The sequence below is a fragment of the Phyllobates terribilis genome, unplaced genomic scaffold, assembly GCF_046119375.1.
Source record: "Phyllobates terribilis strain yellow unplaced genomic scaffold, ASM4611937v1 Scaffold_3__8_contigs__length_932513732, whole genome shotgun sequence".
In the NCBI taxonomy this organism is placed as follows: Eukaryota; Metazoa; Chordata; class Amphibia; order Anura; family Dendrobatidae; genus Phyllobates; species Phyllobates terribilis.
Genome location: NW_027362763.1, coordinates 764910774 through 764982862, shown reverse-complemented (window position 1 = coordinate 764982862; position 72089 = coordinate 764910774).

The following is a 72089-nucleotide window of genomic DNA, read 5'->3' as shown; positions in this document are numbered from 1 at the left end:
AGATGCAGATAAAAATTATTTTTAATTTGCAACCTGATGGAGGTCAGCATAGATGGACTAATAGAGAAAGTCCCACACACTACTAGAAGGCCAAATATTTTTTCAGAGCTAGATGCAGAAAAAAATTATATTCAGTTTGCAACCTGATGGAGGTCAGTATAGATGGACTAATAGAGCAAGTCCCACACACAGCTAGAAGGCCAAATATTTTTTCAGAGGTAGATGCAGATAAAAATTATTTTTAATTTGCAGCCTGATGGAGGTCAGTATAGATGGACTAATAGAGAAAGTCCCACACACTGCTAGAAGGCCAAATATTTTTTCAGAGCTAGATGCAGACAAAAAATTATTTTGAATTTGCAACCTGATGGAGGTCAGTATAGATGGACTAATAGAGAAAGTCCCACACACTGCTAGAAGGTCAAATATTTTTTCAGAGCTAGATGCAGACAAAAAAATATTTTTAATTTGCAACCTGATGGAGGTCAGTATAGATGGACTAATAGAGAAAGTCCCACACACTGCTAGAAGGCCAAATATTTTTTCAGAGCTAGATGCAGATAAAAATTATTTTTAATTTGCAACCTGATGGAGGTCAGTATAGATGGACTAATAGAGCAAGTCCCACACACAGCTAGAAGGCCAAATATATTTTCAGAGCTAGATGCAGAAAAAAATTATATTCAGTTTGCAACCTGATGGAGGTCAGTATAGATGGACTAATAGAACAAGTCCCACACACAGCTAGAAGCCCAAATATTTTTTCAGAGGTAGATGCAGATAAAAATTATTTTTAATTTGCAACCTGATGGAGGTCAGTATAGATGGACTAATAGAGAAAGTCCCACACACTGCTAGAAGGCCAAATATTTTTTCAGAGCTAGATGCAGACAAAAAATTATTTTGAATTTGCAGCGTGATGGAGGTCAGTATAGATGGACTAATAGAACAAGTCCCACACACTGCTAGAAGGCCAAATATTTTTTCAGAGCTAGATGCAGAAAAAAATTATATTCAGTTTGCAACCTAATGGAGGTCAGTATAGATGGACTGATAGAACAAGTCCCACACACTGCTAGAAGCCCAAATATTTTTTCAGAGCTAGATGCAGAAAAAAATTATATTCAATTTGCAACCTGATGGAGGTCAGTATAGATGGACTAATAGAATGATGCTATGCCCAAAAGATTTTACTTCACTAGGTGCAGTAAAAAAATTGGTATTCTATACACAGGTGGTATATCTTGCCACACAGATAGGCTACTCCACTGACTAACACACTCTGCAAAAGGCCAAAAAGGATTAGCTTTGCTAGATTCAGCCAAATGCTGTGAAAAAAACTTGCACAGCACTGGCACAGACCTGCCTGGCAAAAACTGATAGGAACTGATGTAACCTAGTCCTGAAAAGGACTGCAATTACAATTAGTCTTTACTCCCACAATCTATCTATTTAAGAGCACAGACCTGCCTGATAAAAGTCGTAGGAAATGCTGTAACCTAGTCCTTAAAAGGACTGCAATCACAACTATTCCCTACTCCCAAGCTATCTGTAGATTTGTGCGAAAATTGGCTTGAAATTAACAAGGTATAGCGCACACAGCAACAGCGGTGCCGTCTAACACGCAGCTGCAGCAGTGAGAAAATGGTGGCGACGGGGAAAATGGCTTGGTCTTATAGGGCAAGGACATGTGACATACACTGCCAATGACACATGCCCTTGCTTGTGTGAAAAAAAGCACTTCGCTCCGTGTGTGCACTGCTGATAGGCTGACAGATTGCACCTCCCCACTGTAAATGCGGGAAAGTGAAAAAAAAATGGAGATCTTCATTATTCCTGCAGAGATCCATCCCCTGCCCCTCCCCCCACCCCGCTGTACACTCAAACTGCGTATTAACATTAATTTTCATCATTACTGAGAAAAAATCCAGTTATGATTTTGGTGCACGAACAGTTATCGAACATAACCTCGAACAGCCGAATTTTTCTCAAATCGTTCGTGTTCGCCGAACGGCTCGAACACCGCCCAAAACAGCTCGAATTTGAGATTGGCGAACAGTTCGAGTCGAACAACGCTCATCTCTAATCAGGACCTCCTCATGTCCAAGATTAAAATCTGGGGAGGGGAGGGAAGGGTTGGATAAACTTGCCTTGCCCTAGGTGCTGGTAAAACACACTTTGCCGCTATGTATTAATGAGGGGCAAAACCCCCCAAAACACTGCTGTCTACAAATAGCTCATTGGTTTGGCTGGTATGAACTACTTTGTATATTTTTCCCATGGAGCATTGCCTTGTAGCTATTAGTAGCCTATGCAATAAATGGGTTTTCCTAATTTGGGGACAATTATTTGTTTTAAAAGAGTATGTTTAGGCTTAAAATAATTTTTGGAATTGGGTTTCGTCTATAATATAATCAGGGATATATCCGTCTGTCCGAAGCCTCTATAGACTGTGCAAGCGCCATGTGCCTGCACAGTCTGGCTTCACACAGAAGAACGCATCCAGCCATTACAGGTGACAGGAGTGTGGCGCTGGAGATCGCGGTATGCGTAGGCACTGAACGCATACCACGATCTCCGGCATCATAAGTACATATCTGCTTGGGAGGAGTGTTGCTGGGGCTCCTCTGTTTGGGCCTGAGGCCGGGGGAGTAGTGCGGCGTCGGAATAGGCACATGCGCATAGTGCGCTATCCGGCGACATTTTAGTGAAAACACATTTGCAATGTGTATTCAACAAAATTGTGCCTGACAACACGTTATGCACACGCGCGTACTCCGGCAATATTTTGTTGAATGCACTCTGCAAATGTGTCTTCACTAAAATGGTGCCGGATATCGCGTTATGCAGGCACTGATTTCGGAACCATTTTGGTAAAATAACAAAGGCGACGTGCTGCAGGGGAGCGATGGAAAGGTGAGTAGGAGAGTTTTTTTTATTTAACTGATGGAGGATTGGGGCAGCACAAAAGAGAATGGGGGCAGCACAAAAGAGGATGGGGGAGCAGGATGGGGGCACACGAAACAGGATGGTGGCACACATAACAGGATAGGGGTGCACATAGGATGGGGGTGCAGATAACAGGATGGGGACGCACATAACAGGATAGGGGAGCAGGATGGGGAGCACAAAACAGGATGGGGGAGCACAAAATAGGATGGGGAAGCATATATAGCAGGATGGAGGAGCACATAACAGGATGGGGGTGCACATAACAGGATGGGGACGCACATAACAGAATGGGGACGCACATACCAGGATAGGGTAAGTCTTAATTAAATGAATCCCATTCCCCAGCAAAGACACTTCCTCTGCAAAGCCTGAATATTTCTCCCGAATTTAGTAGAGGCGTGACATTGTACAGTGTTTTTCCTTTCCATCTGAAGGAATGCATTCACCCATCCCTATTTCAGACTGTTTTAAACATGTTTTCTGTGTGTATTGTGACATGATGAGGGAGCACATAATAGGATAGGGGAGCAGGATGGGGAGCACAAAACATGATGAAGGAGCGCAAAACAGGATGGGGGAGCACAAAACAGGATGTGGGAGCACAAAGAAGGATGGGAGCGCACAAAACAGGATGGAGAGCAGTATGGGGGAGCATATACCAGGATGGGGGCACACATAACAGGATGGGGGTGCACATAACAGGATGGGGACGCACATAACAGGGTGGGGACGCACATACCAGGATAGGGGAGCAGGATGGGGAGCACAAAACATGATGAGGGAGCACATAATACGATAGGGGAGCAGGATGGGGAGCACAAAACATGATGAAGGAGCACAAAACAGGATGGGGAGCACAAAGCAGGATGAGGGAGCAGAAAGCAGGATGGGAGCGCACTAAACAGGATGGAGAGCAGTATGGGGGAGCATATACCAGGATGGGGACGCACATAACAGGATGGGGGAGCAGGATGGGGGAGCATATAACAGGATGGGGGAGCATATACTAGGATGGGGGCGCACATAACAGGATGGGGGAACACGTACCAGGATGGGGGAGCAACATGGGGGCACACAAATCAGGATGGGGGAGTTCATACCAGGATGGGGGTGTGCATAACAGGATGGGGGCACGCATAACAGGATGGGGGAGCAGGATGGGATGCACATAACAGGATGGGGGAGAAGGATGGGGGGCACATAACAAGATGGGGGAGCACATACCAGGATGGGGGAGCACGGACCAGGATGGGGGAGCACGGACCAGGATGGTGGAGCACATAACAGGATGGGGGAGCACATAACAGTCAGGTGACGTGTACTGCGGATCATCGGATGTTTCTCTGATGATGCTCTGTTCAAGCCACCTGAAATCTGCAGCCAATCACAGATTGCATTGGCTTTGTAACAGATGAATAGTGATGGTATCACTACTGATGCCAACATAGACCACAGAGCAGCCAGCACTGGATACAGATAGTATAGCAGATGAGTATGGAAGCATTTTTTATTTTAAGGAGATCCAAGCCCATGAGAAGTATTGTCTTAGCCTGGACAACTAATGATCAATGATGTCGATGAAGATGGGTGGGATGGATTATGGGCGTAGGTAGGGGTGCATATTTAATTTGGATTTGCAAAAACTTGACTAGCCGACGCGCGACTGTGAATTGTCCGGAGTTTACAGCAAGAAAATAAGACAAGGTACAGCAATAAATGTTACATGAAAATAACACCTGACAGATACCCTTTAACTTATATGTGGGCCTTAATTAAATGAATCCCTTTCCCCAGCCAAGATACTTTCTCTGCAAAGCCTGAATATTTCTCCCGAATTTAGTAGAGACGTGACATTGTACAGTGTTTTTCCTTTCCATCTGAAGGAATGCATTCACCCATCCCTATTTCAGACTGTTTTAAACATGTTTTCTGTGTGTATTGTGACCTATATTTTATTTAATGACTGAATTAAAAGAGTCTTACACTGAACATGATTTTGGACAACTATTTTGGCAGTCCTGCCTGGGTGTGTCGCATCAGGGTGAGGCAGATATTCAGTCCAAAAAATAAAAATGCAGATGAAACAAGCAACTTTCGCATCGACAACATGTACAATATTTTTTGTATTTTCAAATCTGTACAATAATATATAGGTACAGTGTAACTCAATCATTGCAAAAAAAAATATTTCTGTAAGTGAACCACTTATAGTACATATAAGAATTCTTGTCCTGCTACTACAGATACTTGGGCAGTCATATCTGTGGAGAACAGGCGGTGGTCCAAGGTCTCATCAGAGGAACGCATGGAATTAATCCTTTCAGTGTCAGATATGGCTAATGACATTATTCATTTTGGAAGCCTCAACATTTTTCTGAAAATACTGGTTGACCTTTGCTGAAATTGCTCTAATATTTTAGGGAACAGCATATTAACTCCTAAATATAGTTTTATTATTGTATTGGAATTGTTCCCTTGACAAGCAAGTAATACCAGAGATATAGAGATTTATGGAACTCAAATACCTACATGATGACCTGTGTGTCCATCAGGAGATCAGGAAACAGACTATCACAAAATAGCCTGTAGTCTGCTGACAGTGAGGCTGAGGGAGAACAGATCTCCAACTTTGTTGCTCCATTAGAATTCATTGTGATTTCTATTAGACTACATTAGGAAATTAAAACCAAAGAAATGGTCCGGTATACCTCTCGGTATAAGTGCAATGCGTAGGTAGGTGCACATTCACACTGTGGCCATTAACAGGCAAAGCCTAGGATAAAAACAATGAGCAAATACCCTGAAGTAAGTAAATAACACAGGGTACTTTTTACTCAATAAAGCATAAAAGCCATCCCACCATGACAAGGTGTACCCAATCTGGATAGTCCCTAACTCTTGTAATTCACCTTACTATGTGCCAGCAAGCTTCAAAATAGACAGAGGCAGAGCAGGACCCAAACCTGACTGTTTTGCACCTGCTATATACCGGCTGCATCTGGAAAGCTATATACACAAGATGCAAGGCAAAAAAGGGGGAGCCATGCCACTGTATATAGGGCCACACCCATGCATACAGTAAAAATCACGGTTTTCTTTGAAGTCTAGCCACACGCAGGTTTTCAAAGGTGCTCTGTAATGAAAGCTACAGAGGCCTTCAACAGGCTGTCTTAGCAACCCATCAATCACATAAGTGCAGATTGGCACATAGAATGATGCGCCCTTGTAGGAATGTGGACAAGAGAAAAGAAAACAGTTGAAGTTGATGTATAGCTGAGTAATTGCAAGCAAACACCGCCATTTGCTAGTCAAAGGCGAAAGTGAAGTAAAGAAAGAATTACAGTAGTAGGAACTTAATAGTGGGAACTCATGTTCCTACAGGAAGAGTTTAAAATATGACACAACAGGTCAGGTTACACCTGTGTCACAGTTACTAATTATAAAAGGCCTGGCTTGGCCAAGAATAGGCAGTTGGCGCCAGAAGCTGGACCAGGACAGGTTGTGTGGCTGCAAGGTGGGCTGACAGCCACCATTGAGACAGAGGGAGCCGGGAGTGACCAGTGCAAGTAGAAGTCCATGACCAGATTTGAACCAGGCTGATACGATCCAGCTGTAGCAGACGAGCGTTCCTGTGGGCCGTTACTTCCAACATAGATGTACAGTACAGGGAGTGGGCTAGGGCCATGCTTCAGAGAACGGAGACGGCCAGTGCGACAAGCACACTGTATTCCCAGTGACTCACATATCTAGGACTTGCGGCCTAGTGGGAAATACCGATGACCCCCACTAGGGCCAGTGTATTGAAAAGATGTCTTTATAGAGACTACGACGGGACGGGCCCAGTGCTGAGAGTGACACCCGTGAAGTTGAGACATAAAGGCATTAACAGTCATTTAACTGCTAGATATTGTATTCAATTGTATTGCTGTGTCATAATGTACTGTATTGACCCTGTTACTGTAGCCCACCATATATTGCTTACTTGCATATATACAGTATATACTTATAAATATATACTAAAAAATATTTTTACATACTTATAAATAGATTTTCTTTCTGTTAGTGAAATAAATAGTGTTGGTTAAAGGGAACCTGTCACGTCCTATCTACGCTCTACACTGCCCCCATTGCATTGTTAGTGAGGCAATGTGCCTCACTAACAAGCATTTTTCATTAAAATTGGTGCAAATATAATGATTCTATAACATTTTATTACTTACATCCTACCTGCTCATTTTCAGTCATAGGGGTGTAATCCTCATATTCAGTTAGGGGTGGGCTTCGCATTCAGTCAATATTGGCACCGCGCACGTATTTGAAATTTGCTCCCAGGGAGTGCTGATATTTATGGGGCGCAAGCACAGTTTTACATGTCCGGCTTTGGATCCCTCCGTGTGCGCAGTGAAGCTATGTACTTTGCAGCTTCACTGCGCATGTGCTATGACCTGCGGCTCCCTGCATGGGTGAACAAAACAGTCTCACTGCGCACACGCGGGGAGCATCGGGTCATAGCGCATGCGCAGTGAAGCTGCGAAGTGCACAGCCTCACTGCGCATGCATGGCTATGCCACTCCATGACCTTAATGTGCTTCTTTTTGAACCACTCCTTTGTTGTCTTGGCTGTATGTTTTGGGTAATTGTCTTGCTGGAAGACCCAGCCACAACCCGTTTTTAATGTCCTGGCGGAGGGAGGGTGGTTGTCACTCTGGATTTTACGGTACATGGCTCCATCCATTCTCCCATTGATTGCGGTGACGTAGTCCTGTGCCCTTAACAGAGAAACACCCCCAAAACATAATGTTTCCACCTCCATGCTTGACAGTGGGGATGGTGTTCTTTGGGTCATAGGCAGCATTTCTCTTCCTCCAAACACACTGAGTTGAGTTAATGCCAAAGAGCTCAATTTCTGTCTCATCTGACCACAGCACCTTCTCCCAATAACTCACAGAATCATCCAGGTGTTCATTGGAAAACTTCAGAGGGGCCTGAACATGTGCCTCCTTGAGCAGGGGGACCTTGTGGGCACTGCAGGATTTTAAACCTTTAAGGCGTAATGTGTTACCAAGGCTTTTTTTGGTGATTGTGGTCCCAGCTGCCTTGAGATCATTAACAAGCCCCCCCGTGTAGTTTTAGGTTGATCTCTCACCTTCCTCATGATCAAGGATACCCCACAATGTGAGATTTTGCATGGCGCCCCAGATCGATGTCGATTGACAGTCATTTTGTATTTCTTCCATTTTCTTACTATTGCACCAACAGTTGTCTCCTTCTCACCCAGCGTCTTACTTATGGTTTTGTAGCTCATTCCAGCTTTATGCGGGTCTACGATCTTGTCCCTGACATCCTTAGAAAGCTCTTTGGTCTTGCCCATGTTGTAAGGGTAGAGGCTGATTGATTAATTGAGTCTGTGGACAGGAGTCTTTTATACAGGTGACTATGCAAGACAGCTGTCTTTAATGCAGGTACCGAGTTGATTAGGAGCATATAACTGGTCTGTAGAAGCCAGAACTCATAATGGTTTGTAGGGGATCAAGTACTTAGTTCTCACTGCAAAATGCAAATAAATGTATCTAATTTATGCTATGTGATTTTCTTAAATTTTTTTGGGATATTCTATCTCTCAATGTTAAAATTAACCTACCTTTAAAATTATAGACTGTTCATGTCTTTGTCAGTGGGCAAACTTACAAAAACAGCAAGGGATCAAATAATTATTTCCTTCACTGTATTCTAATCTTCATCAGAATGCTGAAGCCCTCACGGAAAGCAGTGGATGCTAAGTTATAGAGTATCAGAGTCAGGACAGTTCATGGATATACTAGACTTATGTAATTATGTATTTACACCAAAAACAGTTTTACCTTATTGTGAAAGATGAGGGCCACAAGGCTATACTTTCTTACAAGTTTTGAATAAAAGTAAGAAATATCATACTTTGTTAAACTACATGTGTGAGCCAGACGAGTAGTTCCATGACAACACACCCGCAATAAAACCTGAATGACAGATACATTGGTGTCTATGTACAATTTTCAATCTTAAATGGTGTAAATAAAAGGTTTTGTCAATTACAGTAACTGTTAATCATAATTGGAGATCTGAAATAAACTGTACATACATGCAATGGGAAAAATAAGTATTTGATACACTGCCAATTTTGCAAGTTTTCCCACCTACAAAGAATGGAGAGGTTCTGTAATTTTTATTATAGGTACACTTCACATGTGAGAGACAGAATCTAAAAATAAAAAAACTGAAAATCAGATTGATTTTTAAATAATTAAATTGCATTTTATTGCATGAAATAAGTATTTGATCACCTACCAACCAGCAAGAATTCTGGCTCTCACAGACTTGTTAGTTTTTCTTTAAGACGCCCTCCTACTCTGCACTCATTACCTGTATTAATTGCACCTTCTTGACCTCGTTACTTGCATAAAAGACACCTGTCCACACACTCAGTCAATCACACTGCAACCTCTTCACCATGGCCAAGACCGAACAGCTGTCTAAGGACACCAAGGACAAAATTGCAGACCTGCACAAGGCTGAGATAGGCTACAGGACAATAGACAAGCAGCTTGGTGAGAAGGCAACAACTGTTGGCACAATTATTAGAAAATGGAAGATGCACAAGATTAATGTCAACCTTCTTTGGTCTGGGGCTCCATGCAAGGTCTCACCTCGTGGGGTAAGCATGATTCTGAGAAAGGTCAGGAATCAGCCCAGAACTACACAGGAGGACCGGGTCAATGACCTGAAGAGAACTGGGACCACAGTCTCAAACATTACAGCTAGTAACACATTACACTGTCATGGATTAAAATGCTGCAGGGCGCGCAAGGTCCCCCTGCTCACACCAGCACATGTCCAGGCCCATTTGAATTTTGCCAATGACCATCTGAATGATCCAGTGGAGACATGGGAGAAGGTCATGTGGTCAGATGAGACCAAAATAAAACTTTTTGGTACCAACTCCATTCGCCGTGTTTGGAGGAAGAAGAAGAATGAGTACAACCCGAAGAACACCGTCCCAACCGTGAACCATGGTGGGAGAAACATCATACTTTGGGGGTGCTTTTCTACAAAGTGGACAGGACGACTGCATTATATTGAAGGCAGGATAGATGGGGTCATGTATGACGAGATTTTGGTCAACAACCTCCTTCCCTAAGTAAGAGCATTGAACTTGGGTCGTGGCTGTATTTTCCAGCTGATAATGACCCAAAACACACAGCCAGGGTAACTAAGGAGTGGCTCCATAAGAAGCATTTCTAGGTCATTGAGTGTCCTAGCCAGTCTCCAGACCTGAACCCAATAGAAAATCTTTGGTGGGAGCTGAAACTCAATGTTGCCTAGCGACAGCCCTGAAACCTGAAAGATCTGGAGAAGATCTGTATGGAGGAGTGGGCCAAAATCCCTGCTTCAATGTATGCAAACTTGGTCAAGAACTACAGGAAACATCTGATCTCTGCTATTGCAAACAAAGGTTTCTGTACCAAGTATTAAGCTCTGTTTTTCTATTGTATCAAATATATGTATATTTCATGAAATAAAATGCAAATTAATTATGTTAATTATTAATTATGTTAAAATCATGCAATGTGATTTTCTGGATTTTTTTAAGATTCTGTCTCTCACAGTTGAAGTGTCCCTAAGATAAAAATTACAGACCTCTCCATTCTTTGTAGGTGGGAAAACGTGCAAAATCGATAGTGTATCAAATACTTATTTTCCCCACTGTTTAAATTGGATTTTATTTTTTGCATCATCTGTTTGATATTTACAACCCTATTCAGATTTAGAGAACAGTCACAGAAATGTTTTAAACATTCTGTATCTGATGTGTAAACATACAGTATCCTATTCCTGTTCTTGAAAATTCCCTCAAAAAGTGAGACCACCCTTCTTTTTATTACCAGATATCAAATAAATGTAAAGGTACTTAAAGATACTTAAAGGTCATCAGGTTTTTGATACATCATCTGAGAGCAGCATAATGAAGGAAATCAGACCCTAATTCCAGCAATGTATTACTTATTTTACTGTGTGCACCAGTTGGGACACAGAGTTTTTAGATGTATCATGTATCAGAGCTCAGAAATCTGCCCCCACCCACACACAGCTTTCTATGTACATTGTCTATTGACAGTAAGCTGCTTATCAGAGGAGAGGCTGTGGTCAGACCAGGGCTCATGTGAGCTGTATTCCAGGCAGTCATAATCTCTTGGTGAAAAACATTCATTATATTGAAACAACAGCACAAAGCCTAATAAGCAACACATCCCTGAAATCAGTGTGTCAGCCCCTACCTCAAACTGTCCTCAGATTACATAGCAAAAACTTGCTGACCGATTCCCGTTAAATAGTCTTCAATGAGCCATCCAGTCATACTTTTAAGAGATAATAATCATGGGTTACACAGTACCGAAATGAACCAACAGGGACTAATAATAGCAAGTATAATGATAACAATGATAATAAGAATTATAATACGCAGCGATATTGATACAAACGTCAGTCAGCATTTCTTTTATGCATAGTTTTTGATACTATAAATAAGTAAAAAAAGTCTATGAAATTTTAATGATTTATTCCAATCCTAGTACTATACCACAAGAGCTAAAAATGAATTGACTCCACACAGTACATTTGTTTAGTATTTTTCTTGATGTACTGTGAAAATCGCAAACCTTGAATTGATATTTTTCCCATGAAATATGCTGCCTAATGAGTCTCCCAGAAGCATCTTATGTGATTCCTGTGCTTAGTCAGTGCAAAGCATTTTTAAAATCAGGTTATGTGATCTTGATGTGTGGGCTCTAAAGTAAAAGTTCACATCTGTTGTGAGGTCTCATAAATTGTTTTGGCAAAAGCAGTAGATACGGCTTAAAAAATCTGAGAACGGCAAGAAAATGAATATCGAAGTAATCAGTCTACGATCCATCAAAATCAAAAGGTTTATGTAAAATAAATCAACGGCTAAACAAATATTGCAAAATAATGAGACTTTTGAGGTATTGTGCTTTGAAACGCCTGTGGATTTTCATGTAAATTAGCACTGTATGTCCAGCATTCACCATTCACAGAGAACACCATTGAGCAGGCACAAAAATAATATACCTGTTTTTTTATTTAAAAAATAGACATAAGGTAAAAGAGGGGCACAGGAAAGGTCATTTATCCCAAAAGAGAATTACTGTATTTTTTGAACTATACAACGCACTTTTTCTCGCCAAAATTTGGCAGGAATATATCTGTTATAATGCTGACTGTGGTGTGGCGTGAGGCGGCGGCGATGGAGCGGGGTCGCACAGCAGGGAGTGGGGTCGCGCGTCAGGGAGCGAGGTCGCGTGGCAGGGATCAGTGGCTCCGCCATGAATTCACTATGGCCGCTCTAGAAAGGACGAAGTGGGTGGTCTCCTGTCCAGATCACGTATTGCTGTGACGTTACAAGGAGGCATGGCCAGAGGGGACTGTGCGTTGTGCTCTTCTGTGTTGCTCCAGCCCTGTGTCGCCTCTTTGTAACGTCACTGCAGCATGTGATTGGGACGCGAGACCCTCCACTTCCTCCTGTCCAGCGCTGCCGTAATGAATTCATGGCGGCGCATGCGACCCCATTCCCTGCCGTGCGACCCCACTCCCGGCCGTGCGACCCCACTCCCTGCCGCGTAGCGCCGCTTTCTGCCTAGAAAGGAGATGCAAGCATACAGTAGTTTAAGTGAAACAAAGCACATACGGTGAAACACTGTACAACCGAGGTGAACTATAGCTCGCAGCATGCCATAGGAGCTGCAGGACATGCTAGGAGTTATAGTTCTCTTCAGGGCAACCACATGACATAAATGTGGTGAACTGTAACTCCCAGCATGCCATAGGAGCTGCAGGACATGATTGGAGTTATAGTTCTTCTCAGAGCAACCACATGAAATGCATACCAGGATGGGGGACCATGTATACCAGGATGGGGATGGGGACCACGTATAACAGGAAGGTGGGGCCATATATACCAGGATGGGGGCATATATATACCAGGATGGGGGATATTACCCCTATAACAGTGTCAGCAGCAGACCCCCTGTCCCCATAACAGTGCATCATGACCACATTTTTTGCTTCAATTTTTTTTTATATTTTCCTCCTCCAAAGCCTTGGTGCGTCTTATGGTCCAGTGCATCTTAAAGTCCGAAACATACAGTATGTACAAGGTAAAGAGAAGAGAGCTCAAATGCAGGCAAATTATTAAATGAGCTGGAGAAGTATATGCCTAAGCTTCCCCTTATGGTGGCTGCAGACAGGAAGTCAGAATGTTATTATTTAAAAAGTAAATGCACCTTTATTTCTTTGCTTTTTTTCATCATAAATCAACAGTACATGTGAACAGTAAAAGTTTTGTAATATACTGTATATATTTAGAAAAAAAAATACCCCTCTCCTGTCTCCTGCACTGAACATTCACTCTCACAAACTGCTCAAATCTGGCAATCAATTTGTCTTCAGTGAAGGATCAAATTACACCTTTTGCCTATAAAAATCTATAGAAAGGAGAGGGGAATGGAGACCAAATCAGAAGGACACAAAGAAAAACATCTGAAACTTCTAGTGCAAGGGGAAAAATGCAGGATACTGTTAAGTCTGTTATAGGCCGCAGGCTCAAAAAGGCTACAGCCTTGGGCACAACACTCCATCTGGCAGATTCCATAGGAACCCTGGTCTTCACCCTTTAACCCCTGTACAAAGATCTGGTCTTATAATAGAGTCCACTGAAATGCCTCTGACGTGCCCCCCTGGGCCGTGGGGTACTCGGTAGCCGGGCTGGTCGATGCTGGGGGGTGTCACGGTGGCAGTGACCCAGTCCGTGACCCAGGGCGGTCAATTAAAGGGGAAAAGTAAAAGGGGAATAAAAGTTTTTATAGATAATGTTCGTGATGCCACCTGTGGTATGCGGCTATATGAAGCCGCCGCTGCGGTGCAGATCCTCTTGAGCTGATGGTGACGCAGCAGAGTTGATTCAGCTCTCCACAGGCAGAGCTAAGCTCCAGGGCAGGATGTAGTGATGCTATGAGGTAGATGTTGTCGGTGCTGTGTAATGCAGGGATGGTGATGGCGCTGTTATGATAGGCTACAAGCACTAAGGAAAGACAGGAGATCTGTCCCTACAATAGAACTAAGCTAGATCCCTACGATGTAACGGGGAACCTGATCCTGCGATCAGACCCGCTAAATTCCTCAGCTAGTCTGAACGAAGACCTATAGATGTGAGGGAGGGATCCCTACAAGAACTAGGGACTGGGAGAAATATGTACCCCTCCTAGCAGAAATTGTAGCAGTAAAAAGACAAACACACAACATAGAACATAAAGGTCAAAAGACCTAGCTAAACTGACTGAGAAAGGTTACAAAGCACCTGGCTCGCTTAAGAGTAGAAATTACAATGAAGTCTAGCATGGCCAGAAGGGCGGAGCAGGATTAAATAGGCAAAAAGGTCATGTGACCAGCAAAATAGAAAACACCTAACTGGAGAGTTCTAACAGTACCCCCTCTTCTATGAGGATCCTCCGGATCCCCTAGGCCCAGGCTTATCAGGAAACCTCTTGTGAAATGCTCTGACAAGTCTGGAAGCAGAAACATCATCCGCCCTCACCCATGAGTTATCCTTGGGACCGAAACCCTTCCAAGCGACGAGATACTGCAAACTCCCCCTATACCGTCTAGAATTAAGGATGCGGGAAATTTCATATTCCCCGTTCTCCACCACCGGAGGAACAGTGGCAGTGGCGTCTCTATCTGATACATCAGCTTTTTTCAATAGAGAAACATGAAACACCGGATTAATCTTCCAGGAGGTAAGAACCTCCAACCTAACAGCAGATTGGTTAACTACCTGAAGCACTTTAAAGGGCCCTACAAACTTGGGACCCAATTTTTTAGAAGGAATCCTCAACCGCAGATTCTTAGAGGACAACCAAACCATGTCACCAACCGTAAACAAAACCTCTTGACGTTTCCTGTCAAAGTACCTCTTAGATTTTTTGTTAGCCTCCTGAAGATTACCACGCACATCCGTCCAAACTCTCTCCAAATCACCGGAAAAACTCTCCTCCTCAGGCACAGCCGATACCAATTTGGAGAATGACCCAAAAGACGGATGTCTCACAGAACAACAAAAAAAAGGCGAACACCCAGCAGAAGAGGATGTATGGTTGTTAAGAGCAAATTCAGCAAGCGGCAGAAACTCTGACCACCCCTCTTGATTGTCTGCCACAAAACAACGCAAGAACTGCTCAACATCCTGATTCTTCCTTTCTGTCTGGCCATTAGAATCAGGATGATATCCAGATGAAAACGACAAATGAACTCCCTACCTGTCACAAAAGGCACGTCAAAAACGAGCCACGAACTGAAGTCCCCTATCAGAAACAATGTCAGTAGGAACACCATGGAGTCTGACAATTTCCTTGACAAAGGCCTTAGCGAGTGTCTTAGCGCAGGGCAGTTTGATGAAGGGAACCAAGTGACACATCTTGCTAAAACTTTCCACGACCACCCAGATGACCGTGAAACCCTCAGAGGAGGGAAGGTCAGTAATAAAGTCCATAGCCAGATGTGTCCAAGGTACACTAGGAACCTCCAGAGGGCAAAGCAACCCCGCAGCAGGAGTATGAGAAGACTTAGATCTAGCACACACAGTACATTGACGCACCCACTTAATGACTTCCTTCTGCCATCCAGGCCACCAAAAACTGCGACCCACAAGTCTCTTGGTCTCAGAAATTCCTGGATGACCTGCCAACCGAGACTCATGGCACTCAACAAACAAATCTCTCCTAAAGGTCCTAGGCACAAACAACCTCCCATGGGGAGTGTTAGATGGGGCATTCTCCTGTGCTTTAAGAATCTCATCATCCAAAACGGAGTCCAATGCAGCAATCACAACACCTTCTTGAAAAATTCTCTCCTCCTCCTCAGCACCGACCATACGAGAAAAGCTGCGAGACAACGCATCAGCTTTAACATTTTTGGTACCCGGGATGTAAGTAACGGAAAAATTAAACCGCGAAAAAAAAAGTGCCCACCTAGCCTGACGGGCATTCAAGCGCTTGGCAGCATCAAGATAGATCAGATTTTTATGATCAGTGAAAACCTGAATGGGAAATTCAGCACCTTCCAAGAGATGACGCCAGTGTTCAAATGCGAGTTTAATAGCCAGCAATTCCCGATTACCAATATCGTAATTAAGTTCAGTCTCAGAAAAATTTTTTGAAAAAAAGGCACAGGGATGTACTCCATCCTTGTTTTCCTGAGACAACATCGCACCGACCCCCACAGAAGAAGCATCAACCTCAACCAAAAACGGTTTAGTCACATCAGGCTGCATAAGGATGGGGGCAGAGCTGAACCTCTCCTTTAGAAACACAAACGCTTCAATGGCCTCAGTAGTCCACTGAACCGTATTAGCACCTTTACTGGTGAGATCGGTCAGTGATTTAACAATAATAGAAATTTTTTAAATGAATTTTCTGTAATAATTGGCGAAACCCAAAAACCTCTGTATCGATTTCAAACCAATAGGCCTAGGCCATTCCTGCACAGCTTGAACTTTCACCGGGTCCATCTCAAAGCCCTCGCTGCAGATAATGTAGCCCAAAAAAATAATTCTCTGTACAGCGAACTCACATTTCTCTAGCTTAGCAAAAAGCGAATTGTCAATTAATAACTGTAATACCTCACGTACGCTCCGCCAATGAGACTCCAGATCAGGCGAATAAATCAAAATGTCATCCAAATACACAACCATATTTTTGCCGATCAAAGGTCTAAGGATCTCATTAATAAGATTCTGAAAAAATGCTGGTGCATTGGTAAGACCAAAAGGCATAACCAGATTCTCAAAATGACCCACAGGAGTGTTAAAAGCAGTCTTCCATTCATCACCCTCCTTCATGCGCAACAAATTGTATGCCCCCCGGAGATCAATTTTAGAGAACCACTTGGCCCCCACTAACTGGTTAAACAAATCAGGAATCAATGGCAGTGGGTAGGGATTACGTACACTAATTTTATTAATCTCGCGAAAGTCCAGACAAGGACGTAAACCGCCGTCCTTTTGTTAGCAAAAAAAAATCCAAAAGCCACAGGTGACTTAGAGGGTCTGATATGACCGGCGGCCAAGCTCGTCTGTATGTATTCCTCCAAAGCCTTTCTCTCAGGAATAGTAAGATTAAATAAACGACTTTTAGGAAGAGTCGCTCCAGGGACAAATTCAATGGTACAATCATAGTCTCTATGGGGAGGCAAAATTTGCGACTCCTCCTCAGAAAAAACTTTCCAAAAATCCTGAATAGGTACAGGTAATTCCCCTTTATCCACAGCAGCAATGCGCCTGTTACAACACTTGTCATAACACTTAGGGCTCCAGGACTTAATTTCATTAGTAGACCAATCCAGTACAGGATTGTGCAATTTTAACCAGGGTAACCCCAATATTACTGGAGAAGGCAAATTATTTAATACCACCAAATCCAAATTTTCTTGGTGAATACCGTTAATAGTGAGGGGAAATTCATAAACCTTGTGAGTAACACATTTCAAGGGAGAGCCATCGACAGAAACCACAGCAATAGGGGATGACAAAGGTTTGGGTTTTAATTTAAGTTTTTCCAAGAATCCCCCATCAATCACATTCAGAGTAGAACCACAATCCACAAATACCCAAAATTCAATTAATTCTTCCTGAGCTGCAGTAGTAGCAGAAAGAAATACCCCCTTAGTATTTAAACAGTCTACACGGGCGTAACTGACCTTTTTTTTTTTTCTTTGTTCATACGAAGCACACAGTTCTTAATTAAATGGTCAGATTTTCCGCAATAAAAGCACAAACCTTCAGAAAACCTGCGGTCTTTTTCCTGAGAGCGGGGTGACATTGCCCCAATCTCCATCGGCTCTCCAATGTCAGTACAGACCCTCTCAAGACTAGGAGCTGACATGGCAAAGGATTTGCTCTCATTAACCCTTGCACGCAGTCTCCTGTCCACCCGTATAGCTAATTGCATTGCCTCCTGCAAGTTTCCAGGTGTAGGGTAAGCAATAAGCAGATCCTTAACCCTTTCACCTAGCCCCGCAAGAAACAAACTTTTCAGAGCTGAATCGTTCCACCCCACCTGAGCAGACCACCGACGGAAGTGAGTACAATAATTTTCCACATTACCTGATCCCTGCCTCAAAAGCCTCAATTCCGTCTCAGCTGATGAGACACGATCAGGATCATCATACAACAACCCCAAAGCAGAAAAAAACTATCCACTGATCTAAAGCACGGATCACTAGGTTGGAGAGAAAAGGCCCATCCCTGAGGTTCTTTGCGCAAAAGTGACATTATGAACCCTATGCGCTGTGATTCATCACCAGAGGATCTGGGTCTCAAACGAAAATACAATAAACAAGCATTTTTAAAGGAAAAAAATTCTTGTTGTTCACCAAAAAATAAATCAGGCAATCGTACCTTTGGCTCCACAAAATGCGCTCCAGAACAGCTACTCACGTGTTGTTGGAGCTCGGCCACCTCCAGAGAGAGTCCCTGCAGGAGTTGAGCCAAATCCTGAACCGACACCATGATGGAAACTGGAGATCTTTCCTTAGAGATATTTTTGGGCTGGACTTACTGTTATGATAGGCTACAAGCACTAAGGAAAGACAGGAGATCTGTCCCTACAATAGAACTAAGCTAGATCCCTACGATGTAACGGGGAACCTGATCCTGCGATCAGACCCGCTAATGTCCTCAGCTAATCTGAACGAAGACCTATAGATGTGAGGGAGGGATCCCTACAAGAACTAGGGACTGGGAGAAAGATGGACACCTCCTAGCAGAAATTGTAGCAGTAAAAAGACAAAACACAACATAGAACATAAAGGTCAAAAGACCTAGCTAAACTGACTGAGAAAGGTTACAAAGCACCTGGCTCGCTTAAGAGTAGAAATTACAATGAAGTCCAGCATGGCCAGAAGGGTGGAGCAGGATTAAATAGGCAAAAAGGTCATGCGACCAGCAAGATAGAAAACACCTAACAGGAGAGTTCTAACAGGCGCAGCAATTATTCAAGGACACAATGGGGTGCAGTCTTCAGGTTTTACTCACAGTTGTTAAGTTCCTCAGGTTACACTTTCCGGATTATAACCGCCCACGTCATCCTGTATTCACCAAGGAAGGGGTTCAGCAGCTCTCAAGTATTTCAGGAGTACTTAAACGGGACCCCATTCTATGTTCCTTTCTCGGTCGTCTTCCCTGCACTGGCTCTCGCCCTCCTGCCCTGCGCCTCACAATCAGTGTCCCAAGCCGGTAGCCTCGGATCTGGTCGGGCGATGTGCAGTCCCCTGGACCTTCTGTGCCCACCTTTTCGGCTATGGAATTGTGGTGGTTGGCAGCTGCACCTTGCAAGTACAGTAGCCTCCGGTTATCTAGCTGAGCCTGATTATTCTCCACTAGTTTAGGGGCCGGTCCCCTTTGCGGCCTGATCCCTCCACGTCTGTGTAGATTCGGGTGCACGGGTGGCTTCCTGCACTCCCCATGCCCCTGGGATCCCCTCTGTCTCTGGAGCCTTCCCTCTGCTCCTGTCCTCTCTCCCTCTCTCTCCTGGGCCTCTCAGACTAGGCCCCACTCCTCTCTCTCCTCTCAACTCCTGCTCCAAGTACTGGAGCCAGGAGCCTGGACCTCCTACACTGCTCTCCTGAGCAGGACTGGCCCTGACTGAACTCCTTCTAGATGGTTCCCCCTCTTCTTATACTCTTTCTGATGGTGCTCCCCTGTTCTGCTTCCTCCACCCCCACCCACTACATGGTTCCCCCTCTCTTGGTCCCCCCCCTTCCAACCAGGGACAGAGCTCAGCAGTGGATTCGTGCATCTTGCCCCACCTGCTGGTCTGGAATGGTGTAGTGTTGGATGTAGGTGGGTGGGTCCCGAGTAGTACTCCCTCCTTACCTGAGAGTGAGGTACCACACCTCCAGGTGAGATGTAGTACCTCTGTGGCGAGTGAACCCTCAGGGGCACCACGCTTCCACAAAAGAGCTGCTATCCAGATGAGAGAACCAGAGGCAAGAAAATAGTCAGGTAGCTGGGTCAGAACAAGGAGGAAGGTGTAGGGACAAAATCGTAAAGAAGGAGAATAGTTATAAAGCAAGCCAAGGTCAAAAATCAGGAATGTCCACTTGGGAAAATAGCAAGTTAAGTTACAAGGGGAAAATACAGATCAGAACATAACTGTCAGTGGACATCAGGATTTCAGGAGCTTAAATAGTTTGCAGTCCCATCCAAACCATGCAGCAGTTAACTCTATATCTCTCAGTGTAGATGGGACTCAAAGTCCCAGAGGACACAAAACTAGAACTATTGCCCTGCGTCGCCCACAACAAGAGTGCGCCACCACCTGGCAACAGTAGCAGCAGCAGGAAGGGCAGGAACCAATACAGATGTCACAGATAACATTTATTTAATGGTCACAAATATTATTATTTCTCACATGCCCACACATGACACCTTATTCTAAAAGCTGTAGAAAACCACAGCACTTCTGAGAGTAGGTCCTCAAGTAGGATCCTGTCCTTCAAATCAATGAAAATGACCCAGGCACTCAAGTGTGATGAACCGGTGAAATTTATTAGATGATAGCAATCCATAATTTGACAAAACGTTTCAGTCCAGACACTAGACCTTCATCAGTTTATTGAAAGAAGTATATACATCACTTAGTAATGAAAATTAATAAAGACATGTCACAAAAGTTATTATAATTAGAGATCTGCGAACCTGAACAGAAATGAGAGAGAGATTGATTTTATTTTTTTACAAGTTCGGGTCTCCACCATTTTCAATGAGGTTAGCGTTCTGGTGGAAGTTCGGGTACTGTTCTGGTACACGAATCAAACTTTTTCAAAAGTTCAGGTGAGGTACCAGAACCCAAACTTCCAGCGGTCTGCCCATCCCTAATGTAAAAAGTCAAATCTTAGAGCTCAAAATTTAGAACAAAAAAAGCACCAATCTACCAAAAGTGAGACCAGGAGAACAAAGGGAGAGAAAAGGTTCATGGATGGTATGCATAAAGTAGGAAGTAATGAGAAACCGCTACTATATCTTATGCGGAGGGTATAGCAGCGCATATAGGTATAAGAGTGCATATGAGTGTAACAATTCCAAAAAAACTATTAGTCTATACAGAGAAAGTGGAGCTCCTTATGATCAGCGTTAGGCTTGGATTGCAATATATTTGTATTAAAAATCAATTTTCCTAAACTTCTGACCTCATTTAGATTACAAAAAAGGCATAAAATGACCCATGGGGCTCGCTGAAGTAATAGAGAATCAGGCTACTCTGCATAGTGTAGAGTGCCTCTGCTGTGCTAATTATGTAGCACACAAGCCGCCATGTTGGCAGCTGCTACATCTGCAATTTGCTAGCTCATACTTTACCAATATAGAGGAAAACTGTACTTAAACACCCAAAAAATGTAATCAATAAAAGTGTTTTTTTTTTTCCATTTTAAATTAAGGTTTCTAAATTCTTATTAATATCATGACGAGTTCTTTTTTATGCAGAATACTTTCAATGGTGGACTTTCTTGATCTCATAATAAATTTGGTGCATTTACAACTGGAGCGAACCTTCTCCAGAAATGTTACTCTATCCAAGCATGATGTGCATTTCTGGTGTAATTTACACCAATTTTGCGGTTCAAATTATGAATAATATGATGGGCTCCCACCACCTTAACAGAGATAGTCAGGACTAGAGTAAACACAGCAAAAATGTATGTGTTTCAAGGATTTCTACATCAGAAAAGTGGCAAAATCTCTTCGATGAATTGATGCTCAAGATACTAACTAGTTGCTCTGACATGCAGTTAATTCATACCTTCCCTCAGTCTATTTTCTCTTTTTTTCTGTATCCTTTGTTTTTCAACTTTTGTTTTGTTAGTGATTATAAACTTTTTCTAGTTTTTTTTGTTAGTCATTATATACCTGCCACCAAAAACTTGATTCTACTATTTGTTACTTTTTACATGAGCCATTTTTAAGATGTTACTTTACAATTATTTCTTTTTTTTAGAATACCTGATTTATACTTTGATTGCAAATATTATATCAGTACTGTTTGATCTTGTACAACCACATATTGGGGCTATATAATCAAAGAAATTACATATTCATTATTTTCTCTTGAAGGCCATGATATCCCTCTTATCTTTTGTACCACTTTAATGATTTCTGTTACTTTATAACATTAAGTATAAAATTAAGTATAACATATTATATACTACTATGTTATAAAATTTTAATAACATTTACTAAATATAACGGATTCTACAGCCATTATCTATATCCAAAGTAAACATTGAGAAAATACTTCCATTATTTGTAGTGAACTAAAAATATACATTAGATGTTTATTGATCACATGTAGCATCGACAATTTACCATTTTCAAGGAGTAAACTAAATTAGTAAAAAAAAAATATTCAAACTGGTGTTTATTTTTTTATATTTTTTTTTAAACTATTGGAGTTAACTCCGAGGACCTTTAACATCAAAACCAGTCCCACACTGTAAAAACACAGACAAAGTTGACATTGTTGAGGGCAGTTTAATGGAACAAGAAACAAGTTTATAACCTTGTGGCCCTAAGGTGAGAACAATATCTATAAACTCGGAACACACAAAGAATTGCATTTTACCTTTTGAAAGAATCCAATTTAGGCTACATAGCGGCAGTTCTGACAAAGCGCTAATACAACTGTAAAATAACAAAATCAAAATATTTAAATAGTTAAAAGTAAATGTTAATCTTAAGTACGACTATCATCTAGTTCTTAAATGGAAAGAAAAATAATGAGTACAAAAATATTAAGTAAAAAAAAAAATCGTTTTTAAATTATGATGAGATAATATGAAAATTTTTTAAAAATCTTCAGCTAAAAACATATTTAAAATTTTAAATAAACATTTCAAAAATGTATATCAAGATTGACCTATGGGGAACTGATCTCTGAAATAGATATTAGAATATTATTTTGACATATTTAAAATGTTTAAGATGTGAAAAAAATCTTGAAATAAATTAATTAGTGTAGATAGGAAATTTATTATGAATAATATGACACGATATATAATGCTCTATTTTATAAATTTTTTAGTTGATCTTTAAGATGGCTGACCATCCCTATATTAAAAGAGAAAACTCCCAGAATGTTGTAAAAAAAAAAGAAGCAAATATTACTCACCCTACCAATCTACCGCTGTTCCTCTTCTAACACTGCATGGGACTTCCTGCCAGTTTCCAAACTTCCTGTTCAGTTCAGAAGCTGAAGACTGCAACAGACATTTCGGGTGGGACCTGAAAAAAAATTCAGGGATAAAAAACCCTTTCTAATGATACAAGTGCCAAAAACTCATATATATTGAAACAAAGACTCAGAACAGTTCCATAAAGCTAAAAACAAATTACTGAATCAAGCTTAAATAACAATAGAAATAGTAGGTTAGTAGGACCATAGGGGTTTGGATATTGCAGCTGCTATAAAGAAGCCAAAATGCAGCCCTAATATTAGAAATATAGGAAGCATGCTATTTACAATGAAGTGCATGTTATCTATATCTTTTCCATAACAGGTTTATCACATATAATAACATTTTATGAAATCCACGTCAACATTTTTATCTATCAATTTAGAAGCAACCAAAATATTTATTTTCAATTATTTTCTCTTTTTATGTTATCATAGATTTGACTATTATTCTACTTTGCAAATTCTCCCAAGATTTATTCCCTGTTTTGCTTGGATTTGCTATAATTCTACTTTTTATCCTTTGAGCAGGAATTGGAATTGAAAGATCCAAAAGAAACAACTATAGTGAAAATAATGGATACCTGCATAACAATTCTTGGCATTCAAGAGGAGAGACATACTTTATTTTTTTGCAATGGGCTCATTAGATCTTCTCAAGGTAACATAAGCTGGAAACCGATTTATCTCTGTATCTTTTAGAATGTAAGATATAAATGATTTATGTTCAATTCAAAAGAAGTCTTGGATATAATGTGATGATGAGGTTTGCAGTGAGGTTATAGGAATCCATTGACATGGTGCACTTATTTTGCATCCACATCTAATAATTTGTTGTAATAATAATGTTATGTTAATTTGTTAAGAACAGAACCAATTTTGAAGTTTCAAATTTTGTGTAGAGAAATCAGCGTTTGAAATTCATAAGCAAATGAGGCTAAAGAACTATTTGTAGATCTGAAGCCTCTGTCACTCCAGCTCTACTTCCTGCCCAGCGACTATTTATCCGGCATGAATGACAATTTCTAATGCTGTATGACTGCAGGCAAAGGATTCATCAGTCAAGTAGGAGGAGATGGCATTCGTCGAGCAATAGAGCTAGAGTGACAGAGGCTTGAGATCTATACTGACACTATACAGGCAAAAAAGTACTGTTTTCAAGTAAATTCATTATAACTTTTTTTATGATGAGATACAACATGATTTTATACGATTTTAGTTTGTAATGGTTTATTCTCTTTGTTTTCCTTTCACATATAAATAGGGTGATATAAGGAGAAAGTGTTGTTTGGTCTTTCCTTTTTTTAACTGTAATATACTGGGAATTTTTTTATGCCTTACATTATACCTGTGCATAATAACAGGCTTAGCCGTCTTTAAGGTCATAACCAAAGTATGTTGTAATACGCATTTTTCAGATCAGCTTAGGCCCAGAACCATCACTACATGTGCTACTTTCATCTAATTCACAGTTTATCTATGGGCTATGTGTGATATTGAATCTCAGCTCCAATGAGTTTCATACACATCCTATGATCAAGAGGGTTTTGTTTTTTTTGTTTTTCTGAAAGAAAGGGACCATGCATTTTTTGAATGTGCCTTTAAGTATGTATGGAAACTTGAACATTGATTGCATTACTCAAAGTGTTACATGTCCATAAGTGCAGTAGTGCAGCTGTCAATCCCAAAAATTAGTTTAAAGTTCAAACCCACATCCTGATGTTTGGACAACAGCTCGTCAAATTCATGATGAGAGGTGGCGTTCATTACACCACAAATCTTACTCCAGTCACTGGAGTAGGATTTCTGGCGAGGAGCGAACACAGAAGTACAAACCACTTGTCTAACACTCCTGATTTGACTCTAGCATTCCCCCTTCATCAAGGCTGTCATACCTCACAGTTTCATCCGAGATTCATCCATTTTTAACTGATCAATGGATAAAAAAGTTTAGTCAATCTTTCTGCTGCAATAAAAAAGTGGACAAAAAAAAAAAGATGCAACTAGAATGACACCTGAGAAATAAATCTGCTTCTCTCGGTAAGGCCACGTTCACACGTTCTTTATATGATATGTTTTTTACATCAGTATTTGTAAGCCAAAACCAGGAGTGGGTGAAAAATACAGCAGTGGTGACATGTTTCTATTATACAGGGTGGGCCTTTTATATGGATACACCTAAATAAAATGGGAATGGTTGGTGATATGAACTTCCTGTTTGTGGCACATTAGTATATGGGTGGGGGAAAACTTTTCCAGATGGGTGGTGACTATGGCGGCCCTTTTGAAGTCGGCCATTTTGGATCCAACTTTATTTTTTTCAATGGGAAGAAGGTCATGTGACACATGAAACTTACTGAGAATTCCATAAGAAAAACAATGGTGTGCTTGGTTTTAACGTAACTTTATTCTTTCATTAGTTATTTACAAGTTTCTCTTTGTTTTCAGCCATTGACATGTCGCAGAGGTTAACAAGTGAGGAGAAGATAGAAATTGTGTTGATGTCTGGTGAACGCAGTACCTGGGTCATTGCAGCAGATTTCAATGCAAGACACCCTATGAGACCACCCATCTCCCATGCTACAGTTAGCAAACTGCTTGCCAAATTTCGTGAAACAGGTTCAGTGTTGAATTTGCCAAAATGTGGACGCAAGAAAAATGTCACTAATGAAGAAACATCAGATGTGCACAATTCCAGTCTTACTGAATCAGGCCCAATATTTAGAGACAATTTTTCTTTTAGTAAAAACATAATAAGGTTCACATGACCGTATTTTCATATTTTGAGTTCTGTCTGTGAAAAAATTGACCTCACAAAGACAGCATTCAGACCATTGTTAGTCAAAACGGCTGTTCAGATGACAGTTTTTTCACATGGACCGAATGTACATGTAAAAAAAATTGCAGTCAATGTAAGGTGCCTGAGCGAGGTAGTCGTGGGCGAGCTCCTGCCTCTGCTTGCCCTGCCACCCTACAGACAAAGTGTGTCCCTGTCCCAGTATGCTGCTGTGTATGTGATGCTTACCACTTAGTTGTGGCCCACAGGCCTACTCCTTCTCCAGGAATTCCTCTTCTGGAACCAGGCCAGTAATTTATCCAGGAGACACGGGATTCATAAAAACAATCAAACTTTTACTTGATGACTGGCAGTATTTACAGGCAGGTGTGAAGTATAAGGCCCAATAGGATGTCATCTTTCCCACAGGTACCGGACACAACTTCAGCCTGGTTCTCATTATAGGTAGAGCATCCCTCTTGCTAACTTCTCTAGACCTAGGGATTCTTCTCCACCACTAGCAGTATATTCAGATTCCATCTCACTCCGCCTCTGAGAGCTTGAGTATAATTTCTCCGGCAGCTTCGCAGGCAGTATCTGCCCCCAGGCCTCGACATCTATCTCGAAGTTCCCAGGCCGGCAAAGGGAACTCATGGGGAGGTGTTTTCTGACAATCCACTGCCCCGAGGTTCTAGGCCCACGCTGTCCCTAGCAGCCCTTGACCTGAGCCTGCTGCTTGTCACCTCTCTCGACTGACTCACTTCCTGAACTTGACACTAACTCTCAGTTCCCCCCTCCCTCAACTGGGCCGCCCATTACAGTTAACCCTACCTAGGCTAAACTGCAGCTCCAGAGGGTTCTACATTCAGAAACAAATATTTAACCCTTTAGAGTGTCAGTCAGGGAGCAAACCATTGCCTCCACCACTCCTACACCTGTACTAGTCTTTTTTGTTTTTCAGAAGACACTGGCCTATTAAATACTATGGATGCATAAAAAAATTTGGATCCCATATGGATCATACATAGAGATTTTTATGGATGCATTGTAATTAACGTAGGAGACTGTATTTGGTCATATTGATTCATAAAAACGGATGCCATACAGATGTAAAAAACAGACATAGCATACTGATGACAATATAGATGAAAAATCATTGTTTTTTTCTGAATGAAAAATGGCAATTTTTTTTCTGCTAATGCAAACTTTCCCTATTATGAATATATATATAATTTTTAGAAAATCATATCTTACATTTTCAAAACTTTTTCTGACTGTTCACGTATGGAATACATTACTCTCACATAGGTCTTTCTGCTTTGGATCAAGTACTTGATAACTACTTTAGTAGCCAAAATTTCAGCCCATACTTGTAAGCCCCATACTTTGTAAGTTTGTTATTGCTATGATTTACCTATGATTGTTTCTGTATCTCACTTAAATAGCAGTATTATCAGCATTAGCAGAAGATACGGAGATAAGTACATTATCACCTGGAGAAAACAAGCACATAAGACAGATTCTACATAAGAAGGTAAGCCGATTTATGAAATTATTTGAATGTCTATTTTTAAAAAAAGCCCTAAAACTTAGAGAATATGTACAACCCCTGGCAAAAATTATGGAATCACCAGGCTCGGAGGATGTTCATTCAGTTGTTTAATGTTGTTGAAAAAAAGCAGATCACAGACATGGCACAAAACTAAAGTCATTTCAAATGGCAACTTTAGGGCTTTAAGAAACACTAAAAGAAATCAAGATAAAAAATTTGGTACCCAGTAAGGGTAATTTTTTCAGACGAAGCAGGGGGAAAAAATTATGGAATCACTCAATTCTGAGGAAAAAATTATGGAATCATGAAAAACAAACACACAACAGAACACTCCAATACATCACTAGCATTTTGTTGCACCATCTCTGGCTTTAATAACAGCTTGCAGTCTCTGAGGCATGGACTTAATGAGTGACAAACAGTACTCTTCATCAATTGCCTTGTCATGGACCATTTTCTTCAACTTCCACCAAAGATTTTCAATTGGATTGAGATCCGAACTATTTGCAGGCCATGACATTGACCTTATGTGTCTTCTTTCAAGGAATGTTTTCACAGTTTTTGCTCTATGGCAGGATGCATTATCATCTTGAAAAATTATGTCATCATCCCCAAACATCCTTTCAATTGATAGGATAAGAAAACTGTCCAAAATATCAATGTAAACTTGGGCATTTATTGAAGATGTAATGACAGCCATCTCCCCAGCGCCTTTACCTGACATGCAGCCCCATATCATCAATGACTGTGGAAATTTGCATGTTCTCTTCATGCAGTCATCTTTATAAATCTCATTGGAATGACACCAAACAAAAGTTCCAGCATCATCACCTTGCCCAATGCAGATTCGCTATTCAACACTGAATATGACTTTCATCCAGTCATCCACAGTCAATGATTGCTTTTCCTTAGCCCATTGTAACCTTGTTTTTTTCTGTTTAGGTGTTAATGATGGCTTATGTTTAACTTTTCTGTATGTAAATCCCATTTCCTTTAGGCGGTTTCTTACAGTTCGGTCACAGACATTGACTCCAGTTTCCTTCAATTCGTTCCTCATTTGTTTTGTTGTGCGTTTCCTGTTTTGGAGACATATTGCTTTAAGTTTCCAGTCTTGACGCTTTGATGTCTTCCTTGGTCTACAGGTATCTTTGCCTTTAACAACCTTCCCATGTTGTTTGTTTTTGGTCCAGATTTTAGACACAGCTGACTGTGAACAACCAACATCTTTTGCAACATTGCGTGATGATTTGCCTTCTTTTAAGAGTTTGATAATCCTGTCCTTTGTTTCAATTGACATCTCTCGTGTTGGAGCCATGATTCATGTCAGTCCATTTGGTGCAACAGCTCTCCAAGGTGTGATCACTCCTTTTTAGATGCAGACTAACAAGCAGATCTAATTTGATGCAGGTGTTAGTTTTGGAAATGAAAATTTACAGGGTGATTCCATAATTTTTTCCCTCAGAATTGAGTGATTCCATAATTTTTTCCCTCTGCTTGGTGTGAAAAAAATTACCCTTACTGAGTACCACATTTTTAATCTTGATTTCTTTTAGTGTTTCTTAAAGACCTAAAGTTGCCATTTGAAATGACTTTAGTTTTGTGCCATGTCTGTGATCTGCTTTTTTTCAACAACATTAAACAACTGAATGAACATCCTCCGAGCCCGGTGATTCCATAATTTTTGCCTGGGGTTGTATAATAACCATCCAAAAATCGACTAAACTACAGAAAACCCTATCCATGCCATATAGACAGTGGAATATATGTTGTTCTTCTCACAACATCTATAATGGACAATTATTGGGGGCTTTTTCTGTTCTGCATATGGCTATGTGCCGACAATGCAGATTTGAAGCAGAAATTTCCTGAGCATTTCCTTGGCAGAAAAAACGCATGCAGATTTTACATGAGCTTTTTCAGCCTAAGGCTGAGTGCTCACGATGCGGATTTAATGCGTTTCCGCGGCGGCTTGTTAAGAGGTTTGGGATGTATCCCACTGACAATCCGCATGTGCTGTGCACATGCTGCGGAAATTTCCGCTGCGGATTATCATTACGGAAAAATCCGCAGCACAAACAATTTTAGCATGATTTCGCGACAAAATCGAGCCCATTGACTTGCATTGAATCGCATAATATTCGCATGTATACATGCGGATGTTATACAGTTCAATGTGCGGATGCTACCCGGGTCTGGAGAAGAGGAGACTCTCCTCCAAACCCAGGTACCATAGTACCTGCAAGTAAAAAGAGAATAATAAAGTAAAAAATAAAAAGTAAATTATTCATACTGACCGCTCCGGCGGCCCCCGGTGTCCTCCCTCTCTCCTCGGTGTCCCGCGGTGTACTGGCAAGATCTGCGGTGACGTCATTTAGTCAGCTGATGGTCACAAGACCATCACCTGACTGCTGGCGTCAGCGGTCACGTGACCATCAGCTGAATATATGACGTCACCGCAGGTCCTGCCAGTACACCGAGGGACGCTGAGGAGAGAGGACGCGGTCGGCAGGAGACCTGGGGCCGTCGGAGATGTGAATATAGTGTTTTTTTTTTCCTTTAAACTTTTTAATTATTTTTTTTTACTTTTTAGATGCAGCATTTGAAGTAGAAATTTCCTCTAAGTTAGTCACATAATATAAATCCATGCCAGTTACATGGATTTATATTGTGTGACCAACTGGTCAAGCCTTTTTCCAAGTGATGCTCAAAATCGCTTGGCAAAACGCTTGAAAAAAATGCATGCATGAAAACGCAAGTAAAAACGCTGAAAAAACGCGTGTAAAAACGCTGAAAAAACGCATGTGAAATCCGCATGTGTTTTTTCAGCCAAGGAGATGCAGAAATGCTAAGGAAATTAGACTACTTTTACATTTACATCAGTAGGCCCCTATGCAAGAGATTATGTGGTGTCCCTTGAAGTCCAAAAACTGGATTGTCAAGTACAAGGTGATTCATTATAATCTAGCGCCTCTATTTTGGTTGTCTAATAAGTTGGTCACCAATGTCCCAGTTTCTCTGGTATATCACAAGTAATTGATTAAAAGGATTATCTCCTCATCATTTAACACCTACCCATTGTATAGGTAATAAATGTAGGATTGGTGGAGGATTGAACAGGGAGGCCATCACGGATGTCCAGATTGGGTGTCCCTATGTGAATGGAGTAGTGGTGAACACGCATGACCACTAACTCATTCAGGGCTCATTCACACATCAGTTTTCCATGTATTTTTCACACTTAACACTTGTATCTATGACAGTTTATGGGGCTGCTCATATGTCACATTTTTACCTCGGGCCGAGTGGTCCATGCAAAATTGTGGAGACATCCGATATTGATGCTAGTGTTGGGGTCAAGATCGGCAATTTTAAGTCTATGGGTTAGTGAAAAAAGACAACTGACATCTGAATGAGGCTTTACAGTTTATGAGAGGCATGGTCACAGATGTGTGCTGCAGTGGCGTCCCGCCAATGGCGGCAGGCTAGCGACTGCTATGGGTCCCGTGAGCTGGGGGGCTCATAGCCCTAGACGCTAGAATGTATGGGCTCCTTCCAGGTATGATGTCATTTCCGGGGGCGTGTTCTAGTTCAGCACCAGACGCCTGAGTCTCATGCAGAGACAGAGCTTCCGGTGAAGCTGCAGGAGGAGGTCAGTATCCTAAGCAGAGAAACAGGAGATTGTTCTATTAATTGCTGGTCTGATGTCTTTTTTTCTTGTTGTTTTTGGGGTGAGGGGGCTTGATACTTGGGAGTGAGGGATTTGGGGGGTTAATGCTGGAGGGAAGTCTTGTGGGGTTAATTAATGCTTGTGGAGATCTTAGGGGGCTCTGGGGAATAATGCAGGGATAATGCGTGCTTGCGGGGGCCCTAAGGGGATGCTGCGTGCTTGTGAGGACTCTGGGGGGGATGCTGCGGGCTTGTGGGGGCTCTCGGGGGATTCTGCGAGCTTGTGGAGCCCTGGGGGGGATGCTGTGGGATTGTGGGTGTCTGGGGGGGGATGCTGCGGGCTTGTGAGGCCCTGGGGGGGATGCTTTGGGCTTGTGAGGCCCTTGGGGGGATGCTGCGGGCTTGTGGGGCCCTGGGGGGATGCTGTGGGCTTGTGGGGCCCTGGGGGGGATGCTGTGGGCTTGTGGGTGCTCTGGGGGGGATGCTGTAGGCTTGTGGGGCCCTGGGGGGGTGCTATGGGCTTGTGGGGGCCCTGGGGGGATTCTGTGGGCTTGTGGGGCCCTGGGGGGGGATGCTGTGGGCTTGTGGGACCCTGGGGGGAGTGCTGTGGGCTTGTGGGGCCCTGGGGGGATGCTGTGGGCTTGTGGGGGCCCTTGGGGGGATGCTGGAGGCTTGTGGGTGCTCTGGGGGGGATACTGCAGGCTTGTGGGGCCCTGGGGGGATGCTGGGGGCTTGTGGGGCTCTGGGGGGGATGCTGTGTGCTTGTGGAGGCACTTGGGGGATGCTGCGGGCTTGTGGGTGCTCTGGGGGGGATACTGTGGGCTTGTGGGGGCTCTGGGCTCTGGGGGGGTGCTACAGGCTTGTGGGAGCCCCAGGGGGGATGCAGCAGGCTTGTGGGGGCTCTGGGGGGGATGATGTGGGCTTGTGGGGCCCTGGGGGGATGCTGGGGGCTTGTGGGGCCCTGGGGGGGATGCTGTGGGCTTGTGGTTGTGGGGGCCCTTGGGTGGATGCTGCGGGCTTGTGGGTGCTCTGGATGGGATACTGTGGGCTTGTGGGGGCTCTGCGGAGGGATGCAGCGGGCTTGTGGGGGCCCCGGGGGGGATGCAGCGGGCTTGTGGGGGCTCTGTGTGGAGCCCAGGAGGCATGGGGCATTACATGGGGTCCAGCCTGCATATGGCATTACATGGGGCCCAGCCTGCATGGGGCATTACATGGGGACCAGGCAGTATTCTCTATGGTGCATTATATGGGATCCAGTATTTTGTATGGAGCATTATATGGGGCTCATAATACTGTATGGAGGACTATGTGGTGCCCATAATATTGTATGGAGGATTATACTGTCCGGTCTGCACTGTGCGCTGTGAGGATTCACCGGTTTCTGAGCTATTGTAGAATTTACAATAGATATCACTCATGAAATGTAAGAAGTCAGTGAAATCTTTGGCATTGTACTATATCTATATCTATAATTTCTCTGCTGTATCTGTGCATCATGAATGGTTGGATGTGTTAAAGGGGCCACTGAGACTCTTTCGCCCAGGGCCCACGAAAACCTGGAGGAGGGAGCATCATGTGACACTCCCTCTCCCATCATTCCTCCTCTGCATCTGACGCAGCAGCATGATGACGCGCCACGCTCTGTCAGACAGTGGAGCTGGCAGCTGCTGAGGTGATGACAGAGACGCGCTGCAAAGACTGAAGTCGCGGGGAACGAGGAGTGGTAAGTATGTATTTATTTTTAAATCAGTGTGTACTGATAAAACTGGAGGACTGGGGTTGCATTTTTCCCTACGGGTGGGGGGGGGTGCATTTTACCCTATGGGGGGCTGCATTATACTGCATACAGGACCATGGGGGAATGCATTATACTGAGTAGAGGACCATGGTGAGTGTCTTATACTGTGTGGAGGACCATGGGGGCGTGCATTGTACTGTGTGGAGGACCATGGGGGAGTGCATTGTACTGTGTGGAGGACCATGGGGGAGTGCATTGTACTGTGTGGAGGACCATGGGGAGTGCATTGTACTGTGTGGAGGACCATGTGGAAGTGCATTATACTGTGTGGAGAACCACGGAGAGTGCATTGTACTGTGTGGAGGACCATGTGGGAGTGCATTTTACTGTGTGGAGGACCACGGGGAGTGCATTGTACTACGTGGAGGACCACAAGGGAGTGCATTATACTGCGTGGAGGACCACGAGGGAGTGCATTATACTGCGTGGAGGACCACGAGGGAGTGCATTATACTGCGTGGAGGACCATGGGGAGTGTATTATACTGCGTGGAGTACCATGGCGAGTGCCTTATACTGTGTGGAGGACCATGGCGAGAGTCTTATACTGTGTGGAGGACCATGGCGAGTGCATTATACTCTATGGAGTGTGGAGAGGTGTGGGGCAGTTGGAGGATCATACTGTGTTGGTGTCATCATACTTTACCCTGGGAGTTGAGGTGGGGTACAGTAGGGCCATTATACTGCGCATGTGGAGGAATTCACCATGGGGGTATCATATCGTGTTTGGGGGGCACTTTTGTTGGCACCACACTTTATCAGCAATGAAAAAGGGATCTAGGACTTCAGCAGGAGGAAAATTACTATGTAAAGTCTGGAAGGTTGTGAGATCTGCTCTTCTGTGACCCTGACAATTATTTACATTTTTACATTTTTTTTGGGGGGGGGGTCCAATTAGAACTTCTGCTATGGGGCCCCATGATTCCTATGTACTCCTCTGGTGTGCTGCTGTGGCGCCCTGCTGTGCATTGGTGCCACAGATCCTAGAGGGGTGCATGGACGGATTCCTCCACAAGAGGCCCTCACAGCATACACACACTTCCACCTTCCACCTCAGACCACCAGAGGGAGCCCGTTAGGGATATAAATAGGGAAGGTGGAGCTAGGCAGTCAGTCAAGTCTGTAAGCAGTCTAGAGAACAGTTTCCTCAGGGGACAGAGGTAGTTCCAGTCCCTCTAGAGAGAGTTCAGACTCATTGAGCTCAGACTAGTGAGCCAATGACGTGCCGACGCCATAAGAGCGGTGAAGAGTAGCGATGCCTACTGCCAGTGTGAAGCCTAGTGAGGGCCTTGAGCGGCTGAAGTCAAGTGGAGTAAGCGAGCTACATAGGGGGCAGAGGAGCTTAGCCAGCTCACCCCAAGACCATATACCGAACACCGGGTCCGTGTCTGCAAGGATCTCTATGACCAGCAGAAATAACCGTAACCCCTGGCGAACTATATGTCCCAGGAACACCAAAAGCTGACCGTTATACCAGGGTCAGGAGTCACTGAGGCCCAAGAGACCAGGGAGTGTGAACTCCATCAGAAGGCCCTACCACCTGGTCAGCTGGTGCAAGACAGAGACCAAGTTAGGCCTAGCTCCAGGCAGGTCATAAACTTATCAGGAGAAGGCAAGAAACAGGAGGCCCCACACCCGCTCACTGGGGAGAGTCCTGAAATGCACCCTTCACCCTACAGTGCCCTGGATCGTGCCTGAAACACCACCAGTAAAGGTACTGAAGTGAACTGTCGTGTGTGTGCCTATCCTTCCTCTGAACCGGCTTGGTCCCCTCTGTCCAGCATCCCCCTCTCCTACGCTGCCCTGAGGCCCTGCTCCACCTGTGGGGAGCCGCACCATCTAAGCTGCCTGATCACCGGCCTCAGAGAACTGTAGCAGCGCTGGTGATCCTCACCAGACACCACGGGTGGCATCATGAACTATCCCCTATTCCATACACCTTCCCCCCCATTTTCCCTTCCTTCCTTTTTAAGAGTGACCCTAGGGTACGGCCCCGGGAGCCGGCCACCGCAGCATCCCCCAAAAACCAAACAGCAAGGCCCGGGCGCCGAGTCCCCATCCCTTGGGCGCGTCACTGCCACTCGCGTAGACCCATAGAAGTGAACATAAATGTGTTCACACATGCACTGTTCTATTGATGTTTGACTTTAGGCACCCTGCTCCCAAAATTGATGGGAGTCCCAACATTTATCACTCATCCTGTCAATACTTCTCAGAGCACAGTATCTCTTTATATGATTAAAGTGAACCTGTCAGCAAGTTTTTGCTAGGTAATCTGAGGACAGCATAAGGTAGGGGTTAAAACACTGAATCAGTGATGTGTTCTGCTGTTTACTTACAGTGAAAGTATTTTCACTAGGACATTATCATTGCCAGGTCTGATGTGCGCGGCTGCTATTCCGACTCCTCCCCCTCCTGTGATAAGCAGCTTACTGTCAATAGACAACAGAAACGAGTAAGAGAGAAAAGAATCAATACAATGGGATGTGCACACCTAATAGATGAATGAATGTATGCCTTTATTGATACAAATGGACACACAAAAACATATGTAAAATGATTTAAAAACATGCAATAAAAAATGCAAGACCGCATCCCCGTCTGAACAGTGTCTGAACAGTGCATAAGACATTCAATGAGTGGAGTGATGCAACAATTAATGTCAAACAACCATCATCATGACCAATAAACGTTGAATATGCATATATACAGCAAAGAGAACGAAAAAAATCCAGCATCCGCAGCATGTAGATAGATATGATTAAAACATAATCCTGAGTTCAGGACTAGGAGCGTACAAGCTCAAAATACGTAGACATGTGTTCTCGGTTCTCCAGTCCTCCCCCTACCTTTTTGTGCTATATGCCTTTTTATTATTTTGTGTTTTAATGTAACAATAAGTCATGTTTTGATCATACCTATCTACATGCTGCGGATGCTGTTTTTTTTTCGTTCTCTTTGCTGCTGCTGCCCAGAAGCTGGTCTGGAGGTTCTGTGCACCGCACCTACGTTATTATATTTCCATTTTCCCTACATACTTATATTTCATGCATATATACAACCCTCTATGCGCTCATGAAAATAGCACGAAGGATGCCTAGTATGCAAATGTGGAGCAAAGATTGAGACTAAATATAGTAACAACCTGCACATATGTCATAAAGTCTCATGGGGCTGGTAAGCTTCAAAACAACCAGTCATGTACAGTTGAAACCAGAAGTTTACATACACTATATAAAAAGACACACATGCATGTTTTTCTCAATACCTGACATGAAATCAGAATAAACCTTTCCAGTTTTAGGTCAATTAGGAGTAGCATGATTTTTAATATTTGCCAAGTGCCAGAATAATGAGAGAGAGAGAATGTTTTAAGGCATTTTTATTACTTTTTATTACTTACTGCAAAGTCAAAAGTCACAGGCATAACAACATATATGGATGTGAGTTACATGAAAAACTGCATAACCAAGATAGTCATAGTAACCAGATGTAACTTTTGTCGTGCGAGTTAAAGAATGCCCGGTATATAGAACTTCTGAAGATGGAGCATATAGGCTCCAAAGTGAGAATAGACAATGTACACAGAAAGCTGTGGTGTGGGCGGGGTTAGCTTTCTGAGCTCTGCTACATCTAAAAACTCTGATTGCGTCACAACTGCTGCATCCAGTGATACATCAGTGGATTCAGGGTCTCTGTCCCTACATCATGCTGCTCTCAGATGAGGTAGCAAAAATCTGGTAACAGATTCTGTTTTTATAATATTACAGAAAAAATGAAAAATATAAGGGACGGACGTGCATTTGTATGTAACTGATTTATCATCTAAGAACAGTGAAATATTAGAGTAAGTGTACTAGAAAGAATCAAATTAAACCTAGTTAAGTCCCCCAAAAATATTAAATTAAGGGATATAAATGTTTTAATTTCCCAGAAAAGCATTTTATAGCTTATAAGTCTCCTTACACTAGCTTGTAAAGAGAGGAGAGAACAAGGCGCAATGGGTGACTCAGTATTACAATTTGTAGAGGGGTGTGGGGATGGCTACTAACCTTATGAAGTTGTGCACCTCTGCACAACCCCAGTGTAAAGCTCCACAAGCTCCGCTCTGTTGGTGGCTGTCATCTATTTCCAGCGGCGTTCACAGATCCTGATCTCTTGGTGGTATATCACGTGGTCAGGTTAGTAGCATGTAATGCCGAGATAGACGCCCAGCTTCACCAACACCCCAGGCAGCGCTCCGGAGGGGTTAAGGCAGCGCAGCTTGGAAAACCAGGGTAGTAATTTTAATTAAATTGCTCCCACAGGTGAAAAAACAATAGATTAAAGGCAGCTCTACCGCACCCCAACAGGGGGAAAAGGACAATCAGTGAATATGAATAGCGGTACCAGAGCGCCAATAACAGGGCAAAAATATTAAAAGGACTGATTTATTAATACACACACAACGCGTTTCAGTGGACACAGCCACCTTCATCAGGTGAAAATCAGTCCTTTTAATATTTTTGCCCTGTTATTGGCGCTCTGGTACCGCTATTCATATTCACTGATTGTCCTTACACTAGCTTGGCACTCTCCACGAATAGAGATATTACTCTTTACACCTACCTGCATCTGAGGCCTCTCATCCAGCCAAATCAGACCTCTTGCTTTACAATGATAAGGAGCAAACACCGTGACACATATGTGTGCAAATAGTATCTGGATTGGCTTTTATCCTAAATTATGTGGCAAAGCTCATTAAAGGGTCGATACTGACTTTTAGGATTGTTACTTCCAACAGAAGGCCGTAGAGTTCAAGTACTCTTCCTCTCTGAAGAGGCATTTTGCATATTTCATTTTCTAGAGAAGCATTGCATGGCCTATAAGTCTCCTTGTGCCGGCTTTGCACTCTCCACAAAGAGAGATGTTACCCCTTAGACCTGCGTCAGAGGCCTCTCATCCAGCAAATCCAGACCTTCGTCCTTTGCTGATTGATGAATATCAAACACCCCGAAACGTGTGTGCAAATAGAGTTCTTGGTTTGGCATTTATCCTAAGTCATTTATGAAGGCTTGTTAAAGGGTGGATATTGACTTTTAGGATTTCTACTTCCAATAGGTGGCACTAAAGTTCAAGTCCTCTTCCTCTCTTAATAGGCAATTTGCATAATAAATTTCCTAGAAGAGCACTGCATGGGCTATAAGTCTCCTTATGTCGGCTTCAAATTCTCCAAAGGAGAGACGTAACCTCCTAGACCCTCATCAAAAGCATTTAAATCCGGCCAAACCAAACATTTTGTTTTGCACTGATGAGGGGCAAACAACCTGAAACACGTGTCTGTAAATAGAGTGTCTAGTTTGGCTTATATCCTAACTCATGTGACAAAGTTTATTATAGGATCGGTATTGACTTTTGGGATTGCTACTTCCAATAGGTGGTACTAGAGTACAAGTCCTCTTCTCTGAAGAGGCAATTTGCATATTAAATTTCACAGAGAAGAAATTATACATGGCCAATATAATTCTCCTTACGCCAGTTTCGAGACCTTACCCTGTTGCTCTACAATGAAAGATACATGGAACAGACATATAAATTAGTGATATTACACTTTGGAGAAAAAGGAGCTGATAAAACGAAAATAGAAAGCTGTGCTAGAGCAGACATTATATAGATGTCAGATACAGGGGACACTGTAAATCCCGGCATGAATGTCTCGGTATTTTAAGTTTTTATGACTTCTGTAAGGTATTCTTCCTTAGGTATTAAATCTCCAAGGAACTCTACTCACTTGGAATTCACAAATGAACCTCACAGACCATCGGGCTTTATGTTCAGGGAGAGAACTGAAATTGCAATTCATTCAAAGTGAAATCAAAGAAAAAATGAACATGAGTGAAAATCCGCAAAGCATAAAAGCAGCATGGTCAAGGTATGTGATCAGAACAGCCATGTGTCTTATGTAGTCAGTGCATCTGACTAGCTGTTCAATTTAGAAAGGGTTTAAATTACTATGGAAATAGTGACACATAGTGGTGCCAGGCGGAATTACATTTTTGTTAATATTTATAAACTGTAGCAGGATAAAATGTATAGTCAAAATCTGTTTCATGTAATACCCCCTAAAAAGACAAGTGGCCACTCCCTCCATTGGGAGAAAGACAGGTTCAATCCCCAGAGGAGACAAGCCTTTTTTTATCATAAGAACTATTTAATCTGTGGAATAGTCTACCTCAGGAGCTGCTCAAAGTAGGAAGCGTTAATGGTTTAAAAAACGCTTAGATGATTTTTTACAAGAAAATAACATAAATGATTATGTGTAAAATCACACAGAATGACTGCAGACTTATCGATTGGGCCAGACAACCCCTTTAATAACCCTATGCTTTGTCCTTTCCCTCAGTTGAACATAAAGGACAATTGTCTTTTTTCAACCATAATATGTAACTGTCTTGAAATATTATCTTTGTGTATCTTGGCCTTACAAATAAAGTGATAACACTGCTTTAATAATTCTTGCTTGGAAATCCATGTCTGGTAATATGTGCTACAAATTCTACAGATCCCTATGGCTTATCACTAGTGTTGAGCAAACATGCTCCACACTGCTCGGTACTCGCCCGAGCATCACGCTACTCGGGATGTTTGGCGAGCACCGAGCATTTCCGGGTTACTCGGGCGGGAGCTCGGGTCTCCGCCCTGCATGTTTGGCGCTCTTTACAGAGCCAATGAACATGCAGGGATTTCCAGCCAGTCACTGTAATGCTGCAGCCATGTTGGTTGTGGGCATTACAGTGATTGGCTGGCCGCACAGCGTCACCTCGAGTATTTAAAACCGGGCGCCGCCATCTTGGACACAGTCGCTCTGGATTAGACAGTGTAGGGACAGCGCTGCTGATTTAGGGAGAGATATAAACTGCGAAATAGTTAGTGTAGGGTCTGTAAAGGCTGCCAGAACAAACAAACAGTCCTTTTCAGGACTAATATCCATCCCAGATACCAGGCAGGCAGGCTGTATAGGAGACACAGTGGTTATACCAGCAAACGCTGAATTACAGTCCTGTGTGCTCCTGTTGCTGAAATTGCTGGACTTAGCACCAGGTGTCGGGGGCCAGGAAAAATCCTTTTTTTTTTATCTAAATCTTCCTTTTTTTTTCCTCCTTCACACTGTACAAATACCCGTCTTATTAACCTTTTGGTGTGTCCCCCCCCCAAAAAAAAGCGTGTCTCTGATTTTTCAGACACAAATATAACTGTTGAAAATAGTCTGGTGTAGGCTAGAGAAACAGAAGGGTTGTTTTGCACTACCACGGTTCAAACCTCTGTATTATCCTTTTTGGGCCATTTGTATCTTAAAAAAAACCAGTTTGAGTGTGTCGCTCACTGTTAAGCCGCAAATCTATATATTTAAAAAAGTCTGGTATACCCCAGTAAACAATAACTGTGGTTTTGCCATCCCACGGTAAAAAATCTCTATTATTCAGGTTTTGGTATATTTTCCGTAAAGAAAAACAGTAGTGTCTACTGACTGTTGTGACACAAAAATATATCTGTTGAAAATAGTCTTGTGTAGGCCCGACATCCCAGTGTGGTTTCCCAGTTCCACGGGTCAAATCGCTGTACTATCCAGTTTTGGGCCTTTGGTATCTAAAAAAAAAGCAGTTTGAGTGTGTCGCTCACTGTTCAGCCGCAAATATCTCTATTAGTGTTGAGCCACCCCCGTAGTGTTCGAGTTCGGTTCGGTTCGTCGAACACCCGTGTGTTCGCCGAACTGTTCGTCGAACTGTTCGTCGAACACCTTCGAACACCGTTAAAACCAATGGCAGGCAAACAAAAACACATAGAAACACATAGAAAACACCTTCAAAGGTGTCCAAAAGCTGACAAACTGCTCAGAAGACATAACTAACACATGGAAAAGTGACAAGTACATATAGTCATGCGAAAATAAAAGAGGTGGAGGAGTAAAAGGAGGGGGAGACACAGATATAGGCATGTCATGCCCTTCTAAAATCCAAAAAGTGAGAAGCCGACACGGCCAGTCCGCTCCTGCCCGTGCCACCTCCGTGTCGCCGGGTTTGTGCCAGAGCCGCGGTGAACCCTGACGGCCAGCCCCCCTCTCCCAATACTGGTGCCTGTCCGCTGGTGAGTCGAGCGAGCCCCCCTGTGGTGGAGGCAGCTCTAAGCTTTTTAATTTAAATTGTCTCTCTAATTTGAATGAATACACTTTAAATCCATTTACAAGGATCTATTGGAGGGCAAGTCTCATGCCAGCAGCCGCGGTAATTCCAGCTCCAGTAGCGTCCACTAAAGCTGCTGCAGTTAAAAAGCTTTTATAAGGATCGAGCTCGGCTGTCCACCGCAAGGCATCCTACTGCCAGTCCCAGCCCCTATGCCTTGGGGTGCCTCCTGATGCTCTTCACTAAGTATCCCATGGTCCCGAAGCATTTCCTTTGAAAAAATTAAGTGTCTAAACTACAGGTGGTGCAGCTTGCTTAACAGCCGGGATAATCCGCTCACTAGCAGACACTGCTACTAGGCACAAAGTATTTCCTGGGCTAGATGCAGTTAAAAATTTGTAATTAGATACTCTCGTTGGATGCTGAGAAAGCATTCCATAGAGTCTCCTGGCACGCCATATATGATTCTCTTAAAAAGCTTGGAGTAGGGGTCTAGGGGACCCTTTTATAGCCAAAATCACGGCCCTGTATCGCAATACGTCACCTAGGCTGAAGATAAATGGAACTGTAGCACCCTGAGGGCTCGGTTGCTACAGACGTATTGCACCTCACCCAGAGGTGTGATATCTCACTCTCAGGTAAGGATGGAGTGTGGATCAGGACCCGACACCTGCATGCATTGCACCACATTGCCGTGGGGCAGGGCGACCAATATGCCTCTGAGATGGGCACGACAGTCCCTGTCCCTGGCTGGAGTGGGGGGAGGGAACACTGAGGAAGGGGAACCCTGTAGTGCAGGAGCAGGGAGGAAGCAGTTCCTGGGTGCATTGAGAAGGGAGTATAAAAGGTGGGCACCATCTTAGTTCAGTGCAGAGAAGTCTGAGCAGAAGTGGCAGGGAGCAGGGGCTCTGCATGAGCTCTGCTCCGGAGGCGGGCCTAGTAACAGAGGCCCAGGCCTGGAAGAGGGAGAAGGAAGGAAGAGGAGCGGAGAAGGCTCCAGGAACGAGGAATGAAGGGATCCCAGGGGTGCGGACGGGCGAGTCGCCACCGCACGCCCGAATCCACCTGCGTGGAGGGGTCAGGCCAAAGGGGGAGACCGGTCCCCGAACTAGTGGAGGCAGGAAACGACCCTCAGCTAGAAACCGGAGGCTCTGACATTTTATGTGGCGCAGCCCCTCGCTACACCCGCTAGGAAGGCACCACATAGGGTCAGGGAAACTGGCGCCAAGTTTACCAAGAGGAGGCCCGAGGCAGCAGGACAGAAGTGTTGGTAAGAAAGGCCAGACAAAGGACACACAAAGGGGGTCCTGTGAAGTGCTCCAAAGTTATCTGGGAGTTGTCTGAGCCCCTCACCTGGTGAGCACAGTACGACGTGGGCAGCCGTTACCTGCAGACGTGGTCTGGATAATAAGAACTGTGAGTAAAGGCCCTGAACTGCATCACTGACTCCGTGTCGTTACTGCTGCTGCCCTGCACCATCACCCCATCCTCCGCATACACTGCCCTGAGGCTATACTCCTCCCGTGGGGAGTTATGCTACGCTCTGCTGCACCCACAACACCAGCCTCAGTGGTCTGCCCTGTAGCGGCGGTTCACTCTGACCGCAATCCACGGGTGGCGTAGTCGGACATTTAAACATGAAAACCACATAAATAGTTCCGCCACTGGTTTGACCGCCCTGAGCCACGGAACTGGGTCGCCGCCACGAAGACTACAACCACCAGCATCCACCAAAAAGGGTCCGGCTCCGGGTGTCCCAAGGCCCAGGGGGTGCGTCAGAACATTTTCATCACCTTTCACAATCACCAATGGGACAAGGCAGTGATGTCCTCTGTCCCCTCTCTTATACATCCTAGTGACGGAGCACCTGCTCTCATCAATTCGCCATAACCCCAATATTAGGTGGATTGAGGTGGGAGGCACCGAGTACAAGTGCTCTCTATTTGCTGATGATGTCCTAGTATATATCACTCAATCACATATATCCATCCATGCTGTTATGGCTGAAATAGATCACTTTGTTACATGGTAAAATTTTAAAATCAATGCAGCGAAGTCTGAGGCCCTCGATGTCTCCCTCCCCAAATCCATATAGGATTCCATCCAGTCCAACTTTCCCTTTGCCTGGCCCTCACAGGGTATTAAATACTTAGGAATTCCTATTCATAGAGTCCTCTCCCATCTATGTTATCTTAATTTTGGGCCCTTTATTGAACAACTCCATACAGACCACGGTTGGCAAGTTAGAACTGTAAGATTCACTACGTGAACCACTGGTGTATTGTGGAAAAGCACATGTACACTGCGTTCCAAATTATTATACAAAAAGTGTTTAGGAGTGATAAGGGAAGAATTTGTTTGTTTGTCAGTTAAACTCATTGATGGTGATGTGTGTCAGGGCTCTTTATATCACTGTAAGCAATTGCAGACACCTGTGCTAATTAGTTTGGCAGGTGTGTCCAATGAAAGGCAAGACTACTTAAGAAGGCTCTCTCACATTATTAAGCAGCCTACATTTTCTGCCAAAATGGGAAAGAAAAAGGATGTGTCGGCTGCTGAGAAGCAACAAATTGTGGAGTGTTTAGGTCAAGGCATGACTACAATCAACATTGTGCGATGATCAGGATGAAGTGTCTTGGCAATCAAGAAGTATGTAGCTGATTCACAGTACACACGTGTGCGTGCTGATAAGGGCAAATTGAGGACTCTTTCCTACAGGCAATTACGTCAGGTTGAAAGAGCAGCGGCAAAAAAGCCTTGTCATAGCAGCAGACAAGTTTTTGAAGCTGCTTGTGCCTCCAACGTCCCCCGAACAACAAGATGCAGGGTCCTTCAGAGGTTTGCAGCTGTGCATGCGCCATCCTGTCGACCTCCTCTATCCACTTCACACAAGCAGAAACGGCTCCAGTGGGCCAAACATTACATGAAGACTGATTTCAAAACTGTTTTGTTCACGGATGAGTGCCGTGCAGCGCTCGATGGTGCAGATGGATGGAGTGGAGGATGGCTGGTTGATGGACACCCCACGCAAACACGGCTACAGCGCCAACAAGGAGGAGGTGGAGTAATGTTTTGGGCTGGAATCATGGGGAGAGAGATTGTCGGCCCCTTTAGGATCCCTGAAGGCGCTAAAGATGAACTCCATAATGTATGTGGATTTTCTCAAACAGCACTTCCTGCCATGGTTCAAGAAGAAGAACCGTGTATTTCACAGCAAGATCATTTTTCTGCATGATAATGCACCATCTCATGCTGCACATAAAACATCTGCATCTCTGGCTGATATGGGCATAAAAGGGGACAAACTTATGGTGTGACCCCCATGCTCCCCTGACCTCTACCCCATTCAGAACCTTTGGAGCATCATTAAAAGGAATGTCTATGATGGCGGGAGGCAGTTCACATCTAAGCAACAGCTCTGGGAGGGTATTCTGTCCTCATGCAAAACAATTGAAGCAGAAACCATCCAAAACCTGACAAATTCAATGGACGAGAGAGTTCAGAAGCTCCTTTCGAACAAGGGGTCCTATGTGAAAATGTAACATCACCTAGAATAAAGTTTTGAGTTGAAAACTGTTTGATTTCAGTTTCTAACAACCTGCTAATGCTTATAATTTCAAAAATGACCATTTTTTTGGTCTTTATTAAAATGAAAAGGTTGATCGAAAAGTTTGGGGGATCTAAGAGTGTGGCAACCCAGTAGTCATGATTACTTCGAATTCTGACAATATGAGGGTCATGCTGCAGGTAGTGCAGCAAGAAGGCACTTATGTGCCTTGCGCATCTCGGAGCCCCAAAATTATTTTCCGGGCTAGATGCAGCTAAAAATTATTTTTAATTTTAAATCTGGTGAAGCTTTATGTAGCGCTGGCGTCCCTGCCCTCTGCTAGGCAGGGACGCTGCTCCCCTCACCGCTCTGCTCCGTGCCCGGCGTCCTCTCCCCGCTCTGCTCTCAGCGCGCGCTCCTTCCCGGCCCCTGTGCTTAGGGCGCGCGCGCGCGCGCTCCCCTCCTCTTAAAGGGACCGCGCGCGCCGTCCTAAGGAGTCCCCGGCCAATGGCCGGAGGACTTCATCATATATAAGGCACCTCCTCCAAAATGGAGGTGCCCGAGCAATGTTGTTTGCACCTGTGTCTCACCTGTGCTTCAGCCCTCAGGTCCCGTTGCCAGTTACCTGCCAGTTACCTGCCAGTTTCCTGCTAGTTACCTGCCTGATTCCTGCCTGAATACTTGTTACCTGCCTGCCTGCCTGAGGTCCGACGGTCTGCCTTACAACTCCGGTCAGTCTGTCTAAGGACCAACTTGTCCGCTCACCTGGGAGCGCTTCTCCGCTACCTGCCTGCTTGCCAGCCCGGAGGCTCCGTTGTCACGTGCTGTGACCACCAGCTATCTCAGAGACTCTTGCCCGCTCACCTGGGAGCGCATCTCCGTTACCTGCCTGCTTGCCAGCCCGGAGGTCCCGTTGTCACGTGCCGTGACCACCTGCTATTCCAGAGACTCTCGCTTGCTCACCTGGGAGCACACGTCTACCATCTGCCTGCTAGCCTACCCGGAGGTTCCGCCGTCACGTGCCGTGACCACCTGCTATTCCAGAGACTCTCGCTTGCTCACCTGGGAGCACACGTCTACCATCTGCCTGCTAGCCTACCCGGAGGTTCTGCCATCACAGGTCGTACCTACCCCTTACCCAGAGACTGCCACCCGCTCCCTTACAAGGGCCGCCCCCTTGTATAGTAGCTCAGAGGTTCCGCCTCCCGGACCCGTTACAGTTTGCTCGGGCCATGGAACCCGGTGGCACCCAAGCTCCCTCGCTCTCGGACCTCTGTCTAGAACTGTCCCGTCAGAAGTCCCAACAGGAGGCCATCCTGGGTCATCTGCGGAATGTTAATACTCGCCTGAACACCCTGTCTGATCCACCAACAACCTCCGCCAGTGCCATATCTTGCAATCCGGCAACTCCGCTGCCCACTAATACTATGGTATCCTACCCCGGACCCCGGCTTTCTGCACCTCCTCGCTTCGGAGGCGACCCCGTCCAGGCTCGGGGCTTCATAAATCAGTGCACCCTGCACTTTGAACTTTTGTCCCATCAGTTTAATTCCGACCGGGCCAAAATTGCCTTTATCATGTCCCATCTCACCGGGGAGGCCCTGGCCTGGCTTAATCCTCTATGGGAGAGAGGAGACCCCCTGGTGTCCAACTTGCCTGCTTTTCTCTCGGCTTTCCGGAAAGTCTTCGACGAACCCGGACGGAAGACCTCATCCGCATCCTCTCTGCTACGCCTCCGTCAGGAGGGTCTCACCGTGGGCCAATATGCCATACGGTTCCGCACCCTTGCCTCGGAGCTGGCCTGGGATAACGACGCTCTGGTATCCGTCTTCTGGGAGGGTCTGTCCGGTCGTATTAAAGATGAACTTGCTGGTCGGGACATTCCTATCTCTCTCGATGATCTAATAACCCTTGCCACCCGGATTGACCTACGGTTCCAGGAGCGTGCCAAGGAGGTCACCCGTGAGAGAAGGATTCCACGTTTAGCTCCTACTTCCCAGAAACCCGTCATTCCCTCCATCTCTCCCCAGGTACACTCTCCTGAGCCTATGCAGGTCGACCAGACCAAGATGGTCAAAACCCGTCAGGACTCACGCCGTGCCGAGGGGAGCTGCTTCTACTGTGGCAGTAAGGAGCACCGGATCCGTGCCTGCCCGGAGAGGTCGGGAAACGCCTGTGTCTAGGTTCGCTCAGAGAGGTCCACCTAGACAAGAATAAATCCTCTCCATCCCTGCTGTTGTCAGTTTCGATCATCTACGGGGAGAACCGTTATTTCGAACTAGCCCAACTTGACTCTGGAGCAGCCGGGAACTTTATTTCACAGTCCCTGGTTGAGAAATACCGCATCCCTACCAAACCTCTGGCTGTACCCTTGTCTGTCGCTGCCGTGGATGGGGGCCTCTTACCTCGCCCCATTCAACTCATCACCGAATCCATTACCCTGCAGGTGGGAATGCTGCATTCTGAAAGTATCTCCTTTCATGTTCTGCCTGGACTCTCTCACGCCCTCTTGCTAGGTCTGCCCTGGCTCCAGAGACATGCACCCGTGCTAGACTGGCAAACCGGAGAGGTCCTTCGCTGAGGACAAGACTGTCATAAAACCTGCCTGGTTCCCGTCCATCCCGTCCGTCCCTCTCCTACCCCAGCTAATCTACCTGGACTTCCGATTCCTTATTGGTCTTATGCAGATGTCTTTAATAAAAAGGAGGCAGAGACATTACCACCACATAGACCATACGACTGTCCCATCGATCTGCTACCCGGTACTACTCCTCCCCGTGGGCGTATCTATCCTTTATCCGCTGCTGAGACCCGGTCAATGTCCGAATATATTGAGGAGAATCTGGCCAGAGGATTCATCCGGAAATCTACCTCCCCGGCGGGAGCAGGCTTCTTTTTCGTCAAAAAGAAGGACGGCTCTCTCCGTCCCTGTATAGACTATAGAGGCCTAAACCTGATCACGGTGAAGAATAAGTACCCCCTTCCGCTCATTCCAGAATTATTTGATCGCCTGAGGGGGGCTAGGATCTTCACCAAACTGGATCTTCGTGGGGCGTACAACCTGGTTCGTATTCGTCAGGGGGATGAATGGAAGACGGCATTCAACACCCGGGACGGCCACTATGAATACCTGGTAATGCCCTTTGGTCTCTGTAACGCTCCTGCCGTCTTTCAAGAGTTGGTCAATGACATCTTCCGGGACCTTCTCTACTCCTGCGTAGTGGTGTACCTGGACGACATCTTGGTCTTCTCTCCGGATCTCCAGACTCACCGGAGGGACGTTCGTCAGGTCCTGCTCAGGCTAAGGCAGAACCATCTCTACGCTAAATTTGAGAAGTGCCTCTTTGAGCAGACCTCGCTTCCGTTTCTGGGCTACATTATCTCTCAGACCGGCCTACAAATGGATCCTGAGAAACTGTCTGCCATCGAGAAATGGCCCCGACCGGAGGGGTTGAAGGCCATTCAGCGATTCCTGGGCTTCGCCAACTGCTACCGCCTCTTCATACCACACTTCTCTTCCCGGACGGCCCCAATTTCTGCGCTCACCCGTAAAGGTACTAATCCCAAAGAGTGGCCACCCGAAGCAGAGGAGGCCTTTCTTTCCCTTAAACAGGCCTTCTCTTCCGCCTCGGTGCTGCATCGCCCAGATGGCAACAAACAGTTCTTCCTGGAAGTTGACGCCTCCTCCTCTGGAGCCGGAGCGGTACTTACTCAAAAATCATCTTCCGGGAGGATGGTAACTTGTGGCTTCTTCTCTAAACTCTTCTCCTCCTCTGAGCGCAACTATTCCATAGGAGACCGAGAGTTATTGGCCATCAAACTGGCATTGGAGGAGTGGCGTTACCTGCTCGAGGGGGCTCTTCACCCGGTAATAATTTACACTGACCACAAGAACTTGGCTTACCTCCAGCATGCCCAGAGACTTAACCCGCGCCAAGCCCGGTGGTCCTTGTTTTTTGCTCGTTTTGATTTTGTCCTTCATTTTCGTCCGGCTGACAAAAACGTCAAGGCGGACGCCTTGTCTCGGTCCTTTCTGGTGTCTGATCTCGAGGAGGATCCGAAACATATCATCGATCCCGCCAGAGTAATGCAGGTGGCTCCCGTAAGTCTAAATCGTCTTCCTCCTGGTAAGACGTTCGTACCAGTACCTGATCGGGAGAAGATCCTACACTGGGGTCATTCGTCTAAACTAGCTGGCCACGCCGGTCAGAAAAAGACCCTCCAGCTTATTACCCGGCACTACTGGTGGCCTAACCTGCACAAGGATGTAATAGACTTTGTTTCTGCCTGTGTGTCCTGCGCCCGCAACAAAGTTCCGAGACACCTGCCGGCCGGCCGCCTCCTACCTCTGCCAGTACCTGCTGCCCCCTGGCAGCATATAGCGATGGACTTCATTACTGATCTACCCGTCTCTGCCGGTTGTACGGTCATTTGGGTGGTCGCTGACCGCTTCTCCAAGATGGCTCACTTCATTCCACTGCCAGGTCTTCCGTCTGCACCTGAGCTGGCTAAAGACTTTATCCACCACATCTTCCGTCTTCATGGCCTGCCCCGTCACATCGTGTCGGATCGTGGGGTACAGTTCACTTCTCGTTTCTGGAGAGCCACTTGTAAATTGCTAGACGTCACCCTGGACTTCTCCTCCGCTTACCACCCACAGTCTAATGGTCAAGTGGAGCGGATCAATCAGAACCTGACCAGTTACCTTCGGCACTTCGTTAATGCCCACCATTCTGACTGGGTGGATCTCCTGCCATGGGCCGAATTCTCGTACAACAATCACGAGAGCGAGTCTTCCTCCAAATCCCCGTTTTTTGTAGTCTACGGTCAGCATCCTCGGATCCCGTTTCCCGTCTCCACCTCGGCGGACAATCCGGCTGCGGAATCTCTTGTTAACAAATTTTCCTCCATATGGGAGAGTACCCGGTCCGCACTCCTTCTGTCATCCGAGCGTATGAAAAGACACGCTGACAAAAAACGTCTGGACCCTCCTCAATTCCGCCCTGGGGATAAAGTCTGGCTCTCGTCCAAATATGTCCGGCTCAAGATCCCTTCCTATAAGTTAGGGCCTCGGTTCATCGGCCCACTGGAGGTCATCAGTCAGATCAACCCGGTGGCCTATAAATTGAAACTCCCGGCCAACTTACGGATCCCTAACTCCTTCCATGTGTCTCTCCTCAAACCTGTAGTGCTTAACTCTTTTTCCAAGTCTACAGGTACGCCTCCTGCTCCGGTTTCTGCTGAGGACGAGTTTGAGGTAGAGAACATTCTTGCCACCAAAAGGGTAAGAGGAAAGACCTTTTTTCTGGTAGATTGGAAGGGGTTTGGTCCTGAGGAGAGAACGTGGGAGCCCCGGGAGAACATCCATGCCCCTCTCATCCTAGCTAAATTTCTGTCTGGCCTAAAAAAGGGGGGGCCTAAAGGGGGGGGTACTGTAGCGCTGGCGTCCCTGCCCTCTGCTAGGCAGGGACGCTGCTCCCCTCACCGCTCTGCTCCGTGCCCGGCGTCCTCTCCCCGCTCTGCTCTCAGCGCGCGCTCCTTCCCGGCCCCTGTGCTTAGGGCGCGCGCGCGCGCGCTCCCCTCCTCTTAAAGGGACCGCGCGCGCCGTCCTAAGGAGTCCCCGGCCAATGGCCGGAGGACTTCATCATATATAAGGCACCTCCTCCAAAATGGAGGTGCCCGAGCAATGTTGTTTGCACCTGTGTCTCACCTGTGCTTCAGCCCTCAGGTCCCGTTGCCAGTTACCTGCCAGTTACCTGCCAGTTTCCTGCTAGTTACCTGCCTGATTCCTGCCTGAATACTTGTTACCTGCCTGCCTGCCTGAGGTCCGACGGTCTGCCTTACAACTCCGGTCAGTCTGTCTAAGGACCAACTTGTCCGCTCACCTGGGAGCGCTTCTCCGCTACCTGCCTGCTTGCCAGCCCGGAGGCTCCGTTGTCACGTGCTGTGACCACCAGCTATCTCAGAGACTCTTGCCCGCTCACCTGGGAGCGCATCTCCGTTACCTGCCTGCTTGCCAGCCCGGAGGTCCCGTTGTCACGTGCCGTGACCACCTGCTATTCCAGAGACTCTCGCTTGCTCACCTGGGAGCACACGTCTACCATCTGCCTGCTAGCCTACCCGGAGGTTCCGCCGTCACGTGCCGTGACCACCTGCTATTCCAGAGACTCTCGCTTGCTCACCTGGGAGCACACGTCTACCATCTGCCTGCTAGCCTACCCGGAGGTTCTGCCATCACAGGTCGTACCTACCCCTTACCCAGAGACTGCCACCCGCTCCCTTACAAGGGCCGCCCCCTTGTATAGTAGCTCAGAGGTTCCGCCTCCCGGACCCGTTACACTTTAGTATAGATGGCCTAATAGGATCAGTGCTGCACACTGCTACAAAGCCCAAATTATTTTCCAGTCAAGATACAGATAAACATGATTAGTAATTTGAAAGCTTAAAACGGTTGGTAGGGTGATTTTAACCAATCATCAAGCTTTTACTCTCCCCAGGATGACACAGGGGTAGAAAAGTCGTTTCGGATCCATGATTTGTTCATCTTTATGAACGTGAGTCTGTCTACATTATCAGTGGAGAGCCGCGTGCGCTTATCTGTCAGCACACCACCAGCAGCGCTGAACACACGTTCAGACAGAACGCTGGCTGCGGGGCATGACAAGATCTCCAAGGCGTAAGTGGCTAGCTCCGGCCATCTATCCAGATTGGAAGCCCAAAAAGAGCAAGGGTCCAGTGACACAGTCGTGGCTTCAATGTTTACTTGGAGATACTCCTGTACCATCGTCTCTAGGCGTTGACTATGTGTCAGACTTCTTGTCTCCTGTGGCCTTGCAAAGGATGGGCTAAAAAAGTGGTGAAATGATTCCGCAAAATTGATGTTACCAGCAGATACTGTGGTTCTGTTACGGTTTGAGTGCTGAACACTTGACGGTCCCACGGTTGGCAAGATGGAACTGTGAGATTCACTACGTGCACCACTGGTATTTTGTGGAAAAGCACATGTAAGATTCTGCAACAGTCTCTGCTGATACTCCTGCATGCGTGCATCCCTTTCTATGGCAGGAATAATTTCTGCAAATTTACTTTTGTACCGGGGATCTAACAGTGTGGCAACCCAGTAGTCAGGATTATTACTAATTCTCACAATTCGAGGGTCATGTTGCAGGTAGTGCAGCAAGAAGGCACTCATGTGTGTTGCGCATCCAGGAGCACCAAGTCCCTGTTGTGTTGGTGGCGAGGTAACAATCATGCTTCCTTCCTCTGTCCTCTCCCCCCAACCTCGCACAACAGAAATGTGATCAAGGTCTCCCTCATCTGATGAGTCTTCCATCAGTTCGTCCTCCACTTCTTCCTGGGCTCCTGCACCTTCCTCACTAGTTTGGCTGCTACCATGCGCCCTGGTAAAACCATCTCCCCCACCCTCACATGCCTGCCGCCTTGGTGCTGCCGACCGTCTGGACCTTGCAGATGTTAGCCCTTCCGCATACAACTCCTCCTCCTCTACTTCCTCCACCTCCTCTTGTGCCACCACCTGACTCCGAATTCTGTTTAACATGTGCTCCAGCATGTAAATCACCGGAATAGTCATGCTGATAATGGCATCGTCAGCACTAAACATCTTCGTCGCCATTTCAAAACTGTGCAGAAGGGTGCATAGGTCCCTGATCTGAGACCACTCCTCCAGCGTGATTTGCCCCACCTCTGAATCTCGTTGGCCCAGGCTATACGTCAGAACGTATTGCACCAGGGCTTGTCGGTGCTGCCACAGTCGCTGCAACATGTGCAGAGTTGAATTCCACCGGGTAGGCACATCGCATTTTAGCCGGTGAAGTGGCAGGCCCAACGACTTCTGTAGAGATGTAAGTCGCTGAGCTGCGGGATGCGAATGGCGGAAGTGAGCACACAGCGACCGTGCCCTCTGCAGAAGGCCATCTAGTCTGGGATAGTGGGCTAAAAATTGCTGGACAACCAGGTTCAACACGTGAGCCATACAAGGCACGTGTGTGACATTGCCCCGGCGAAGGGCCGCACCCAGGTTTGCAGCATTGTCGCACACGGCCTTCCCTGGTTTCAGGTCCAGTGGAGACAACCATTCATGAAATTGGTTCTCCAGAGCTGACCACAACTCCTCAGCTGTGTGACTCACATTTCCCAGACATTTCAATGTAAAAACCACCTGATGACGTTGAGCCCTACTGCCAGCATAGTAAGGAGGTGTGCAGGATCCCTTCTGCGCAGTTAGAAAGCTTGTGGCATGACCAGACAGGCTTTGGGTGCAGGTGGAAGACCGAGAGGAGGTTGAGGAGGCAGAAGCAGTGGAGGAACTTTGACATAAAGAGGATTGACGCACAACTCGTGGGGACGGCAAGACTTGGACAGCAGCCCCTTGTCCTGCTGTCACCATAGTTACCCAGTGCCCAGTCAGCGACATGTAACGCCCCTGTCCATGCCTACTCGTCCAAGTGTCTGTGGTGAAATGCACCCTGTCACACACAGAGTTTCTCAAAGAAGCGGTGATGTTGTGTGCGACATGCTGGTGGAGCGCAGGCACACCTTTCTTTGAGAAGTAGTGCCGACTGGGCATCTGGTACTGGGGCACTGCGACGGACATAAGGTCTCGAAAATCCTCTGTGTCCACCAGGCGGAAAGGCAGCATTTCTGTAGCCAAGAGCTTGCAGATGGTGAAATTCAACCTCTTAGCTTTCTCATGGCTAGGAGGAAATGGTCTTTTACTTGTCCACATCTGAGGGACCGAGGGCTGGCTATTGTGCTTAGACGGGGTTGATATGGGTGTCCCCGGCAAACTGCCGGTCTGTGAGGAAGATGCAGGCGGACATGTTAGGTTGCCTTGATCCAAAGGTGGTGCTATCGATGTCGGACAGAGCTCAACACCAGCTGGTGTTACCACCTCCAAAGAAAATTATGACCTGCCAATCACGCTGGCTGTTGCGGGTAAAGAGGTGGCAGGTCTGCGCCCCAAAACAGGTGTGACTGCTGTCCCCCCAGTCACAGAGGATGAAGAGGCCGCGGATGCACAAGATATGGCAGACGGTGATTGGCCCGGCCGGCTAGGCCGCATTGTAGCACACTGAGCTTCCCACTGCAACTTATGCTTCATGTCCATGTGCCGGTTCATGCATGAAGTACTCAAACTATGTATTTTTTGGCCTCTACTTAGCTTTTGCTGACAAATGTTACAGATAACACGAGTTGGGTCATCTTTATCGATCTGAAAAAATGCCCAGGCTATGCAAGGCTTAGCACCCATGCGACCTGAAGAGCCACCACGACTTGTGGTGAGAGGCAGAGTTGTGTTTGAGGATGCAGTTGTTGACGTGCTTCCAGTACTACGTCTCTGTCCAGGAAGGCGCAACCTGACCTCGTCGTCACTAGCATCTTCCTCCACCTCCTCTGCTGACCTCATCTCTTGGCTGACTGTGGGTTGACAGTAAGTGGGATCTCTGACCTCATCATCATCACCCTGTGCGTTATCACACCCGTCGTCCTCAGAGCCAACCTGTTCCTGCCCTGAAAAAAAACTAAAGTTGTCGCTCCAATCAGGTATTTGAGTCTTATCATCGTCTTCCTCATTGTCTCCACCAACAGGAGTTACAGTTTGGGAATGAGGGTCTACATTATGGTCAGAACCTTCTGCGTCTGGTCCTGGATCCGACTCATAAAGATTCTGGGCATCAGTGCAGATCATTTCCTCGTCTGGATTCACAGAAGCGCTGGAGTCGACCTCTGATTCCCAGGCTATAGTATGAGTAAACAGCTCTGCAGACTCAACCATCTGTTCTACCTCATACTCAGACGGGCAGCTGGAGATTTGGGAGCTGTGAGGAAGCAAGTGCGATTTGGGTGACACCTTTGAGGACTGGAGTATTTGTGATGTTGAAGTTGATGTGGAGGAGAGCCCACTTAAAGGAGCACTTGATATCCGTTGAAGCACCTGCTGTTTTTGTGCCTCATCTGGAATTTGTAGCGATTGGCGTGGCCGTAAGAAAGGGATCTTATCACATTGTCCGCTAAAAGAAGTAGACATTTTAGTTTAGCTGGAAGATGGTCTTTCTTCTGCAGATGTTACTGTTGCTTTAACACCTACCCCACGGACACAACCTTTTTTCCCCTTCCCAACACGCCTATTCCCCTTTCCACCAGCAGCAGGCCTTTTTTCACTCATTTTGGTGGTTAACTAATTCACAACTCTGGAGTTGTTTGCACAAAAAAACAATGGATGGTAACCGAGCAGAGCTGAGTGGCCAAACTGTGGTATTAGGCCAAAACTATTGGCTGGGTTAGATGCAGAAAAAAATTATTTTGAATTTGCAACCTGATGGAGGTCAGTATAGATGGACTAATACAAATAGTCCCACACACTGCTAGAAGCCCAAATATTTTTTCAGAGGTACTGTAGATGCAGATAAAATTTATTTTTAATTTGCAACCTGATGGAGGTCAGTATAGATGGACTAATAGACCAAGTCCCACACACTGCTAGAAGCCCAAATATTTTTTCAGAGCTAGATGCAGAAAAAAATTATTTTTAATTTGCAACCTGATGGAGGTCAGTATAGATGGACTAATAGACCAAGTCCCACACACCGCTAGAAGCCCAACTATTTTTTCAGAGCTAGATGCAGAAAAAAATTATATTCAATTTGCAACCTGCTGGAGGTCAGTATAGAAGGACTAATAGAACAAGTCCCACACACTGCTAGAAGCCCAAATATTTTTTCAGAGCTAAATGAAGAAAAAAATTATTTTTAATTTGCAACCTGATGGAGGTCAGTATAGATGGACTAATAGACCAAGTTCCACACACTGCTAGAAGCCCAAATATTTTTTCAGAGCTAGATGCAGAAAAAAATTATTTTTAATTTGCAACCTGATGGAGGTCAGTATAGATGGACTAATAGACCAAGTCCCACACACTGCTAGAAGCCCAAATATTTTTTCAGAGCTAGATGCAGAAAAAAATTATTTTTAATTTGCAACCTGATGGAGGTCAGTATAGATGGACTAATAGACCAAGTCCCACACACCGCTAGAAGCCCAACTATTTTTTCAGAGCTAGATGCAGAAAAAAATTATATTCAATTTGCAACCTGCTGGAGGTCAGTATAGAAGGACTAATAGAACAAGTCCCACACACTGCTAGAAGCCCAAATATTTTTTCAGAGCTAAATGAAGAAAAAAAATATTTTTAATTTGCAACCTGATGGAGGTCAGTATAGATGGACTAATAGACCAAGTCCCACACACTGCTAGAAGCCCAAATATTTTTTCAGAGCTAGATGCAGAAAAAAATTATATTCAGTTTGCAACCTGATGGAGGTCAGTATAGATGGACTAATAGAATGATGCTATGCCCAAAAGATTTTACTTCACTAGGTGCAGTAAAAAAATTGGTATTCTATACACAGGTGTTATATCTTGCAACACAGATAGGCTACTCCACTGACTAACACACTCTGCAATAGGCCAAAAAGGATTAGCTTTGCTAGGTTCAGCCAAATGCTGTGAAAAAAACTTGCACAGCACTGGCACAGACCTGCCTGGCAAAAACTGATAGGAACTCATGTAACCTAGTCCTGAAAAGGACTCCAATTACAATTAGTCTTTACTCCCACAACCTATCTATTTAAGAGCACAGACCTCCCTGATAAAAGTCGTAGGAAATGCTGTAACCTAGTCCTTAAAAGGACTGCAATCACAACTATTCCCTACTCCCAAGCTATCTGTATATTTGTGCGAAAATTGGCTTGAAATTAACAAGGTATAGCGCACACAGCAACAGCGGTGCCGTCTAACACGCAGCTGCAGCAGTGAGAAAATGGTGGCGACGGGGAAAATGGCTTGGTCTTATAGGGCAAGGACATGTGACATACACTGCCAATGACACATGCCCTTGCTTGTGTGAAAAAAAGCACTTCGCTCAGTGTGTGCGCTGCTGATAGGCTGACAGATTGCACCTCCCCACTGCAAATGCGGGAAAGAGAAAAAAAAATGGAGATCTTCATTGTTCCTGGAGAGATCCATCCCCTGCCCCTCCCCCCACCCCGCTGTACACTCAAACTGCGTATTAACATTAATTTTCATCATTACTGAGAAAAAATCCAGTTATGATTTTGGTGCACGAACAGTTATCGAACATAACCTCGAACAGCCGAATTTTTCTCAAATTGTTCGTGTTCGCCGAACGGCTCGAACACCGCCCAAAACAGCTCGAATTTGACATTGGCGAACAGTTCGAGTAGAACAACGCTCATCTCTAATCTCTATTTAAAAAAGTGTGGTATACCCCATTAAACAATAACTGTGGTTTTCCTCTTTCACGGTTCTAATCTACTCTTTATTACCCTTTTTCCATTGATAGTGCAAGTGTAAGCTATTTTACTTCATTTACAATGGGCAAGGGTTCGTGGCAAGGGACGTGGAAATGGACGTTCTGGTGATGGTTCGTGCAGAGGACGGGGCCGTGGCCAAGGTGAAAATGTGCCACAACCAACAGCCACATCTTCTCGCTCCCACTTCTTCACCGAATTACTAGGGAAGCACAGAACAACACCAGTATTGAGAACTGATCAGTGTGAACAGGTTATTAATTGGATAGCAGATAATACTTCCAGTTACCTGGGCACCACCACCTCTGGTCTGTCTTCCACACGGTCAACTCTTAGTAGCCGTGAGTCTCGATCGCTTACTCCTCCTCACCCTGATGCTCCTTCCTCCCACCATGCCGAGTGTCGTCAGACAGCAAGTGATCCCACACTTGGACACTCTGAAGAGCTGTTCACTAGTCCATTTCCATATTTCGGCCCCTCGCCTGATACGCTTGAAGTGGTGGAAGAGGAGATCCCATGTTGCGATGCCCAAATATTTGAACAGCCATGGCCACAGGAAGTCGACGCTGGCAATCTGTCACAAGAGGTGGACGATGACGAGACACAATTGCCAGGAATGAGGAGGAGGATTGTGGTGCGCAAGTGGAAGAGGAGGAGGTGGTGGATGATCTAGTAACTGACCCAACGTGGAAGGAGGACATGCAGAGTGAGGCCAGCAGCACACAGGGGGAGGGAGGCAGAGTACCCCAACAGGCAGGAAGAAGCAGTGTGGTGGCCGCAGACAGAAGGCAGGCAACCGTTCCCCGTAACACCAACACGAGGGACGTTACCAGTACAAGCGGTAGGTCTTCCAGAGTCTGGAATTTTTTTAAAGACTCTGCTGATAACCCCAAAAAGGCCATATGTTCCACCTGCCATGCCAGCATCAGCAGGGGTGACAAAACTACCAGTCTGACCACCACCAGCATGATCAGGCACAAGGCAGCAAAGCACCCGACTTTGTGGGGCGAAACCCAGGGTCCACGACCAGTGTCAGCTGGTGTCACCACTGCTTCTTCCACTGTTGTGCGTGCAATAGAACCCCCTGTTGTGTGTGCAAGGCAATCCCCTGTCCATACTGCATGTAAAGACGCCCCCTCCTCTCAGTCTTCACTTGTTATGGCAGTTTTTCAAGAAACAGCATCAACGTCCACGTCCACGTCCCACCGCAGCGTTCAATTGTCCATATCCCAGACCTTTGAACGAAAGCGGAAATTCGCAGCTAACGCCCCACAGGTCACAGTCCTAAATTTGCACATTTCACGACTGCTTGCGTTGGAAATGTTGCCCTCAACAACGCAGTTACTGGGAGAGTCCACCTGACAACGGACACATGGACAAGTGCTTGTGGCCAGGGACGGTACATCTCTCTGACGGCACACTGGGTAAACCTAGTGGAAGCCGGGACCCAGTCGGACCTTGGGACGGAACACATCCTCCCTACATCGAGGATTGCGGGCCCTATGTCAGTCAGAGTTGCTCCCACAGTGTACAGCTCCTGCCCAACCTCCTCCTCCTCCTCCTCCTCCTCATGTTCAGCCTCCATCTCAGATATCACCACATCAGTTACAAGCTGGAAGCATTGCAGTACTGCCTCCGCCAAGCGGCAACAGGCTGTGCTGAAACTCATAAGCTTAGGTGATAAACCTCACACTGCTTGTGAGTTGTGGACAGCTGTGAAAGAGCAGGCAGATCTGTGGCTGAGACCGCTGAACCTACATCCCAACATGGTCGTGCGTGACAATGGCCGTAACCTGGTGGCGGCTCTGAGGCGAGGTGAGATCACACACGTACCATGCCTGGCTCATGTGCTTAACCTCGTGGTTCAGCGGTTTCTTAAATCGTACCCCGAATTGCCAGATCTGCTCGTGAAAGTACGTCACCTGTCAGCTCATTTTCGCAAGTCGGCTACAGCTTCTGCCGCCCTTGCTGTGTTGCAGCAGCGTTTGCCTCTTCCGGCACTCCGACTGGTGTGTGATGTCCCCACACGTTGGAACTCTACCCTCCACATATTGCAAAGGATTTGTGAGCAGAAGAGAGCAGTTGTGGGGTACCAGCTGCAACAAGGCCGTCGATATTCAGATCAGACTCCACACATAAGACCTCAGGAGTGGACCTGGATGTCTGACATATGTACCATCCTGACAAACTTTGAGGAGGCCACCAAGATGGTGAGTGGCGATGACGCCATCATTAGTGTCAGCATCCCACTTGTCTGTCTTTTGCAACGCTCTCTGCAGAGAATTAAAGAGGAGGCATTGCAGCCAGAGTATGATGAGATGGGTCAAGAAGCCGTAGCGGTCGATTACACACAGCCCAGCCTCATCTCATCCCAACGTGCATTGGGGGGCAATGAGGGAGACGAGGAGGAGGAAGAACAGGAGCTGCTATCATGCGTTGTAGACGGTAGTACCTGTACAAGTGTCATACCGTCGGTTCAGCGTGGGTGGCCTGAAGACAGGGGGGAGGAGGAAGAGGTGGAGGAGGAGGAGGAGGAGAGCATGGTCTGTCGTCATCTTGGTGAGGACACGGAAATCTTGCCCGTTACCAGTCTGGCACGCATGGCTGACTTTATGTTACGCTGCCTTAACCGTGACTCTCGCGTTGTCAAAATGTTGGGTGACAGTCATTACTGGTTGGTGACACTTGTAGACCCCCGCTACAAGGAGAACTTTCACTCTCTTATTCCTGAGGTGGAGAGGTCTACAAAAATGGGGCAATACCAGAAGGCCCTTGCTGCAGAACTCGTAAAAAAATTCCCATCTGAACACGCTAGCAGCAGAGGTCACAGTTCGTTGCCCAACCAAGGCGTACAGGCGAGAGAGATGCAACTCCAATCCAGCAGAGGCAGGGGAACACTGTCAACGTTCTGGGACAGTTTTCTGACACCAGCCCAGCTTACAGGCCCTGAGGCGCGGGGTACTCTCACAAGGAGTGGAAAGTTTCAAAAGATGGTGAGGGAGTACCTTGCCGACCGTACCAGCGTCCTCCGTGATTCCTCTTTGCCTTTTAATTATTGGGTATCCAAGCTGGACACTTGGAATGAACTCGCTCTGTACGCCTTGGATGTCCTGGCCTGCCCTGCCGCTAGCGTGTTATCGGAGCGTGTTTTTAGTGCCGCTGGGGGAATTATAACTGATAAGCGCACTCGCCTGTCAACTGACAATGCTGACAAGCTGACCCTTATCAAAATGAACAAGGGCTGGATTGGGCCAGACTTCTCATCACCACCAAATGACAGCAGAATAACATAAAGTCAAATCCACTGTGTTATTTCGGGAGGTGTATTCACATGCACCGCTTCACACCCACACATGGGTATACGCTTCCTCGTTTTGGCTGTTTTATCTTCTTCTCCTTATCCTCAGCCTCCACCACCACTATACCACCAGGGTGCCAGCATTGCAAGTTCCTCAGTCCTTATTTTTGGCAGCTTTTGCTTGCAAGGCATAAGCAAATACTATGGGACACCCACTCCCCAATAATGGGACTTATGTTTGTAATATGCTGTACTGCATGGCTCTTGTAAGGGGCATTGCAAGTTGCTCCGTCCTAATTTTTGGCAGCTTTTGCTTGGAAAGCATAAGCAAATACTATGGGAGACCCACTCCCCAATAATGGGACTTATGTTTGTAATATGCTGTACTGCATGGCTCTTGTAAGGGGCATTGCAAGTTGCTCCGTCCTAATTTTTGGCAGCTTTTGCTTGCAAGGCATAAGCAAATACTATGGGAGACCCACTCCCCAATAATGGGACTTATGTTTGTAATATGCCGTACTGCATGGCTCTTGTAAGGGGCATTGCAAGTTGCTCCATCCTAATTTTTGGCAGCTTTTGCTTGCAAGGCGTAAGCAAATACTATGGGAGACCCACTCCCCAATAATGGGACTTATGTTTGTAATATGCTGTACTGCATGTGACGCGCCCCCTGGGCCGTGTGTACACGTGTGTGGCATACCCGGTGCCGGGTCTCTGGGGTCTGTAGTCTCCGTGGCGGTGACCCGATCCCGTGGCTCAGGCTGGTCAAACCAGTGGCAGTCTTTCTTAGGTTTTGAGGTTAATTGTCCGACTGCGCCACCCGTGGATTGTGGTCAGGGAGTACCACCGCTGCGAGGCAGACCGCTGAGGCTGGTGTTGTGTTCGCAGCAGAGAATGGGATAACTCCCCACGGGAGGAGTATAGCCTCAGGGCAGTGAGTGTGGATGATGGGGGTGATGGTGCACAAGCGCAGCAGGAACGACTCAGAGTCTTTGCAGTGCAGTTCAGGGTCTTTACTGATGATTATAAGGTAGAACCTCCCGGGAGTACTGGCTAGCATAAGAGGCCTGGTCAGTCTGTGAGCAAGCAGGAGTTCCCCTGGCCAGGTGGAGTTGTAGGCCTCCCCGTCTGTCTGCACTCTTCCTGGCTACCTTGCTGTAAGCGGGTAGAAGTAGCCCACGTCCCTGAGTGTACCGTGTAGTGCTCACCCATATGGCTGGTGACTTGGGGCCTTCTGTTAGCCTCCGCTCCACGATGGCGGTGCTGGTCCCTTGCTTGTGACTGAGCCTCCGGGCTTCTATGACCAGAGGACCTGAAATCCCCTGGCGGCTGGTTTCTGCTGCTGGATATATAAGTCCTCACAGCCTCGGACTCCTGTGTCCAGTTCCTATTGTCTTCTGCCAGGGTGAGCTCTGCTTAGCTTCCAGCCCCTGGTCTTTTGTTCCTAGCTCCTACAGAGCTCCTTGCTGTTACTTTCCCTTGCTCTCACTCTGACTCTGACTGTTCTCTGTTCACTGACTCACTCAACCCCGCCCCAGATCCAGTTTATAAAGGCAGAATTCTCCCCTCCCAGGACTGGGGCAGGAGGATGTTGCATGTTTAAGGGATCCTGACCAGGAAACCTCCCACTTGCTCTCCGACGTAATATCTTTATTACTGTGGTGACCAGACCCCTGGGGTGCCACACATGGCTCTTGTAAGGAGCATTGCAGTTCCTCATAATTTTTGGAAAGCCTTCCATTCACTGCTTAGGACAACATTGCACAGGAGACCCAGTTGCTATAAATGGAAAAAAAGGTTTAGTTAACACCCTCTGACCTCCATGTCATTTCCAAGGGGCATTGGAGTGCCTCGAAATTTTTGGTAGGCATTGCATTCACTGTATGCCCTATAACTGTGTAGCCGAACCGCTCCTTTTGTTACAGAAACATATCCTACAAGACATATCTGGTTGACTGGCCTGATATTGATGTGAATGGTCCCTGTTCCTCCTGCTCTTTCTCCTTTGCCACTACCTCATCCATCATTTATCACCTGAAGCTTTGTTTTAACGGGAGTCATAGAACTTAGATAGTAGCAGGAAAACATCCAGCAATCCTCGGAGGAGGTAGGATATGCGCCAAAACGCTGACCACCTCAGGCCTAGCCGCTACTACATACATGCGCTTGCATTACAACAAAACAAAGCAGATGCTAACTTCTATCATCCTCATCATGCTCCTCACCTTGGCACTCTCAACTCCCCTGATGGAGAAGCCAGGGCCCACCGGAGGAGTCTGATAGTCCGGTGGGCTCAGCCAATGCTGCCCTAAAGCAGGCCAGGCTAAGAAAAGTGTGGGAAAGGTTACCGGGACAAATAGGGGTGGCTGGGGACCGAGTATGGACACCCGGCCTCCCCCTGGAGGCTGGGGAGCAAGCGGGGACACCCGGCCACCAGGCGGCTGGGGACTGAGTATGGATACCAGGCCGCCGACACAGCCATGGCGTGGTGGCCAGATTCCGCCTCCACATGCCTAAAAGGTCCAATTTAAAGTGCAAGCAAGCAAGCAGTATGGTATTGCAGCCTGAGGGTGGGTGGGTGGCAGGCTGCATACTTGCGCTTGCATTGCAAGGAATGGGAGAGGTACAATTGAACACTGCCCTGGGACAAGGACTTGAATGGGGATAGTTGCAAGTCTGCAACGACAGGTGCAAGGTGGGAGGCATCTTCGCATGTACCATGAATAGGGGTTTGGCATGCACACACTACAGTGGAATAGGCTCTCCACTAAATGCACTGGGGAGGGCACAGGTAATGTTTTGGTATACGCGCTTAATCTTAGGTATAAGGCACGCCAGGACAAATAGGGGCGGCTGGGGACTGAGTATGGATACCTCGCTGCCGAAGCAGCCATGAGGTAGTGGCCAGCTTCGGCCTCCTCCAAACTAAAAGGCCCCATTTCAAGTGCAATTTAGCAGTATGGAATTGCAGTCTGGGGGTGGGTGGGTGGCAGGCTGCTCACTTACACTTGCATTAAAAGAAAACATAGCAGATGCTAACTTCTGTCATCATCATCATGCTCCTCACCTTGGCACTCTCAACTCCACCGATGGAGAAGTCAGGGCCCACCGGAGGAGTCTGGTTCTCTGGTGGGCTCGTCCAATGCTGCCTAAAGCAGGCAGGGCTAAGAAAAGTGTGTGGAGGGATGTTCCAAGGAGAAATAGGGGCGGCTGGGGACCGTTTATGGACACCCGGCTGCCCCCAGGCGGCTGGGGACCGTGTGTGGACACCCGGCCGCGGGGCGGCTGGGGACCGAGTATGGACACCCGGCCGCCGGGCGGCTGGGGACTGAGTATGGATTCCATGCCACCAACACAGCCATGACGTGGTGTTCAGATTCTGCCTCCACATGCCTAAAAGGCCCAATTTCAAGTTCAAGCAAGCAAGCTTTATGGTATTGCAGCCTGGGGGTGGGTGGGTGGCAGGCTGCATACTTGCGCTTGTATTGCAAGGAATGGGGGAGGTACAATTGAACCTGGGACTAGAACTTGCATGGGGATAGTTGCAAGTCAGCATCTTCTGATGCGGCAAGGATCACTTATGATGGGCACACTTTTAGACAGTGACCTGGGAGTCAGAGATGCTTCCAGGGGTCTTCCCCATGCTGTTCTCATGTCTTTTCAGCACTTTATGCATGTGTCACACAGCACATGGCCAGATAAGGTTGTAAAATATTAAAATGACATTTCCCGGTGAATGCATTTGTCACGGTTGAAAGCAATACGAAAGTGCAAAAACGCATAAAAAATGCTACTTGTGAACATAGCCGAAGGTGTGGAGGAGTATTTTTGTTTTTGGTCATTTATTTTAACTTATACACAAGTCTTTTCCCTGGAAAGGATGTTCCTTAACATATTTCACAGGAAAAAAGTTTCACTTTCGTTTTTGAACGTTTTATTGTGAGCCCGTAAAAGTGGCTTAATACCTCTGACCACGTTGTTGACAGCAGTGACCTGGGGGTCAGAAATGCTTCCTGGGGCGATCCCCATGCTGTCCCCATGTCATTTGAGCACTGTCACTATCGTTTTGGGCACTTGTTAGTCTTTTAAAAGACTGCCGGGGGTGCAACCGCAAAAATGCTCGTGTCTCCCATAGACTAACATTGGGCTCGTTGCTCGGATCGAGCACCCGAGTATCACGGTGAGCTCAGCCCGAGCTTCGAGCACCCGAGCATTTTAGTGCTCGCTCAACACTACTTATCACAAGTTATCCTGCCGCCTGCAAAGAGCTAATTTTAATACTTGCTGCTCTCTCCTTTCAACCAAAATTGAAGAATTCCAAAAACTTGGCCTTTTGTTCCCTAAATATTTCAGTCACCTCTACAGATGAGCAGATCTGCAGAGGATCAAGTTCCATTTCTTGAAAATTGGTAGTTTAGTGCAAATTCAAAAATGTTGAGATTAGATTTGTGGGTGGAAAAAAAAAATTGTCTGGCACCATTTTCCACACGGCTGTAGCATCAGGACTAATATAATTTTCCTTAGCCGCATGGGCATTCCCATAATTCTCTCTCTCTCTCATATTTCAGAAATCAATAGTACCCAATATAACAAGCAATTTTGTAATATTGCTTATCAAAGAAATCAGCTTTTTTCTCTTCCTGTACTGATTTTATACTCTCAATTCCAGAGTAAAATCTGTATTCAGTAAAGACAGATATCCACATTATTGAGATAAGAGATATCAGTTGGTGATTTTAAAATTCTATGAAGGTGAAAGGGGGAGGAGCTAGACAATAACAGTTCTACATAGAACTTTATGAGCACCAACTGCCATGTCCTAGCTTAGTAATAGGAAAGTCTGTATTCCCTGAAGACAGATTTTACCCACAAATCAGTTCTCATACTTTGCACTGACGAGGGCCAACAGCCCGAAACACCGTGTCTGCAAATTGAGATTCTGATTTGGCTTTTATCCTAAGTCATATTACACGACTCGTTAAAGGGTTGATTGTGACTTGTAGGATTGCTGCTTCCAATAGGTGGCGCTCTAGAGTACAAGTCCTCTTTTTCTCTGAAGAGGCAATTTGCATATTAAATTTCCCAGAGGAGCATTGCTCGGCGAATAAGCCTCCTTACCTTGACTTGCCAGACTTGGTGTGTCACTCTCCATAAGGAGAAACGTTACCCCTTAGACCTCAGTCCAGAGCCTCTCACCTAGCCAAATCAGTTCTCATACTTTGCACTGATGAGGGCCAACAGCCCGAAACACCGTGTCTGCAAATTGAGATTCTGATTTGGCTTTTATCCTAAGTCATATTGCGCGACTCGTTAAAGGGTTGATTGTGACTTGTAGGATTGCTGCTTCCAATAGGTGGCGCTCTAGAGTACAAGTCCTCTTTTCTCTGAAGAGGCAATTTGCACCCACAAATTGAAAATTTTGAAAATAAGTCCAGAAGGAGAAAAAAGTGTATTTCTTAAATAAGATATATTAAAAAAATTGTAATAGAATGCTTACTGTCTATGTAATAACTAGTGTTGAGCGAGCATGCTCATCACGCTACTCGGGATGTTCGGTGAGCACCGAGAATTTTCGGGTTACTCGGGCGGGAGCTCGTGTCTCCGCCCTGCATGTTTGCCGCTCTTTACAGAGCCAAAGAACATGCAGGGATTGCCAGCCAGTCACTGTAATGCCGCAGCCATGTTGTTTGTGGGCATTACAGTGATTGGCTGGCCGCACAGCGTCACCTCGAGTATTTAAAACCGGGCGCCGCCATCTTGGACACAGTCGCTTCGGATCAGACAGTGTAGGGACAGCGCTGATGATTTAGGGAGAGATATATCCTGCAAAATAGTTAGTGTAGGGTCTGTAAAGGCTGCCAGATCAAACAAACAGTCCTTCTCAGGGCTAATATCCATCCCAGATATCAGGCAGGGAAGCAGGCAGGCTGTATAGGAGACGCAGTGGTTATACCAGCAAACGCTGCATTACAGTCCTGTGAGCTCCTGTTGCTGAAATTGCTGGACTTAGCTACAGGTCTCAGGGGCCAGGAAAAATCTTTTTTTTTTTCATCTAAATACTCTTTTTTTTTTCCTCCTTCACACTGTACAAATACCCGTCTTATTAACCTTTTGGTGCCCCCCCCCCCCAAAAAAAAAGTGTGTCTCTGATTTTTCAGACACAAATATATCTGTTGAAAATAGTCTGGTGTTGGTCGGAGAAATAGAAGTGAGGTTTTGCAGTTCCTTGTGCCATTTGTATCTAAAAAAACAGTTTGAGTGTGTTGCTCACTGTTCAGCCGCAAATATATATATTTTAAAAAGTCTGGTATACACCAGTAAATTATAACTGTGGTTTTGCTGTTCCACGGTAAAAAGTCTCTATTATCTTGCTTTTGGCATTTTTTGCTGTAAAAAATAAATAATAGTGTCTCCTGATTGTTCAGACACAAATATATCTGTTGAAAATAGTCTGGTGTAGGCCCGAGAAATACAAGTGTGGTTTTGCTGTTCCACGGTAAGAAATCTCTATTATTCAGCTTTTGGTATTTTTTCCGTAAAGAAAAACAGTAATAGTTTCTCCCTGATTGTTCAGATTGTTTAAAAGAGTCGGGTGTAGGCCAGAGAAATAGAACTATGGTTTTCCTCTTCCACGGTTCTAATCTACTTTTTATTACCCTTTTTCCATTGATAGTGCGAGTGTAAGCTATTTTACTTCCTTTACAATGGGCAAGGCACGTGGCAAGGGATGTGGAACTGGACTTTCAGAGGAAGGGGCCGTGGGCAAGGTGAAAATGTGCCACAACCAACAACCACATCTTCTCGCTCCCACTTCTTGGCCGAATTACTAGGGAAGCACAGAACAACACCAGTATTGCGAACTGATCAGTGTGAAAAGGTTATTAATTGGATAGCAGATAACACTTCCGGTTACCTGGACACCACCACCTTCAACCTGTCTTCCACACGGTAGACTCTTAGTAGCCGTGAGTCTCGACCGCATACTCCTCCTCACCCTGATGCTCCTTCCTCCCACCATGCCGAGTGTAGTCAGACAGCAACTGATCCCACACTTGGACACTCTGAAGAGCTGTTCACTGGTCCATTTCCAGATTTGTGCCCCTCGCCTGCTCCGCTTGAAGTGGTGGAAGAGGAGATCTCATGTAGCGATGCCCTAATATTTGAACAGCCATGGCCACAGGAAGTCGACGCTGGCAATTTGTCACAAGAGGTGGACGTTGACGAGACACAATTGCCAGGAAGTGAGGAGGAGGATTGTGGTGAGCAAGTGGAAGAGGAGGAGGTGGTGGATGATCTAGTAACTGACCCAACGTGGCAGGAGGACATGCAGAGTGAGGCCAGCAGCACACAGGGGGAGGGAGGCAGAGTACCTCAACAGGCAGGAAGAAGCAGTGTGGTGGCCGCAGACAGAAGGTGGGTAACAGTTCCCCGTAACACCAACACGAGGGACATTGCCAGTACAAGCGGTAGGTCTTCCAGAGTCTGGAATTTTTTTAAAGACTCTGCTGATAACCCCAAAAAGGCCATTTGTATCACCTGCCATGCCAGCATAAGGAGGGGTGACAAAACGACCAACCTGACCACCACCAGCATGAGCAGGCACATGGCAGCAAAGCACCCGACTTTGTGGGGCGAACCCCAGGGTCCACGACCAGTGTCAGCGGGTGTCACCACTGCTCCTTCCGCTGTTGTGCGTGCAATAGAACCCCCTGTTGTGTGTGCAAGGCAATCCCCTGTCCATACTGCATGCAAAGATGCCCCCTCCTCTCAGTCTTCACTTGTTATTGCAGTTTCTCAAGAAACAGCATTAACGTCCACGTCCACGTCTCACCGCAGCGTTCAATTGTCCATATCCCAGACCTTTGAAAGAAAGCGGAAATTCGCAGCTAATGCCCCACAGGCCACAGTCCTAAATTCGCACATTTCACGACTGCTTGTGTTGGAAATGCTGCCTTTTAGGCTGGTGGAGATGAATCCTTCCGCAACCTTATTGCGGTGGCCGTCCCTCGGTAATCGGTCCCCAGCCGACACTATTTTGCCATCCGCGCACAACACAAGCACGTGTCCCAAAACATCTGCCGTGCCCTGAACAGTGCAGTTACTTGGAGAGTCCACCTGACAACGGACACGTGGACAAGTGCTTGTGGCCAGGGACGATACATCTCCCTGATGGCAAACTGGATAAACATACTGGAAGCCGGGACCCAGTCGGACCTTGGGACAGAACTCATCCTCCCCACACCGAGGATTGCGGGCCCTATGTCAGTCAGAGTTGCCCCCACAGTGTACAGCTCCTGCGCATCATCCTCCTCCTCCTCCTCATGTTCAGCCTCCATCTCAGATATCAGCACATCAGTTACAAGCTGGAAGCACTGCAGTACTCCGTCCGCCAAGCGGCAACAGGCTGTGCTGAAACTCATAAGCTTAGGTGAGAAACCTCACACTGCTTGTGAGTTGTGGAAAGCTGTGAAAGAGCAGGCAGATCTGTGGCTAAGACCGTTGAACCTACATCCAGGCATGGTCGTGTGTGACAATGGCCGTATCCTGGTGGCGGCTCTGAGGCGAGGCGAGATCACACACGTACCATGCCTGGCTCATGTGCTTAACCTCGTGGTTCAGCGGTTTCTTAAATCGTACCCCGAGTTTCCAGATCTACTCATCAAAGTACGCCACCTGTCAGCTCATTTTCACAAGTCGGCTACAGCTTCCGCCGCCCTTGCTGTGTTGCAGCAGCGTTTGCAGCTTCCATCACACCGACTGGTGTGTGATGTCCCCACATGTGGGAACTCTACCCTCCAAATGTTGCAAAGGATTTGTGAGCAGAAGAGAGCAGTTGTGGAGTACCAGCTGCAACAAGGCCGTCGATATTCAGGTCAGACTCCACACATAAGACCTCAGGAGTGGACCTGGATGTCTGACATCTGTACCATCTTGACAAACTTTGAGGAGTCCACCCAGATGGTGAGTGGCGATGACGCCATCATTAGCGGCAGCATTCCACTTGTCTGTCTTTTGCAATGCTCTCTGCAGAGAATTAAAGAGGAGGCATTGCAGCCAGAGTATGATCAGATGGATCAAGAAGCCGTAGCGGTCGATTACACACAGCCCAGCCTCATCTCATCCCAACGTGCATTGGGGGACAATGAGGGAGAGGAGGAGGAGGAGGAGGAATAACAGGAGCTTGTATCATGCGCTGTAGACGGCAGTAGCTGTACAACTGTCATACCGTCGGTTCAGCGTGGGTGGCCTGAGGACAGGGGGAAGGAGGGGGAGGAGAGCATGGTCAGTCATCATCTTGGTGAGGACACGGAAGTCTTGCCCGTTACCAGTCTGGCACTCATGGCTGACTTTATGTTACGCTGCCTTAACCGTGACCCTCGCGTTGTCAAAATGTTGGGTGACAGTCATTACTGGTTGGTGACACTTTTAGACCACCGCTACAAGGAGAACTTTCACTCTCTTATGCCTGAGGTGGAGAGGGCTACAAAAATGGGGCAGTACCAGAAGGCCCTTGCTGCAGAACTGTTAAAAAAGTTCCCATCTGAACACGCTAGCGGCAGAGGTCACAGTTCGTTGACAAACCAAGTCGAACAAGCGAGAGAGAGGTAACTCCAATACAGCAGAGGCAAGGGAACACTGTCAACATTCTGGGACAGTTTTCTGAGACCCGTCCAGCTTACAGGCCCTGAGGCGCGGGGTTCTCTCACATGGAGTGGAAAGTTTCAAAAGATGGTGAGGGAGTACCTTGCCGACCGTACCAGCATCCTCCGTGATTCCTCTGTGCCTTTTAATTATTGGGTATCCAAGCTGGACACTTGGATTGAACTCGCTCTGTACACCTTGGAGGTCCTGGCCTGCCCTGCCGCTAGTGTTTTATCGGAGCGTGTTTTTAGTGCCGCTGGGGGAATTATAATTGATAAGCGCACTCACCTGTCAACTGACAATGCTGACAAGCTGACCCCTATCAAAGTGAACAAGGGCTGGATTGGGCCAGACTTCTCATCACCACCAAATGACAGCAGAGTAACATAAAGTCAAATCCACTGTGTTTTTTCGGGAGGTGTACTCACATGCACCGCTTCACACCCACACATGGGTATATGCTTCCTCATTTCGGCTGTTTTATGCTCTTCTCCTTATCCTCAGCCTCCACCACCACTATACCACAAGGGTGACCATGGTCCGTGTTGCCATTATTGAAAGTTCCACCGTCCTTATTTTTGTCAGCTTTTGCTTGGAAGGCATAAGCAAAGACTGTGGGAGACGCACTCCCCAATAATGTGAATAATATTTTTAAGATGCTGTACTGTATGGCTCTTGTAAGGGGCATTAAAGCGTCTTGTTAAGCTACTGCGACCTCCAACACTTTTCCGAGGGGCATTAAAAGTGTCTTGTCAACAAGGGGCATTGAAATGTTGTTTTTAATTACCTCTAACCTCCACGACTCTTCCAACGGGCATTGTATTTCCTCCTAATTTTAGTCAGCTTTTGCTTTTCAATGCAAAGGTGAAAACTAAGGCAGACCCACTCCCCAATAATGGGTGGAAGGTTTTTAGTACACTGTAATCCACGTCTGTTTCAAGGGGCATTGCAGTTCCTCATAATTTTTGGAAAGCCTTCCATTCACTGCTTAGGCCAACAGTGTAGAGGAGACCCAGTTGCTATAAATGGAAAAATCGGTTTACTTAAAGCCCTCTGACCTCCATGTCACTTCCAAGGGGCATTGGAGTGCCTCAAAATTTTGGTAGGCATTGCACTCACTGTATGCCCTATAACTGTGTAGCCGAACCGCTCCTTTTGTTACAGAAACATATCCTACAAGACATATGTGGTTGACTGGCCTGATATTGATGTGAATGGTCCCTGTTCCTCCTGCTCTTTCTCCTTTGCCACTACCTCATCCATCATTTATCACCTGAAGCTTTGTTTTAACGGGAGTCATAGAACTTGGATAGTAGCAGGAAACCATCCAGTAATCCTCGGAGGAGGTAGGATATGCGCCAAAACGCTGACCACCTCAGGCCTAGCCACTACTACATACATGCGCTTGCATTCCAAGAAAACAAAGCAGATGCTAACTTCTATCATCATAATCATGGTCCTCACCTTGTCACTCTCAACTCCCCTGATGGAGAAGCCAGGGCCCACTGGAGGAGTCTGGTTCTCTGGTGGGCTCGTCCAATGCTGCCCTAAAGCAGGCCAGGCTAAGAAAAGTTTTTGGGGGGAAGTTGACAGGAGAAATAGGGGCGGCTGGGGACCGTTTATGGACACCCGGCTGCCCCCAGGCTGCTGGGGACCGTGTGTGGACACCCGGCCGCGGGGCGGCTGGGGACCGAGTATGGACACCCGGCCGCCAACGCAGCCATGACGTGGTGGCCAGATTTTGCCTCCACTTGCCTAAAAGGTCCAATTTCAAGTGCAAGCAAGCAAGCAGTATGGTATTGCAGCCTGGGGGTGGATGGGTGGTTGGCTGCATATTTGCGCTTGCATTGTAAGGAATGGGGGAGGTAAACTTGAACACTGCCAAGGGACTTGCACGGGGATAGTTGCAAGTCTGCATCTTCTGATGCGGCAAGGATGACTTCTTAAGGGCACACTTTTAGACAGTGACCTGAGTGTCAGAGATGCTTCCAGGGGTCTTCCCCATGCTGTTCCATTG